The 60,948-nt window shown below is 35.9% G+C and overlaps 2 protein-coding genes and 1 long non-coding RNA gene across 3 annotated transcripts; 1 reads left to right on the forward strand and 2 right to left on the reverse strand.

The window, feature by feature from the left end:
• Window positions 1–658: 658 nt before the first annotated feature.
• Window positions 659–21,196, reverse strand: LOC115437337 (glycogen debranching enzyme-like). The gene is given in 37 exon segments (XM_030160559.1): window positions 659–1,208; window positions 2,214–2,347; window positions 3,464–3,551; window positions 3,677–3,774; window positions 4,831–4,949; window positions 4,952–5,041; window positions 5,136–5,248; window positions 6,105–6,240; window positions 6,327–6,438; window positions 6,602–6,703; window positions 7,432–7,555; window positions 7,696–7,798; window positions 7,884–8,059; window positions 8,175–8,308; window positions 8,830–8,966; window positions 9,409–9,539; window positions 9,800–9,934; window positions 10,022–10,134; window positions 10,236–10,360; window positions 10,605–10,755; window positions 10,860–11,015; window positions 11,848–11,949; window positions 12,115–12,278; window positions 13,155–13,278; window positions 14,132–14,149; window positions 14,151–14,165; window positions 14,167–14,225; window positions 14,228–14,270; window positions 14,272–14,321; window positions 14,479–14,618; window positions 15,377–15,474; window positions 17,128–17,230; window positions 17,583–17,709; window positions 17,878–17,989; window positions 18,148–18,329; window positions 20,697–20,900; window positions 21,061–21,196. Coding segments are annotated over 36 exon segments (4,128 nt in total). The 5' UTR covers window positions 20,893–20,900; window positions 21,061–21,196; the 3' UTR covers window positions 659–1,090.
• A 774-nt stretch (window positions 21,197–21,970) lies between these two features.
• On the reverse strand, window positions 21,971–30,395 carry LOC115437338 (uncharacterized). The gene is made up of 3 exons (XR_003937934.1): window positions 30,296–30,395; window positions 25,604–25,729; window positions 21,971–22,102 (listed from the first exon to the last, which is right to left on the reverse strand). It is a non-coding gene; the product is annotated as an uncharacterized LOC115437338 (long non-coding RNA).
• Window positions 30,396–34,314: 3,919 nt separating this feature from the next.
• On the forward strand, window positions 34,315–60,696 carry frrs1a (ferric-chelate reductase 1a). The gene is made up of 17 exons (XM_030160930.1): window positions 34,315–34,467; window positions 36,438–36,642; window positions 37,340–37,482; window positions 39,811–39,905; window positions 41,502–41,649; window positions 44,374–44,493; window positions 44,699–44,770; window positions 45,999–46,097; window positions 50,208–50,358; window positions 53,479–53,592; window positions 54,454–54,569; window positions 54,668–54,754; window positions 56,003–56,100; window positions 56,801–56,859; window positions 59,649–59,789; window positions 59,896–59,957; window positions 60,219–60,696. The coding sequence occupies exons 2-17, from the start codon at window positions 36,438–36,440 to the stop codon at window positions 60,309–60,311; spliced, it is 1,803 nt and encodes a 600-aa protein (XP_030016790.1). The 5' UTR covers window positions 34,315–34,467; the 3' UTR covers window positions 60,312–60,696.
• Window positions 60,697–60,948: the final 252 nt, after the last annotated feature.

The raw sequence follows: 60,948 nt of genomic DNA on the forward strand, positions 1-60,948 counted from the left end.
ATTTTCCTGTAGGTTTATAAAGGCATCAGGAGATTGAGTTTAGGTCTATGTTCTTAAATGCTACCATTCAACTTGAATTCATCTCACAGTATGAGTCATATGTTTAGATGAAAGTGTCTGGAAGAGGTAGGTTTAAGGGGGTTGGGGGCTTAAAACACAGACTAAAATCTGATGTTTATTGTAGACAAAACTACACATAAAAGTAAAGTCTGTCCTGTCCTTTGAATTCATCGTCAATATGGAGGCTCACAGTGTTCTGATGTTAGGATTTTAGGATCAGCATCACACGGAGGCAACTAGTTTCATTTTAATTCAGTCACAGTGTGAAATGCTGAGAATATTTAGTTTTTGATCATTCTGTAACATTAAATGAAATTAAGGAATTTAGTGAGGGACTTCAGGATGTCTGCTGCTTTCTGGTAAAATAGTGCGACATCTGTTTTTGATTTTTTTAGCTTTAATCTTACAAACTGTCCCATTTATGTGGAAAGAAGTAAAACTTTTCAAAGAATGAAGGTGAAGGTGAAGGGAGTTTGTTATACATATATATATATATATATATATATATATATATATATATATATATATATATATATATATATATATATATATATATATATATATATGTTCTTTTTTTATTTTATTTTATTTTTTTTTTTTGGACAGAAAGCAATAAAAAGTGCACACTGCAACAGATTATTTGCTGGTTTCAAGGTCGGACTCTTTCCAGAGCCTCTGAGGTTTAACATTCTTGAAATAAATGGATTAAATGATGATGTGAACTTTTCTGTATATTCTTAAAACAATCAATGACGTGCAGTGTACTGAATGTGCTGAAGGAGTAGAAACGCTGGCTGCTATTACCCCGAATTTCACAAAACAGCTCAGCATGGGAAGACACCGCATTTAATTCACACGGAAAATAGTTTAAATGTGAGTATCGTACCATTTAAGTATCATAAGTTACCGGGTTAAAAGGTCAGAGGTTCAAATCTGACCGATGACGTGTTTATTCAAAGGCAGCTTCGTGTCTGGGTGAGTCGCCTCTTTCAGATTTCACGTGTTGTTCTTCAGCTGCTTGGCGTGTGGTCTACAGGTCGCGGAGAACCTCCAGAACCGTGGCCAGAGACCAGGCCTGGGTCTCACAGCTGAAGGGGCAATACTGGCCGTTCTCATTGGTCAGCTCTGGCAGCCCCTTCCATGGAGACCTGAGACAGGAACAGGGATGAAGAGACATGAAACACAAGCCCAGCACGAAAAGAACTATTCAAGATTCACATATACAAGTACAGACAGTACAGGCGTAGAGGAACTGAAGAAGGAGCAACCATAACAACTAACAAACAAGCTACTATCAGGGTTCAGACACATTTTTCAAGGTCAAATTCAAGTCATTTTAAAAATTTTCCAGTGCAGCACCATATCACAGCGGTAAAATACATATCTACAGGAACACACATACTCAGGATGAATTTTTTCACTTTTTATCATAATGATGTACATTGTATTATGCAATAAACATCTAAAATATGTTTCAAAATAGCAAAAAGTTTAGAAATTAAAGGAGAACACAGTTTTCTCCAAAAAAAAAAGTGAAGCCACTTGGCGTAGTTCAGGCACACTTGCACCGAGACAAAGATGAAGATAAAATTTACCTGGAGTCGACCTGAGAACACATGCTAATTTTCTTTTTTGACATAAGTTTCATTTTTACCCTGCCCCCCCGAAGGGGAGGCAAGGGGTATTGTTTTTGGTTCAGTTTGTTTCTTTGATTTTTAACACTAACAGCAAAACTGTTGGTTGGATTCATATCAAATTTGCTTTATAGATTACCAGTGACCCAGAATAGATCTCATTACATTTTAGGTAAAGTAGGTCAAAGTTAAATTGTTTCTGAATTTTTAAAATGTTCCCATTTACTTATAATGGAAAAAAAAATATGCGAGGGGCGGGGTTTGTTGTGCCTAGCACCACTTGTTCACCATGTATCACCTCTCTGTAAGTAGCTTTGGCCTGACATCTAACCTGGCAGAGTAAATATTTAAAATAACTAAATCAATAAAGTCACATCACAATATACTACACATTATGCACACTATAAAATCTCTACTGTAATACTAGATACAGTATCAATATTGCATCTGCACAGCAAGTAAAATTCAGCTCTAAATTTGCTGAAGCAGGATGCTGAAGTCACAGTTTTCCTGCCGTACCTCTCCAGGTGGGTGTAATGTCTGGACAGGACGTTTTTGACCAAGGTGACCGTTCTGTTGTAGGCGCTCTCCCCCAGTTTCTTAGCAAAGTAGAGTTTAGCACGCAGGAAATACCCAACAGGCCACAGCCACTCCTGCACAGACCAAACAGAAAAGAGAGTTAGGGATGGAGCAGGGATAGAATAGTGTATCTGATGATTCAAACTCCTCCTCCTCTTAACCCATAAAGACCCAAACCACCACTGGCAACCAAAAGCATCTACTGATCTAAAATGTTTAATACCTGTTGATCCATTAATCCTATCAATCCACGTAAATAATTAGTATAAAATACAGTTAGTCATCTTTTCACAGTCATCAGATATGACCCATTTGGATGTTCAGAGGCTCCGTAGTTACCGTGGAAACACCATCATCTTCTAAAACATTGATTCAACAGTAAAACCCATAGAGTTTGATCAGTGACAGTGGCTGGAGACTCTTGTTTTGTTTAGTTAGTGATACCTTTGCAGAAAAAGTCACTTTTTCTTCAGTTTTCTCATTTTGATGTAATAACCTTTGAATTTACTGTGAGTTTTCATGAACATCTAAACTAAATATAGGAAATTAAATACAAGAAAACAGATGATTTAAAGTGAAAAATGCAAAATACAGAGGATAATATCATAATAAATGGTGATAAATCACTTAAGAAAAGTTAAACAGAGACAAAAACTCATTTGGAAATTGCCAGAAAAATAACACTGGGTCTTTATGGGTTAAAAAGGCAACGCAAAGACATAAATAGATGCAGGTTTATGCACAAATACCTATGTGCATGGATTGAAAATGTACTTCATGATGAACTTGAGCTAGAAATTTACGTCATTTTCTTGCAAAAACCTATGATCACAGAGACTCGCCTGATGTCACAGAGAATCAAAAATGTGACACAAAATTACTGAAATGGAATTTGAAGTGGTGGAAGCCAGAACTGTCTTGCTATCAGACACAGGACTAAACATCTGAGCTTATTTGTTTTACTCTTAAGTGATATTTTTGGATTCATTTTGTTGTATTTTACTGCTGTATATGTACAGTTGAGTTCAGTTGAACTACTTTATTTACCTTTGTATGGATTAATCTACAGCTGCTAGTTGTTGTCTTGTGTAAACCATTAGACTGTTGCTTTTGTTAAATATCTGTATAAATATAGTCATATCTTTAATGACCTGCCGTATCACTCACAACCAGCAGGAGGTCAGACTTACTGGTCCTTGATGGTAGTTGAAACCTTTAGCTAGGTTATAGTTGTCGTTGTCCAGTGCGTTGTCGTAGACCCCACAGTACACCATGTCACTGCAACAACACAAAGTCTTTATCAGTTATAAGGTCAATGTGAGCAGGGATGTAGACTCCACAGTTTTGAAGTTCCTCTGTCAGTATACATGTGCATTTATTGAATGTACATAAGGATGTATTACTCAGGGTCGAGGGTCTTCATTCCCAGTGGTCCCAGTAGTTTTTTCTCAGCCATATCCAGTGCAGCCCAGGCTCTGTCCAATGTAAACAGCTCTGGAGCCTTTAAAACAGAGGTTAAGTTGATCAATGTCAATGAATGTGTATGTTATATGTGTTTTAACTGTGTTATCTTGTAACTGTGTGTTGTATTTGCAGCTGCCTATCGTGGCTGGGACTCCCTTGTAAAAGAGGTTTTTAATCTCAGTGGGATATATTCCTGGTTAAATAAAAAAAAATTATGTTCCATAGATGTGGAAAATCAGGCCTTTTTGTCTTGTATCAGTATGACATCAAAGAGGATTTAATGAGTGTTTTAACCCTGACTGATGAAGAAATATTTAAGGATTTTGTGTAATCCAAGGTTCTAATCGTTTTGGGTTTTTCATTATAGTTTAGTTTTATTTAGTTTTGACTTTTTTTTCTCTAATTCAGTTAGTTTGAATTAGTTTTTTGAGCAGGTTTGATAGTTTTTATTAGTTCTTGTTATTTTCTAAATGCTTAGTTTTAGTTTAGTTTTAGTTTTTTATATGTATTTTTTATCTTCTCCATCGTATTCAAATAAATCCCAGACAGGACTCTGCTGCTTTCTCCCAACTTTAGTCTCCATGTTTCCAGGTAGAGTGGGGACCAGAAGATGACTGGAAACCACAAATGAACACCACAAATGAACACAAATGACGGACCGTTAAATGTCATATGGTGCCAGCAGCTAAAATTGCTCGAGCGAAATAAATCACTTTTGCATAAATCCGACATTGACAAAGATGAAAACGAAGGGAATTTTATCCATAATTTTTATTCGTTTAGTTAGTTTTGTAAACACACAATACAGTTTCAGTTGTCGTTTTTTCTTTTAATTATAGTTTTTATTTATTTCAGTTAACGAAAATGCTTTCTCAATTCTAGTTTTCGTCATTTCGTTAGTTTTCGTTAACGATAATAACCTTGGTGTGATCCACTGTATGCGCTGAATGCTGACCACTGATTTGGCTTCAGCAAAGTTATTAGTGTCTGTTAAAAGATCCTTTAGTTTTAGCCTGATCTTTGGGCTCAAACGCTTTGTGACTTCCTGGTTCATGTACTGAGACTGTGTGCAGGTTTTGGTGTGGTCACCTACCACGACCATGGCAATAGTGAAGTTGGGTCTCAGCTGATAGTCACACCAGGGGCTGGAGGCTCCGTAGCTGTCCTTATAGATGCCTTTTTTATGCACCAGTTCGGGGTGTTTCTCATTGGGTCATCTGGATCCCCAGACACCCAGAAACCTGCCTCGAAGGACTGCTGGAGCTGCTGGTTCCACTGGGAGTACGACACAAACACCTCTATACCTGCAACACACAGAGATCTTTATGATGGGGAAAGGTTTGGACCAAACAGAGTAAAAAGTGTGTTGAAACACAGACTAGAGTGTGTGTGTGATACCATCTCTGTGTATTTTAGCTCCATCATAAGGGAACAGTCCTTTAGCGTGGAGCTCCACGACCCAGCGAACGGCAGATTTACTCAGGCCCACAATTTCAACAGCTGCTCCGTCTCTGCAAACACAAAGACAGGAATTATACAGCCACTGATCGTGATTATCTCTACATTACCATTTGATTATTTACTGGTCTGTTGTGCCAGTTCTTCAATTTCAGTCCAACTGTCAAGAGAAGGACTTAAAGGAAATTCAGGTCTGGAAGAACTTCTATGCTGCTTTTCCACAGATGATATCAGCTTGACTCGTCTGGACTTGACTCGACTTGGCTCAGTTTTGGCAACAGCACATTGCATTTCCATTACAGGCATAGCACTCCCTCGGTGTGGCTGGTTGTCATAGCAACGCAGCATAAACTACTGTGACATCACATTCAGCGCGACTACAGATGAGGCAATAACACAGAAGCATGTGATGATTTATATCTTTAACTATATCTAGATCTGTTTCTGTATTTGTTAAAACTGTAAACTGAAATTTCCAAAATCTGGATGTTATATTGCATTTTTTTTTTTTTTTTCCAGGTGAGAATGTACTCATTTAGATGTCAAATCTCTGTTCTACTTACCTAGACAGAGATGACTCAAAAATTTTCTCAGACATTTTCAGATATTTCCTGCTAGTTTACCTTGGTGTTCCACATTATAAAATAAAGCTGGACATACGTATTGATGTAGCAACGATTCTGGAAGAACCAGTCTGAGATCTGCACGCATTGCATCAGATTTTACAGTATCGATTAGGGTTGCTTGAAACTCTCAGGGAAGGTGAAACTACAAATGAGATTCCATCTAACTTCTTCCACTGCTGTGAGGGATGGTCTATGTGACTTGAGGTGCTTGACACGTTGTTTTATATATAATTTAACTGACTTGAAGTGTGTGTAATCCATGAGGGTGGGGTATTGGTGGTACCTCGGAGTTGCAGGCATTCCTTTGTTCCTCGCTCTCTCGCTTTCTCCCATTTTATCCATCCATGTGCCACAGTTAAAGCGGTTTCCTCCAGAGACAAAACCAGTGGCTGGATCCACCTTAGCAAATACGTTGAACCCTGGGAACGAGGGCAACAACTCAGAAAGATGGACCAGAATGTTTTTTTTTTTTTAATTCTTTTGGTTCTTTCATACTGTGTCCTACCTTCATCTCTCATGTTCATGTCAATCTTGGGTCCAGCGTCTCTCTCTCTGAAGGAGATGCCCTCTAGGTGGCGCTGCAGAGCCTCCTGGATCACATCATACAGTGGCTGCTCCTACACGCACCAAAGATGTAACGGATATGTCAGTATGACCACAAATATGATACCATTCAACCATGTGTGTGACTGAAATGAGTATTTAAAGCCCTGATGTCTGGACATTTTATGTAATAAAGTCTCAACCTGTTGACTGTGTGTCTGTATCAGCTGTACGTACCACCTCTCCAGGTTTGCAGGGCTCAGAGTCATCCGTTGGATACATGCGAGTGACAGGACAGCGGAGAATTTCATGTCCTTGGGGAACATGGGTAGCGTAGTCCTTAAATAAAAAACACAGAGCACAACAAAGCCAAAGAGACAAGTTAATATTATATGTTTCTGTCATGAGTTCATGATCGTTTACATTCACGTGGCTGTTAAAATTGAATAAAATGTCCCCTTAATTAGACATGGCCATTAATAAAGTCTAAATATATGCCTTAACAATGTCGGTTAAAAATTCGGTGGTCTTTTATGACTCTTACTCTGCTCATGCTAATTCTTCCTTATTTGTTTAGGTTTAGGTATATTTTCGTTTCCACAATGTCTGCTCAAAAAGCACAAAATTAATCGTATGACATTCACACTGCCAAAAAGAGCAGCCAGATATTCTTAAATACAACCAAACTGTGTTGTACCTGTTAGGCTGAGACCACTTTGCTGACTAGATTTGTTAAAACTAAAATAAAAGTCTAACCACTACTAAAACTATTACATTCCTTCATGAACATGTAAGTGACCTGACTAACTGCTGTTTCAGTTTACTATTCTGTAGTTTAATATTAGCTGGAGAATCTCATTAGGACAGTTAAAAAACTAAAAATATACGGATGCTTTTAAAAGTTTTTTGACTGAAAGTAATTTTTTAAAGCGGATATAATGCATCGTCATTATTGATTCATTCATTACAGTTATAATACAGTTTGAAAAGGTCTGGATGAGCCTAACATTTGATGAGACGTGTTCTCTATTGCCTCATCTCTCTGTTTTATTTTATCTTTCTTGTACCTGAATGCACTGCAGCCACCACCACACAGCGTCACGGCAGTTGTATCTGGCACAGCGACCCTCACCCAGCAGGTTGGGGATCAAACCATGACGCAACGTGCCAGCAAAGGCCAAGATGATGTTACTATGGAGACCATGAAATAGGTTAAATTTTACAATGCTGTGATTAACTCCATAAGAAACTGTCTTTAGTTTCAATAATACTGGAAAACTAAAGCTTCCAGAGCACAGAAGAAATACCCTCATGTCCACATCCTCACATACCGAGCTTCAATGTGTCTTCCAGTGAGCAGCATCAGTCCTCTGAGGGCGATGAAAGTGTCTCTGCCCCAGCAACGGAAAATCCCAGAGGAGAAATGAGGAAGACCTGCGCCAATACTAAATTCCATCAGAATGACCGTCCACAGTTTAGCATCAGGAGCAACATGACAGTATGTGTTTTGTTAGGTTACCTGCAGCTAGTGAGACGCAGCACTGCTCTTTTTGGCTTGTGATGGGACTGACGCGATAAGGGACATTGTCAATTTTATCCGAAATAGGAGGGAGGGCAGGGAAGCGTCCGACGCCGCACATCTGGACTGAACCCAGTGCCAGGTGACGGACAAAACTGGAGCCAGTCTGGACGAAGCTGAAGCAAAAACAAAGGAAATGTTACTGAACAGAATCCTTTCTAGATGTAAATTTCACATCAAAACACCACATTCCCTTCATTTACATTACACAGGGCACATATATTAACCTACTTTGACATTTGTTTGTAGGTGGCGTCCAGAGCAGTGGTGTAGGTTGACACTAGGATGGCATCAAAATAACAGGGGACGAGGTAGCGTGGGATGTGTTTCAAGTAGTTAAACATGGCTCCCAACCACTGACCAACCTGCAGACAGAGACACAGGGTCAGGTTATGTTACATTACAATGATACTGTCAAAACAATCTGTTAGAAGCAAAAATATTGGGATAGTTATAACTGAAACTTTAGCTTCCACTAGAATATAACTGAAAAATTGTACTGTAAGAGGGAGATGAATGTCCAGTGACGGTTTGTGTTTCTGTAACTGTGAATAACGCGGACGTTCACCCCAGATGTTTTATTTCCCCCCTAAAAATACAGTCCAATTCAATAAATAACAGCTCCACAACTGCATGGCAAAAACTTCTACTATACTTTATATTAGACAGGTTTGTTTACATTGTCTGAAATGGCAAATTTTGTCACTTCCAAAATGCCAGGGAACACATTGGGCAGCATTCTCAAAATGGCAGCATCTGACTGGATTTTACTAATAGATGTCCAAATGCCAAAATTGCTTGCATTGAAGTGCTTAAATAAAGCTGTCAACAGTTTTCGTGGGATATCTCTACAGGTACTTGATAGTTGAATGTGTTCAAGTCTCACCTGTGCCAGTGGTCCCTCTCTGTGCATCAGTCTTTTGGACACAAAGTCTATAAGCCAGTCTCCTTGTCTGAGGTTAGCACACACAGGATGGCCCAGGTCATTGTTGGCACGGATATCAGCCATCACTGACATCAGACCTGCAGCGATCAACCAACGAGAATCATACTCAACTGGATTCAACTGTAATCACATGCCCAGGCTGGTGAAAAAATCCATGGTCAGCCTGAAGCAGGCATGAAATAAACATTATAGTCAAGGCTGAATCTAAACAAGCTGAATATAAATCAAAAATATAAAAATGTCAAAGTAAATGCCTTAATAATTCACTAAAACTACTAAATTACAATGACCAATGTGAGAGTGAAACGAGTGTGAACTGATTGAGTGAGGTCAAATTAACAAGAAAAGAAAACAAATCTTACACAGCTCATTCATTTAAGTCAATTTTAATGTGTGTGTTTGTATTAAAGAAGGTAAAAAGGTATCAACTTTAACCAAAGAGGTTTTAGTTATCCATCTGATTTTACATGCCATCAGCCATTTGCTCAATTTAAAGGACACTTAAATTACTGTCTGTACCTTGCAGTCCGGCATATTTGAAGGTTTCCCATCCTGGGATGCTGTAACATCCTCCGCCATCCTCTTGTTCTTCAGACTCACAGCGGAACAGCAGGATGTTCAGGTCGGCTAACGTCAGCTTAGACATGATCCTGTTGAAAACACACAGCAGTAAAATGGATTCAGAGGACTTCAATACTGCTGTGAATTTTGATGCAAGCTGTTCTCTTGCTTTAACTGGGGGGTAAATAACTTTTAGTGGAGATACTGAACAAAATATTGGACCAGCAAACACTATTATCGTACTCCATATCCCTTTTTTGTCTACTCAGGTTACATTTACGATTAAATGTACTGTACTAAAAAAGCTTTGTTAAAGAATGGTAGGCAGTTTCTGTGGATGCGGACTCACTGTGACAGTGGTTTCTGCAGTGCATCTGGTGGGTTTTCATCAGGTGTACTGCCTCTCCTGTATTTGGGGCTGAACTGGGAAAGATAATACCTCAACATTCCGACCAACTTCTGGGCATTGGGGTCCAAACTAATCCTGTTAAACAAAGCAAATAGCATTGGTTACAAGAACAATAACAAACGCTCCATTTCCTTTTCTGTTGTAGTGTGGTGTGTGAATTACCTGAAGGCGATAACACTGCCAGGCGTCAGCTTCTGGAACGTGATCTCCTGCACAAACTCTGATCGGCCTTTAGATGTCACCCCAGCCTGCTTCACCACTGTACTCTGCTCCAACTATACACACATTATGAATGCTGTTGGTGATGTGTTCAGTCATTCATTCTCATATTCACAGTCCAAACATTCAATGCACCATAAATCTGATATGTCTTTACCGGTATGTGCTCTTTTATTTCCACAGTGTACTCTGGCATGCCATTGATGAAGCTCTCATCTTTCACATAACTCCCAGCATCCCTTTCTACTGTCCTCGCCTCCAACACCACCTCCTCTATCTTTCCTGAAGAGAGACAGAGAGAGAAGTCAACTTGCACATGGGAATAGCAAATACTAGGCAAGGCAAGTTTATTTATAACATTTAAAACATTAAAAGCATTACAGCAGGATGCAGGGGAAGCAAAAAAAAAATAGAACTATACTATACTGAATTATTCTAATTTTAACATCGATTTTAGACAGTCAGGTGTGGTCAAGTGAGAGAAACATTAAATAATAACGATGAGGCGTTTTTGCGAACATCCTACCTGGTATGAACATAGGTGGGACGTTGGTGCTGTACTGGTGGGTTTTTGGGTTCCAGAATGCAGTCCTGCACACAGTCACCACAGACTGATGGGTGCTGGGACAGTGACGAGTGATGGCAACAATATCTGCATCAACCTGATCCACATACACCTGAGCAAAACATACTCCAGATGAGAAGAAAGGACTGAAACCAAACCTGCATAAAACATGGGCCTTGACTAATACCAGCATTAATAGCTGATGCAGTGTTATACCTGGATGAATCCCTGGGCAGCCAGTTCCTGGTGCAGCTTGTTGAGTGCCAGTTTCCCAGCTATGATTCCAGACTGAGGTCCGACCTCCCCAGCAGAGGACGGGGATGCTGATGGGTTCCACTTAGGGTAAAATCTCTCCTCCTTCACCACAGAAATCTAAACACAGACAAGCATACAGTTGATGTTTAGTTATGTCCTGATCTAATCTGAGAAACCAGTATCAAGGAAAACCTGTTTATCAACAGCTAGTCATCAGTTTGATTACACATGGACCAAACACTGATGGTTTGTTTTGCATTTGCTGCCACACTGGTGTCATAACTTAAAAGGTGAATTTGTGTTAGGAAGCAGAAAAATGTCTGCAGTGAGGTAATCACTCTGAATTGGAAAACAACATCAGCCATGCCAACATTTTTCCAAGTACAAAATAAACACTCAACAGAATACATAATATGACCCAAATGCAAAATGAAGACTTCAAAGAAATTTCCTAATGAGGCCAAAACAGAGATGGTGACTGGAATGTACTTAAAGATTTCCAACTAAAATGAATTTGAGGGTTTTTACATTTTATTCTATTGATTCAATTCAATTTGACTTTTATAATGCAAATAATAACAGATATATATTTCAAGGTACTTCACAAATTCAGACCAAGGAATTTAGTGAAACAGCATGAATTCATGCAGTTTTGTTACTGAACTACAGAGCTATTCAATTATCAAGCACATACATTATATTGAATTGTTCAGTGCATTGAATCAGACTGAGATTGGGGCAAAGACAATTGATCGGGATATCCCTACTAAAATCACACCATTGTATAATAGATCTCTTTCACATAACTGTTCCACACAGCTTCAAAATCTTTTAAGAAAGGACACAATTTGAGATTTGCAATATTTACCATCAGTTAATTAAAACAGCATTACTGACAGACTTACTCTATTTTTGGATACTTGAAATACTCTTAAGTCTCATGCATTACCTGGTGTGGCACTAATTCATCATATCCCCTAGTGGAGCCAGTGGCACAGCAGGCCATGGAAACAATGGCTGAACTGGGCAGAGAGTCCAACGCTGAACGCAGCTGAGGTTTTCACCCCAAACAGAAAGCAGCACCAAGAGAAAAAAAATAAATTAGGGGGGAAAATACTACATCAAGAATTATTGTAATTGTAGTTATGTTTGAAATCATTTAATTGTGGTTTAAGGAGGCTGTTTATCATCATTGATTTGAGAACGAGTCACTCACCTGTATGGGACACTCGTTGTCATGGGTTACATCGAGGAACATGGCGTGGGCGATGGAAGGCATCAGTGGGCGGAGACTAGGCTGCACGAAGGCTCCGACTGGCTCACCGCCGTAACGATAGACCAGTCGTCCCTCCTCATGGCTGTCTCCTGCTGACATGGCCTCTGCCAATGGGACAGAAGGCAGACAGTGACTATGTGGTTTGTATTTTAGTTATGACAACAGAATCCACGCCAATGATGCAATAAAGGCACAATACACACATTCAAGCTTGTTGCAGTTTTTGCTATAACTCATTTAGTTAGTCTGTATGTTTCAGCTTTACAGCAACTCCATAAGAACTGAAAACGTTTGTTTGTATGCATCACTTTTTATATATTAACTTATATTTATATGCATCATATAAGCTACTGGATGTCTTTTATTTCCTCTTATGATTAATAAATGATCACTGTCATCAATCCATTCAATGTAACGTTTAACTTTTTCTTTATATGTAAGATAACTTTTAAGATCGAAAAGTTTAAAAAGCAAAAAAATTGGTAAATGTGAGCATTCATATTGACCACAGTAAGAAATATTAAAATCTTCTCTAATCTTCACTACTCTCTAAACTCTCTTTCCTATTCTCTTGATGTTAAAAGGTTAAACGTTAACACACTTTATGAGTTACTTTATATGCTGCAATCACATTTTCAGTCACTGTAAATAGTGGTTGGCTTTTGAAAATAACAGAAGACTGATGACAACTGCTAATAAGTTTTGGAATACAACTGAAATGCCCCTTTTGACACATTATTCTAAATAAAAATCATAAAAAGATAACTGGAATAAAATGTTGCCTATTACACTAAAAATATTTCTGTCTGATGCCAAGAAAGCTACGGTTATGATAGAATCAACGTGTTAAGTCCTGAAAGCACAAACTCTTTGTCAGTGAAATGTAACCCATTATATAGTAAAGTCCACTGTATAATTCATATCAAAAATAACTCCAGTGTGTGTAAAGTTTTTACATGCACGAACATACATTACTGTACCTCGTATTAATGATGAAATGCCTAGTTTGGTAACGAAGATATTATCCAGCTCCTCACTGCCGGTGAACAGCTCAGCCACCACATACAGGTTAGGACACACGCTTCTGGCCACGTCCAGCATAAACTGGTTAATCACATCAAGCCAACACAGCAAAGGAGCAGACACAGGGGAGGGTGCACAAGTCAGGAGGAAAAAAAAGTTTAAAAACAATGGGAGAAATGCAGTGAGAGGGAACACAGCCAGTTAATAAAAATAATAATAAGCCTCAAAACAACCACAACATGCAGTTTAAGAACCAGATAGTTAGTGAAAGAAATAGAAAGGGGGAAAGTATAAGCATGGAGATGCATTGAAAGGACAAGAAAAAGACAAAAAAAAAGACAACATTAGCTCATGCATTTCAGAGTGGTACCTCGTATGAGGCTGCTAATTCCCAGTCGATTAACAAACACATTGTCAATGAGCTCGCTGCCTGTAAACAGTTCTGCTATCACATACAGATTGGGTCTGACCGCTCGGGCTGCATCTAACATGGCCTGGACAAGAACATACAGCACCATTACACACAGACACAAGAGAGAAGAAGAGTCTGCTGTTAGACCCAGACTTTAACCATTTCTACAGCTTAGACTTTTGCCCTTGACCTTAACGCCACAGAATTTTCTACATATTCCTTGAATCTGTTATTTATACAGTTGTGCTTATAAGTTTACATACCCTGGCAAAATTAGTAAAATATGAACTATTTTTTAATGAAACCATGAGTGATCTAATAAAACCAATTTCTTTTATTTCAAATGGGGTTCAAACAAAAGTACAAGGCATCTGAAAAAACACAATCATTAAAATAAAACATAGCAATAGATAAAAATGGATAAAATTTCACAAATTTTGCCAGTGTATGTAAACTTATGAACACAACTGAATTATACAGTGTAGAAGGTTATATATCAAAATCCTTTAGTTTCACTTGTACCTCAGCCACGTGTAAAGGAAGTGGAGTGGCAGTTGGTCCAGTCTGACTCCATGGAAGTACTGGGCTGTGATTTCCGTGTATCTCTTCATGTGGTCCACAGGTAGGGACAGTCCTCAGGCCCTTTGCCATAGCGCAGTTTTGACACTGTCACCCCAGCAGATCAACTCCCGTCGCAGGTACACATTGGAGCCTGAATGAAGCAAACACTCATTCACATAGATGCAATCACTTAAACAGAGATTCTGTTTAGATAACTGTTTAATACTAAGTATGAAGTGGAATCTGCAAGATGTGGAATGAGGAATAATATCTGTTGTTCTGCATTCCCATGTCTTCAAGTAGTTTACCTGGTTCTGCAAAGTTCCGCAGTGGATCATCACCCATCACCCAACCATTATGAGCCAGGAAGTGACATATCTTGTCCGGCTTGTCCAGAAGCTCCATCTCCTGCTCCAGAGTCATGTCCTCATATGGGAAGGTGAAATACCTGACAGAGGAAAACATGTAGGTCAACATCAAAGCATTTCCATTGCAGACAGAGGTGCAAAAACAGCATCCAACAGAAATCAGCATGAGTGTGTATTCTCCTTGCTCTCTCATTAATAAGTCTGGTTGGAAAAAAAAGGGGTTAAAATTGTTCCTCTGTTAAACAGCATGCTTTTTCACTGTAATATGAACTGCATAATTATGTATTCTGTTTGCTTTTTTTTCTGCTTTTGGTTGATAAAACACTAACAATCCTTGTTTAAAATATCTTTACATTTGAAAGGTTCCAAATTCAACATTTGTTCAAAAAAAACTGTATTTGTTTAATGGAAAGCATGAAGCACAGAGAGCCGTGATACTGCTTTGTTTAAAAAAAAAAGGCTCATACAAGAGAAGGTAACATCTATTTTTACTGGGGGTTTTTTTGTGTGTTTTGTCAAGGTGCCATAATAAATTACCATGTTAAAAATCTTTCATGATGTGTGTTTTTACATGAAATAGAACCCTGCTACAAACTGGTACAGTATTCTTCAATTTTGCTGTAATGTGTATGTAGATGAAACTACAATCATTTTTAGATTGAAAGCTTTTACTACACAGTACAGAACTTACACACATACTCCAACTTACACAACAGACTTTACACACTACCTAAGAAATTATACAGGACACATGAGAGTGTTCAGTGTAAGGACCACTGCTTTTTACTCTGTATTTCTCATTCCCTGGTTGTTAAAACCAGCACTTTAAGTCCATTACCTGGTAACTATAGGGTTTTTTCTGGTAATAGGGCCAAGTTTGGGTCCATGGGCAGCCAGACGCTCATAGACTACATTTCCCAGAATGCAGTTGACAGCCTGGAGGAAAAAGAGACAGTTTTGTATCACGATAAAAAGTGATAAATACAGTATTTTACATTAAATGCTAATTCAATCAACTTGCACTAACTTCTAAGGCTGTACTATTTTGGTGTGCAGGTAATAAATAAAACATGAAGCATTTGCACATCATGCCAGAAGGTGTCGAGTTTGGCTGAAGCTCTGCTGCCGTTACATGTCTGACCTTTCCTTAGAGGCTTAGTCATGACATGCTGCTGCTCTACATTCTCCACATAATGTCTTGTTCCACACTCCTGGCTTGCCCTCATCGCATTTCACTTAATCTAGTGCATCTTTGTTGAATTAAGTTTGTGTACGTGATTTAAATGCTACCTGAGCAAAAAGTCAGAATCAATATACATATGGGTGCTTCTATGAAACAGGGTTCATTTTGGTACCTGGCACTTTGCCAGCTTTTTAGACGCAATAATAAAAGAGAAACTTAGACATATTTCCACCACGGATGTACCTGATGATGACTTCAGATAAATGCAAAAAAAATTGTACTTTTGATCTGAGCCATCCCAAAATTAATGAATTTTTAATAAAATATTGGGGCCAAAAATAGGAGCAAAATTGGGACAGGAAAACCTACCTAGGTGTCAGTGCATTTGATCTGGAAAACATGGCTTGAAATGGTCTTATATACCACTATAAAGACACTGTGTTAAATTTGTCGATCCTAGTGGTTTTTCTAATTCAGACATGCAGGTTTTTCATGAATCTCAGTCTCATTCCAGGTTTTACGTGTAACCCATCATGTCCACTTGCGTTACATGCAGAACCTGCCCATTTAAACACAAATAAATCACGAGTGATTTTGCAACAGCGGTCATTTTTGTGAAACACTCTGCCTAGCATAACTGGTTCGATTCCCAAAATATGTACCTGTGAGAGAATAGAAAGATATTAAAAAAATAGTAGCATGTAATTTTCGTATCCTTTTTGCCATGTTACATGCAGATTCTCATAAAAAAAATAACATAAAAATGTGTTTTACCTGAAAAATTGTTTCTCTTTTATTTGAGTAAATATTTATTTTTAAAATAGACCCAAAGTGCTTCCAAACTTGTTTCACAGTATTAGTCTACATCTGGTTTAAATTTTTAGCCTCTCTGCCCTCCTCTTAGGGACCAGTTTCACAGAGGCACCCATTTATAAGGAAACTGCAAGCTAGTTTATTGTCTCTGCCTTTTATGGCTTGTTTTCCATAGAGCAATAAAAGTGATGATACCAGACATGTAAACTGCAATCAGATATTCACAATGATACACAACCCGATAAACTGAATATCAGTGATGGATTTATCTATTGTCATAAGCTTAGTTTTTCCAATTACAGATGTTTCTGACTCCAAAAAAGGAGTCAGAGGTCAGAGACAGGGCAGAGACTGTGGGATACAATATGGGAATATTATATTCCATATGAATATTGCATATTATTATTTCAATAGGGGAGACATCAGCCACTGTAAAGCATCTAAAGCTGCAAAAGTCAGCTTGAAGAGTGAGTGAACTCCTCATGAGGTTGCACTCCTATTTACAGATATTATGTGTAATTTTATCACATGTACATGTCTGGGTTTTATATGGAAATGCTTTTTGAAACTAGAATAACAGTGTATTTTCCAACCTGTTCTTGATGCTGGTGAACAATGTGATATTGTTCTTCATTCAGATCGTTCAGCTTCTGTTTCAACCAGCCACAGCACTCCTCTATATGTTGTGGAGATGAACTGCACAGATAGAAAACATTACTGTAAATAAACAGTAATAACTGTCTGCTGGGATGACAAAAGAAAGGCTTTGCTGGATCAGGTAAGAGTTAGTATCAGAGAGGTTTTACACCATTTGTCTCAGGTAGCTTAAATGATAAGAATGATATTTCATCACTTTGACTGTATCAACACTGTTAAAACATTGAATACCCGCAGTCTTCTTTTTAAAACTTATAGTGATAATTGAAATGTCAAGCACAGTCATGCAATCTAGATTCAGCAACAACATATCTAACCCATAACCAACCCAACACTGAAACACCAAAAAATGTGAACAATAACAGCTTCAGCTTTGTGCTTTGACTCAGACCTGTGAGGTACAAATGTCTCCAGAGCAGAGTCCATGTCCACTGTGTTGCCATAGCGACGGTACTGAGGGTCCTGGATGATCTTTAGGCCTTTTTCCCCTCCAGTTTTACTGTGGTCTGGCTTTGCATCTTAAAACATAGACAGGGAATGATATAAAGTATTATGTCTATTGAATGTTTTCCAAAGCAGATGATTTGTTTTCATATGGAACAGAGCATGAGCCTTTCCCTTGAGACTGGTTCTATTAGAATGAGATGAAATGAGTGCTCACTTCACACTATTTTAATGTTACACACCATTTTCTAGAAGGGTTCTAAACTGCTCCACAGCACTGTCCACATTGACCTGGAAGAACTCCCACAGTTTGATCTGAGGATATATGTCCTCCCACATCACACTGCGGATTGCCTGAAAAACACACATAATTATTTTTAGGTGCTTCCCCCAGAGACGTCAAAATCCCTACAGCATATCTACTCAGTGATAAACTGTAAAACATTGATATTATACATGTAATTTATTATTTATCAGATGAATCTACTTTCCTAAAGAGTCAAAGTACTCACATTCAAATGTTTGTCGTCGGTGATATCAGCAGGAAGTCCTTTAGCTGCGTACCGTCCCTCTGCTACTCTGGTAGTTAAATGCCAAATAGCTCTGTCTAAGACCCAGGCAGGGCACAGGTGGGGAGAGTTCACCAGGTTATACCCACACTCTGGATGCTCTTTGATCCATGGACTGTTAGCAGCTGCAAATAAAGAGAAAAACACAGAATAAGAAATTGTCTGTATTTGTTTTTAGCCTGCATGTCTGTCTGTCAGGATGTTGGTGATGATGTATTACTAATGACCAGTGACAGGGCTGTCTCTGACAGTTCTGTCAAAATCCAAATTGTTATTCACATTTTATACAAACTGAGGCTGACAGTCAGTGAGAATGGAAGTACAGTTAGTCTGTACTTAACCTTCATTAAGGCTCATTTTACAACTTGACCTTTACTGGGAAAACTCTGTGTTAACAGTGCACAAGTTACAGTATTCAAGTGTATTTATTGTTACATGTCTAGTCACAACTTTAGTGTTTCTACATAATTATATGAGGATCCTGAACACGAGACCAGTACAGATACTTTGTGTTATGAATTCCTGTACAAAAAAATACAAGAGTGGCTGTATTGTGTATATTTAAATATATGAATACAAATTTAATCAAAACAATAGAGAGGAGGGAACATAACTATATTAATTCAAATGCACATGCTGAGGCTCTAGTGGTTTTGTTCAGCTCCAAAGAAGCCTGACTGGACTCATGACATTGGAGGCCACTTTAGTATGCAGATCACATACTATAAACTCTACTATGTCTGTGTCTGGGAGGGAGGCACAAAGATACTAAAGTAATCAACATTTTTGAAGCTTCTTTTAAATAAAACACAGAGAAGACAGAGTCAGTTCCATACATTTATTACCATCATTTGTCCATCATAACCCGTCATTATTCCATCATTTATCATAATTTATTCACCAAGGTTCTTAAATCCAGGGGTGTTACCACTGGATACCACATATCTGTGCTGTTTTAAGTCCGATCCTGGACCTTTATGCATAAATACCTCTCTCCCTCAACGCTCTGTTTTCCTCTCGCACAACACTACATTTATTATGAAAATATTTCACATTCCATTTTGTTAGAGTGGCTCCAGATCTTGTTTTCTGAAGTTTCTGTTTTCAGCTGTAATGGCTTGATTCTTGCAGGTTGGCTACTAACTTTTAAAAACTTTGAAATCCAAGCTGACAGATTGTACACATTTGGTGGCCTATAAAATCATATTTTAAGATAACATTGGCTGCCTTGTAATTTCACAAAGCTAGTAAACAAAATAGGACATTTGAGCAAAATTTCTTGGAAATAAGTACATATCAATATTTTCTGATGAATGCAATAGTTTTTCCACAGTTCAACACAGTTCATATTTCTGATTTCCCATTGATAGTTGATACATTTTTAGTTACAATACATGCACCACAGATAGTGCAGAATGAGTCCACTAATGCTTCCAAAGACAATGTAGATATAAATGTTAATGTATGTTCACAAATGTTGTACCTCAGTAGCTGGCCATAAAGTTATGGTATAAACCTCTTTTATAAAACTAGAAACCAGAGCTAGTGTTGAAGCCTTTTCTGATGTATCATGCTGATACCACCAAATCCAACCAATTCAGGGCTTGATACAGTCACACAAACATCAGTGATCCCTGACCGCACTGTCAGTATGGAATAGGGTTCATGAACTCGACCTGGAAACACCATGGACTACTGGACCTGCTTTGTCACCATCACATCAAATAACTTCAAAGCCTGTTCAGATCTTTAAGTAGTCTTTAGAACAGGGGTGTCAAACTCATTTTAGTTCAGGGGCCACATTCAGTCCAATATGATCTCAAGTGGGCCGGACCAGTAAAATAATAAGAGTGAAAAAAGTAAAATTAAATAATGATAATGTTTACATCTACAAAAATTGGAATAAAATGAACAACTGGAAACGTCTTAAGAAAAACAACTGCAATTTTAGCAATATTATGCCTCAGATTATCAGTTTATCATTTACTCATGTGCATTATAACTTACATTACAATTACAAATACACAAAACATTTAATAACAGGCAGAATATTGGTAAAATTGTATTTATTTATCTTAAGACATTTCAGGTTATTCACATTTTTTGTAAATTAACAGTTTTTTAATACAAACATTTTCATGTAATTTTACTTTTTTACACTAAAACAAAGAGAAAATTTGCTGTTTTCATTATTTATAGTTTTAATATGATAGTATTTTACTAGTCTGACCTACTTGATATCTAATTGGTCTGTATGTGGAATCTGAATTAAAATGATTTTGGCATCCTCGATTGTTAATATCTTCAGTGTAATTTTTGTATTTCATAAATCCATCCTACAGGCCAGAATGGATCCTTTGGTGGGCCGGATATGGCCCCCGGGCCGCATGTTTGACGCCTGTACTTTAGAAGATCTGATTACACTGTGCTATTTTGAAATATCACTGTAACCTTGTTGTTTTTGCTTGATTCTTAATTAGCTTGTCACTCACCAGTATGATTATACACAACATCCGTGATGCACAACATGTTCCACTCTGTTCTTAACTTCTCCACCAGTGCTCCCACATCTTCCCAGCCATAGCTCTGACCCTTTGGGCTGAACTCAGGGCTAAAGGCTAGCTGGTCAGCCAAAGAGTAGCAGGACCTGGACTCCCCCAGAGTCTGCAGAGGTGTGAAGTGGATCATATTGTAACCTGGGAAAAACACAAACACATACAGTATATTAAATGTATGAAGTTATTATATTGATGTTAAAGTTTGTTTTGTGTGTTAGTAATCAATCCTGTCCAAAGAAAAAAACAATAAGTTTAGCTTGGCTTCTGATTTTTAAATGAGGCTGAAACAAACACACACCAGCCTCCTTGGCCACTCTCAGTCTATCTGGCCAGTCATCCAGGTGTCCCAGACATTTAGCCAGGTAAGTCTGGATGGTGATGCAGTCTAGAGGGAGGACGTGGTTGTCCGCTCCAACGCGAAGGACTGGGTCAACCACGATGTAGCCTTTTCCTGCTCGCTCTGTGTTTCTGTGAGTGGATGAATCATAAGAAAAGATAGGTATTCACGAAAGCACAATTCAAACACTGCCCAATTATGCTTTATTTAGAAACTAAACAGCATAGTGCTTTAGAGAATTATCCCCATTAAATTCAAATAATAATAACAAAATATGCATTTAAAGTCAAATATACAGAGTGACAATGCAGAGTTTATTCTCTTTCAGAAATACATCATGCTTTTGAACTAGGCTCATGTTAAAAACTGCATTTAACTTCCTGGCAGAGTGAGAATTCTTGTACAGGTGCAGAAATTCAAACTTTTTACATCAGCATTGTCTTTAAAAATTACATTTGAAGATTGTGCTTCCTTATACTGTTTATTTGTGGATGTATTCATAGAATGTACATGTATTGGATTGGCTTGGTATTGTTGATCCTATTATACCATAATTCATAAAACCATTCATTGGGCAATCATTCGATATATATTTCTTCTGTCAGACCATGTCAAAGAGTCTGTCAGTAGAAGGAGAACTTGAAGTTAGTGGAGCTTGAGTTGTAGTTGTGATATTGTTGCAGTTCTAAGGCTGAACATGGACTCTGAAGTAACAGAAAAACCAACAGTAGCTCATAATTTAATGCTATCACACAAATGTACATAATCAGCCCATTATCAGGAGGGTCTTACCCATAATCAAAGTAGTACTGATATGACCCAGCTATCTTGAGGTCCAGTGAGCAGAACTTATCAGAGTCATCTTCTCTTCCTGATGGGTAGTTCCAAGCCAAAGCACGGAAGCAGTCTCGCTTAAATGGGTGGCTATCCAGTGGGTAGTTGGTGTGCACTATAACCCTCCTGCCCTGAAGACTGGGGCCCAGTCGGAACTGGAGCTCGAACCCTGAGAAACCATAATAACATAATGAACACAGATACACCACATGGCTCATGAAAACCTTGTATTTTCACTGCCACTGGTGGTCTTTTCACCACAAATGACATACAGGATGACACAATTGTTTGTTTTTTTTGATAAGTGGATACTGACAGTTATGCAAATTGATGCTGAAAACCAGTCAATTTGTGGTACTGTAGAAACATGTTGCTGTTTTTTATTAAGTCATTTTTACCTCACAAAAAGCACAGCAATATTTATTTTACCATCATTATACACTGATGAAAACATAGTTACCTCCGCCAAGGAGGTTATGTTTTTGCCAGCGTCGGTTTGTCTGTCTGTCCGTGTGCAACATTACTCAAAAAGTTATGAACGGACTTGGATGAAAATTTCAGGAAATGTTGATACTGGCACAAGGAACAAATTATTAAATTTTGGTGGTGATCGGGGGGGTTACTGATCTGCCTTAGTGGAGGTCTGCGCTCTCCGAGTGCTTTTCTAGTTATGAATGCTGTATTCTGTTTATTCAATTAGGTTCTCTTAAATCTCACAGAGTAGGCCTGCAAACACAGCAAGCTGTCTTTACATGTAAATCTTCATTTCAGCTTCTTCCTCCACAGCCTACTGGCCTCTACCGAGCTTACAGTTTGTCTATTTTTCTATGATTTCATCAGTTTGTATTGTGGGAGAAATTTAGGAAACCAAGTAAGGTAGTATAAACAAAAGTCCAGAGAGAGAGGACATAGTGGTGGATGAAAGGCCTTTCACTCAGTAAACAGGGACCCATGTCCTGCTGTAAAATGTCACTGTTTTTACCTATTATTAATTATATTTATCACTTCAATTTTTCCACATTTTTCTAGGTTAATTAGTTTGTTAGGTTTATTAAAAAAATCACAAGATGGCTTAAAATAGACTCCCCAGCAATCATAAACATCATCAGACACAACTCTCCTGCTTTGTTATAAACAAAAGGAGTCCTTCTCTGAGTCATTGAGGGACCAGCCAAAATATGTCAGAGTCACTGTTCCTCTGGAGCCTGAACCATGTCAGAGTTATCTATATATAGGCCACTTTACCAGCTACATAATCCCTCTCAGGTTCAGAGAGCTGTAAATGTCAAACTACACACCTCTCTCTCTCAGACAAGTAAATATACCTTCTTTAGCCAAAGCACGCGCTCTCTCACACATACACACACTATTCCACTCACAGTGTACTCAGACACACAATGGGCATTCATACCCACAGTAAAGCACCTTCTAGTAACTTGAACCTAACTGACTCCTGGGAAAGCTGGAAAGTTCACAGGTTGACTCTGAGGCCCCTGTAGTATCTATAGGTATGTAAGGGTATTTTTCACATCCCTCCATAATGTGCAAAACCAGCTACCACCAGGTTAAAAGTGATCTATCAGACACCAAAAAAATACATGTAGTTACCCATGGGGTTAAATTAAATTAGTACTGTCATGTCATGTCTGTGGCATTTGTCCTTCATAGTCGACCCTTGAACTTTGCAGCGTACCCTTCTACTAGAGAGCGTGCATTACCTTGAATTAGGGCTGGATGATCTCACTGTTTTAAAGGGGTCATATGAAGTATTGATATTACAAACTATCAACAACAGGGGGAAGTCAGATACCAAAGCATACCGACAACTACCAAGACCACCAACAAACCAACACTATGTATCCACAGACTGTATCACTCACTGAATAAAGTACTAAGTTTGTTTGCTCCTTAAAATAAAAAAAACCTCACAACCAGTTATTTTGACAGTCAGTCAAAATAACAGTGTCTGTCTTTTTTTTTGGTTTATTTTAACCTTCTGTTTATTGGTTGTTATTTTTTTTCACATATAAAAACAAAGAACACAGTTCCCTCGTTTGATCCAAAAGTCAAACAAAGAGACAGACAACATATGGAACAAACCCCCCTCCCCTGGCCTAGCATAAATCCCCTCCAGATTACAGGAAAGACAAAAATAACTAAACAGTAAAAAAAAATACAAAATAGAAGTCCAAAATTCCCACTTTAAATGTTACCCAAAAAAATTTAATAAATAATAATAGTAATAATAGTAATGATAAATCAAAACTGCTAAGGCACACCAATTCTGTATATACTATACTTAGTCAGAGAAACATGACAGATTGTACTATTAACATAAATCAGAAAAGGAGTCCATGTCTTTTCAAATGTGTTAGAGGATCCAGCTAAAGTCAATCAAATTTCTTCCAGTTTGAGAAAATAGAGCACCTACTTGATCCATTTTGAGAAGGCTGGTGGAGATGAGGATTTCCACTTTAACAATATAAGCCTCCTGGCCAATAAAGATGTAAATGCAATCAAGTCCTTATTAACAGAGGAAAATTTAAGTGGAGCAGGCACGACACCAAGCAGAAGACTAAAACATTAGGAACAATTTTCTTTCCTGTTACTGTTGATAAAGCATCAAAGATTTCAGACCAGAATTTATTTAAAAACGGGCAACCCCAAAACATATGTGTATAATCTGCTGTAGCCTGTTGACATCGATCACATAAAGAGGAAAACACAGTGTCTTTTAATCTGAACTTGCTTCATCAGCTGAGTGTTTAGTCTGAAAACAGTCACAGTAAAACCTAAAATCACCTGTTTTCACTACAGTTTGTGTTGTCAGTAGCTGCCCTAAAGATCTGTTTGGAATCATCCAAACAAGGTGATAATAATGACGTTATATGTTCATAAGCGTCTTAATCAAACAAACCCATTTGGAAGAAACACTGCAATTTCAGGACCAAACTCAACTGTGTCCAGTGGTGAAAACAGCAGTTTTCAGTACTGATGTTTTACAACCTATGGGGTTGAAACATTAAAGCCGCAAACATATGTCACCAGTCTAGTGAGTTTATAGTGACACTTTAGCATCTGTCTATTAAAGTGTCGCTTCATTAGAGTTTGTGAGGCACGTTGTTTTGTTGCAGCTAAAGAAATAAGGACAAGGAATTACCACAAGTTCAGTAGCAGTGGATCCAGCTTCTGAACTGTCAAGCAGTGAGTCTGATTTACACAGATGCTTTACAATTATGTTGCAGTGAAAAAGTTTTTGACTCATTATAAAACTTGAGCAAGATGAATTATGCCATCACAGTCTAGAAAATGGAAACATTGCAGCTGCATGTATGGGAAAATATTAAATAAGGTCAAAATTTTGTTCAAGATGCTGTTACATACAGACTAAGCCTCCAGAAGCTAGAGAAAACTAGAGAAAAAATATAGTTTTGTTCTCACTTGCCACCATTTTAGAACAAGGGAGATGTTGTGCTTCAGATGGTTACTTGTAATTTTACATCACAAGATCATAATATGATCTTTTGGCTCAAACAGCTCAGCATCAACAAAATAAGTGATTGATTCAGGAATACCTGCTCCTGCAAAATACCTCTCTGTGCCACAATGCTATAGAAGTGCATTCTTCACAATACAATCACACATTCATGCAATGAACTGGAAGAATTACCTTGTTCAAGTCTGAACAGGGTTCTCTCTAAGTTTCTTTGTCGTTAAGCATGCGACTCTGATTTGCTTCAGTGTTGAGGCAACATCTTGTGATGGTCTCTCCTTAAATGAAGTGATTCCTGGCCTCCTGCAAAGAAGAGAAGAGCAATGATCAAAACATATCTTCAACCATGAGTTCATACTGAGTGTGATGTCAGAGAAAGGTACTAGTACATACTGGTAGTAATCGTGTAGAATAAAAGTCTGAAAAAGTTCTAAAGAAAAGCTTTCAGATCTCAGTCCCTGGTGACTGTTGTGAAGGAGTAAAACTCATTAAGAAATCCTGCATAAAGCTGATTACCTAATTTTAATGGACATTTTAATCATGAGATGCTAAATACCACTCATTTAATGTTTCTCCTGGTGAAGTGTTATTACTGAAAAGAACAGAATCCTTAGTCAGAAAAAATAACTTTTAATCTAAAAAACACATGCATTTTTAAACTCTCTCAAACTGTCTGTGTGATTCAATTCACTGAGATTATCTAAAATATCAAACTACTTTGACAGAAAACTGTAACTTAGAGCTATGAGTCGTGTGCTGCAGGCTGAATAAAACAAGCAAATTCTTGCTATTTTAAGAGCAAAAAAATTGCCTTATTTATAGCATTAATACAATTATGACCTCCTTTTAAAGTCTGCAGATGAGCTGCAGTTTCTTTTCACTGAAACTACAACTGATGACCATAATGATGCACATAGTTTGATTTGAAGTAAACTACTTTGGTGAAAAAAAGAGCTGTTTCATAGTTTAAAACATATATTTGGGGCATAATTCACTATCTGCGTCCATGATTTTCTCTTGAATAAAGTCAGTGCAGTTTAACCACTGAACAAAACTTTTCAAGTGTGAAGATTTGTGTTTGTTCAGGCAGGCAGGCAGGCAGATAAATTCTGATACAAACCCCTTTCTATCCAATCTCTTTCCACACCCATATTACTTAGATTGTTTAAGGACATCACATGAGTAGAGTCAGTGCCAAACACCAACCTTGGTCATTCTGTAACAAATAGTGAAATCTGTGTCCTGTCTGAAGTCAGTGTAAAAAATATACCTCAGCTGCTGGACACCACCAGCCAAAAGTTTAGAGAATCCCACGACACTGCTGACTACTAAATCAATCAACAACTATTTGGATAAGGAATAAAAAAGTTCAAATTCTGATTCCATCTTATTCTTTTTTCTGGTTTTCCTCCTCTTTGACAGGTAAACTGAATATATTTGGGCTTTTGGACTAAATGCAACACAGGCTTTGAGAAACACTGATGATCTCCATTTTATCAAATTGTATTATTTTCTTAAAATATTCATTCATCAGCTTTGTCCTGCTCCTAACTCTTATTACGCATTACATGAGCCTTTAAAACTCTTGACCTCAAAAACAAACCACATCATGAACAGCTAAAGACAAACATACCCTCACCTACTCCACACTTCCCAAAACTGCCTTAAACTGAAAAAATTAGACCACTCTATCCAACTTCACTATCCTAGTATATTGTTTCAGTTCTGTAAAGATTATTGTCAAACTCTGGTTATATTAGAGCAGTGTTGCAACTGACTGTGTTGCTACACACTCTAAAGCATTATTTGGAGTTGTAGTGCAGGAAGTAATAATTGTGAGAAAAAGACAACTAACAAAGGAAGACAGGCCATTACATCTGCTGAATAAATCCACAGAAATCACACTCACAGACTAGAAAAATGAACTGGTTGAATGACTCAATTTGTGTAAACAATTTATACAAAAGGACTGAAACACTCAGTATTACAACACATGGTAAAGCAATGGGTCAAACTACCACGGGTTAAATGCAACATGCACTTTTTTCAGCTATCAGAGGTTTGGAATCTGAAGACCGATATCTGTGCACAAGTGGGGTAAACAAACCTGCTTATTGAACATAATGTATAGGGAACATTCAAATCATTACAACCCAAACACACCAAAACACAAAATATAGTGACAGGTTGAAGCTGATCAAGAGGAACATGTCAACCATTACATAGCACAGTGACTGCTGTGGAAAAAAAGGTTACAGAGGATTTTTAGGCAAGAAGATGATTGTGACATGCATGGTGCAAATAGAGTTGCATCAGAACACACATGTCAGTCCACTTATTTTACAATACTATAACACAATCTGCTACTATAAATTTATTCAGAATCCAAAATTTAGCCAGATCTAACCTTAAAACTCTGCTGTCTAGACTTGATACAATCTGAAAGAGGTCAAAGCTATTAAACATGTGTATATTCCTTAGGACACAGTGTTGATTATCAGCTAATCTAGACATTGCACTGCAAATGAGTGCAAAATTGACCTGTTAATAATATGGCAACTACAGCAACCAAGTTAAAAAAGATATTCTCAATGCATTTTTAAACAGTAGCAAACATTTTATCACTGAGGCCTATACAGTATGTCTGAAATTTAAGACACTTTCTGGTCTCAGAGTCAAACAATGCACCTTTTTACTCCATTACATTTGTTTGACAGCAGCTTATAATTTGTCATACCCGTCCCTTTCAATGAAAACCACATCTTCAAATGTTTTGATTCTGAAGGCCTGCAATAAGTTCTCCCTTATGGGTTGAGTTAAAATTGTCCTCTTTCTTAAGCTACTGGAACTCTTCAAAAATCCTCTTGTATTTGCTGAGGAATGCATTGTCTGATGCTGAAGCAAACATGATGATCTTTTAGAACACAGGTGTCAAACATGCGGCCCGGGGGCCAAAAGCAGCCCGCCAAAGATTCCAATCCAGCCCGCGGGATGAATTTGCAAAGTGCAAGTTAGGGCATCAAACTCAAAAATAACACTATAATAACCTATAAATAATGACAACATCATTTTTCTCTTTGATTTAGTGCAAAAAAACACTAAATTATGAAAATGTTTACGTTAATCAACTATCCTTTAACAACAAAATGTGAATAACCTGAACAAATATGAACAACCTGAAATGCCTAAAGAAAATTAAGTGCAATTTTAACAATATTCTGCCTGTTATTAAATGTTTTGTGCCTTTGTAGATCGGATCTGTAATACAAATGTATAAATGATAAGTCGAGGGATAATATTGATAAAATTGTACTTGTATGTCTTTACAATTTTTTTTTTTTCAGATTATTCACACACATTTGTTTAGATAGTTTGTAAATGTAAATATTGGCATAATTTAATGTCATTTTTTCAACTAAAACAATGTGGAGTTGTCATTATTTATTGGCTGTCATGCTATTATTTTACTGGTCCGGCCCACTTCAGATTAAATTGGGCTGAATGTGGCCCCCGGAAGAAAATGAGTTTGACACTCTTGTTTTAGAATATGATGCATTGTTGTCGACTAAACAAGGTCAAACAGGTTCAACCTTAAAAAAAAAATATAACACCAAGTAAAGGATGTCAGTACTACATCCAACTCCAGCACTGCACTGACATAACTTACACTCAATATGAAATCTGCACACATGATACATACTCATTTAGCGCACCTATACATAGCACCTTTTCACATGATAGTTATGATGCTATGGGAAAGGAGATAAGACTCCTGCCATTGGAATCTGGGGTTGCATGGGGGCATTTGTATAAGCTCTGCATGGGGTGGTTTAGGAGGGGTCAATCATCTTTATGAGTAGTTTATGAGACTAATATGTCTGTGTACTTGTGTGCTGTATTCTGCACTGCCTCTCATGCAGCTTTGGGCTCAGATCCGTGATATTGGGACGTGCAGGTTAATGCATCCAGAGTCACTGAACCCCCCGACCCACTGAACACACCCACTGAGTCTGCGCAGTGCCTCGGCCAGAATGGGACAAGGTCAGGAATTCAGCCTTTAATGTCACTCAATCTATTTATAAAACACTTAGTTCACTGTTCGGCTTACTTGACACACCAGAACCATACCACATAAACTGACATATAGGCAACAATCGCACAACACCTGCACCTTCCCCATGTCCCATTTGCAACTATGGTAAAAACTGATACTCCATGGTCTAGTCACAAAAGTAAGAGTTTACTCCTGTTTGACTTATAGAGGGAAAAACATGCAAGAACACAAAATACAATCAACCCCACTTGAGACTATATGGACCTCTTAGCAATTCGGCGCATGTACAAATTGCCATAATATTTCATTATAATTAAATATCATCTTTGAAGAAGAGTTTATGTGGTTGTGGTGGGCGGGGCCGTCAAGTTAAAATTTGATGGGAAAAGCTAATGCACGGTCGGTCACACTGATTCCGAACAAAACAATGAACCCACCGTATGAATTCATGCTAATTAATGTAAGCTAGCAACAATATCTACTGTAGTCATTTAGCATTAAAACTTTAAAACGTGAGTAAACGGGCGGAGCTTTGTATGGTCATTCGCTTCCGTTGTCTTGCATTACCCTAATAGTTGTCGTGTTGTCTCATATTTGAGCTTGTTTTGTGAGATTTGTGAATAAAAGTCCGCAAAATAGCGTTAGTGACACTATATTAACTCCGATGTTACTGTAACCGTTAGCTAGCTAAACTCTGTCCAAGCTAACCTAGCTAGTTCCAGACGTGTTCAGGGGGACGCACAACACGTTGGAACGTAGCGTCGATAAAATGCAGACAATAGAGGCTGTATAAATGTACTGGAAAGTGTAATTACCTGTCGCTTGTGTGCCCGGTCGTTCACAGCCACAGGAGAACAGTTGACAGAATGACAGCTGTATTTTTCCTGGATGGACAGCGGCAGTACGGAGGGGGCGTGGTCACAGACAGGGGACGGTACCGTAATGAATGAAATGAGGGAAAAAAAAAATAAAAAATAATAATAATAATAATAATAATTGTCAGAAAAAACAACCTTAAGATCTGTTTTTGTAAAATTCAGTATTGTTTTTGTGCTGTTACCATGTATGTATTATTTGTTTTTGGTTGTTTAATTGTCAGTTGTTAGTCTGAAATGCAGTTTGGTTTTTTTTCAGTCTTGCAGCTGAATAGTGCAACAAGCTGTTTTCTTATCTTGCCCATTTGCATCAGCATATTGTTTATTCAAATTTGGTTGGACATTGTTTCCAGAATTATTTCAACTGTATAATTCCCTTGCGCAATTTCTGAGCTTTACCAAGCACGTACAGGCTGGGTGAACACACACAAACAGGGGAGTTACATAAGCTGACACTGCAGTGCAGTTGTTGGGCAGACAGCAGCACAGCAGGCCTGAGATGCACTGCAAGCCCAGGACACCAACTAATGTGGAGCAGAAGGCCATGATTATGTCATCCAATTATATAGGTTCAGTCTAATCCTATAGGGTGGAAACAAAGCAACTTAAGGGAGACTTTAAAATGCATCATGCACAAATCGAACACATAAAATCAGTTATTTTACATGCAGTGTTCTCCTACATTGTGCTTCAATACACTATTTTATGACTACATTAACTAATCTATTGTGGTTTTAAGTTTGGTTTGATTATTATGATTTTATTTAGGATAAAAATAAGATAAGATAAGATAAGATAAGATAGGTGTATTTGTCACATGCACTACTATACATATAGTACAAAGCACAGTGAAATGTATTTTGGTATCTGCAGTTAATATAAAAAAAAAAAAAACAGACATGCCCCACTCAAGATTAAAAAAGCATATATATATATATATATATATATATATATATATATATATATATTATATATATATATATATATATATATATCATGTGTCTACAAAAAAGTAGCTCTAGTATATACAAACAATTTGCAGTTAACAATTTGCAGATTAGATGTGTATATCTATATCTACATTTTACATTTACATTTACGCATTTGGCAGACGCTTTTTTCCAAAGTGACTTACAGGGGAAAACCAATCACATCAATCAGTCAATGAAATTTTATTTATATAGCGCCAGATCACAACAAAAGTTATCTTGTAACACTTCACATATAGAGTTGGTAAAACCAGACTCTAAGCCAATTTACAGAAACCCTACAGAATCTATATCTAATTTTGCCAACCTCACAAGCAGAAAAAAAAAACACTTTATACATACCATGTGATCTGCCCCTAGGTCCAGAACAGCAGTGTTATAGGGCATGAATTGATCTAAAACAATGTATTATATTTTAGATATATATATACCTTGATCTGAAAAGCTTAATCTATCAGACAAACATAGCAGTGTACAAATACCTTTCTCAGATGGGGAAATCGACAGGTTTACCACAGTTGGCAAATCAGTGACGTTACGTCATTAGTCCAGCAGAAAGGATGAAACATTTAAAAATGCAATGCAGCACAGTGAAATTCTTAATAACCTACTTTACTGACACCACAAACCTATGTCCTGCATGTCCTACATTAACACCTACAAGTGTAATCTCCCTTCTAAATTTACACCTTTAGCTGTAATGTAAGAGGGATGGGTTGGGTACATACCCTCACCAAACCCCACACAGTACACTAAATCAATCAGCAAACCTATTTGTAATGTTAAATGTAGAAAAGGTAAAATAGTGTAGCATGCAATCTTGTCACACTGTTACTACATAATTTCACTGCGTTTCACTGATACTGATGCCATAGTTTTTTTTGTTTTTGTTTTTTTTAACCAAATCATGCTGACAAACAAGCCATTAAATGAAATTAATGACAAAGGCAATAACATTACCTTTTTAGCAAAAGTATTCATTCAACTCATAGGCCTATTTCAACATTTGATTTTAAACTTCAACAAACATGTTTCCTTAACTTACACCAAGTCCAACTGCCTTCATTTACATTAAGGAAACATAAACCAAGGACTCAGTGTTCCATGCACTCATGTAACACTGATCATGATCCACAAGTGCACACAGGAAACTAATAGATTATTAGGTTTTCATGTATATTCTAAATATAATGCAAGTAGTTTTCTCAGTGTTGATACATTACTTACATGAATACACACTACAATTAAAAGTTCATACTCAGAACCTTATTGAAATAAAAATATAGTAGTATAGTCCATAAAACAAGCTGTTCTTTTCAGTGTTTTATTACACTGTTGCCCATAAAGTTTGAATAATTTTCTTTTCAGATGCTCTTTTTTTATTCCTATTCATAAACATTGGTAATCACCTTTGACCAGGTGCAATGATTACATACTGAGTCCCAGTTACACTTTATCTATCAAGAAGAGGAAAGAAAAATTTAACACATAAATGTATTCCAACTTCATGAGTGTATAACAGTGAATAATATGTAATATTTTTATTATAGATTTCTATTCTATTATATATTTCCGCCACATTAATGTGTTTGTTACATTTTAGAGCAGTAGATGTTTAATATTGTGCTCAGTTGAACCACTTTAAACACTCATAGTAATTTAATTTGCAGCAATGCATCAAATTTTACTAGACCATCATATGTTGATTTTTTATGAGCTCACAAAACCTAAGCCTGCTTTATGACGATGTACTTTCCAGAGAATACAAGAGGATATAACGTAATTTAGCTTAAGATTGAGGACAGTTAAGGTTATGATGTTTTTACTGAACTGTAATCTGTGTAACAAGGAAAACAACAAAATATTCATAGATAATTTTGAAATCACCCAGGTTTCTTACATTAAATTTTTAGGTATTATTGTAGATGAAAGATTGAATTGGAAATCCCATATTGATCTTGTCTGTAAAAAAAATCATGAAGTCAGTTGGCATTTTGAACAAAGTTTGTTCATTGATAAATCATTCCTGTTTCTTGACTTTTGATTATTGCTTAATTTATCCTTACATTATTTATTGCAATACTGTTTGGGCGGCAACCTGTCCCACTTATCTCAATAAGATTCTCCTAATTCAAAAGAAATTTTTAAGAATGATCAGCTTTTCTAAGAGACTCCACTCATCTGCTCCTCTTTTCCAAAAATTCAAACTTCTCTCAGTTCTTAATGTGAACGTTTACCAGACCTGTGTCTTTATGTACAAATATGTTCACTTAACTCATATTCTCCCCAAAGTTTTTCAGAATTTTTTTTATGTTGTCTTCTGTTATTCACAATTACCCTACACGATATTTAAGTAAATTTTATCTTCCGTACTGCTGAACTTCTGTCTGTCAGTATTCTCTGAAATATCGTGGAGCAAATCTGGAATAATCTATGACCTGAACTTCAATCAACATCTACTTTATCACTGTTTAAAAAGGATCTGAAAAGGACTTTAATTCATGACAAAATGTAAGGCTATGTATCATTTGATTTGTATTTGATAATTTGTAATGTAGATTACATTTTTATTGTTTTTACTTTAGTTTATTAATTCAGTTATATTGTATTTTTAATTCTTTTTTTTTTTTTTGTGTATTGTTCATTTCGGGGGAGGTATTCATATAAGCCTTTTTTTGTCTTCTAACCTCTCCTGCACAATAATGTTACTTGTTTGAATGTTGTTGTTTTTTCTTTTGCTGTTTTTATTATGTGCAAATAAATAAACATAATCTAATGAGAAACTAAAGCCAGAGGGGGAAAAAAAGCAATATTTCCGAGTAGAAACATAAAAATGCATAAAATGGAAATACTACTATAGAGTGCGACTGCAGTGTCACAAAAAAGTTTCTTCATCACAAAATTAAAACAAACAAAAAAAAAAAACCAAATATCTTGCCCCGGAATGACAAAACGTCATCAGGATGTTCAATAGTCCATCCACTGGGTTGTAAAACTACTGCACTATTATCATGTGTTACACTTTGACACGCACAAGAAACAGTGGAAGTGATATTGCATGCACACGTTGGGAAATGAGTCCACAGACCTGAGGCAGTGTTTCCTTTTACAAAAGGAGTTGTGGTGAGTCGAACCAACCATATTTGCTTAATTCAGTCCATATTTAAAGAAGAAATGACTTGGTATTATAAGTTTAAGTACTAATAGGCCTACAACAGAAGACTGAAATGACTGTTATTGTTTTTTATGGCTGTTTCCTGGAAAGTATTGCTGTAGTTTAGAAATAAAACAGTGGCTGCCCAGCAGATTCACAGTATGTTGAAATTACTGGTACCATTTGATTCATTATATTGGACTATATTGATATACAATGGAATTAAACAAGCTGTTCTTAAATGCATTCTTTTATATGTAGGATTTTTGAAGGTGTTCAAGGTGGACATTTGTTAGGTTTTAAGCACTTTCTAAAATAAAAAAAAAAAGCTCAATTTAGTGTCTCCATATTTAAAACAAACTTGGTAGTTTGTGTTACCTGAAAATGAAAGACTAAGTGTAGAATTCTGCCACTGTTTTTTGTGGGTGACATATGCAAGAACACTGAAAAGGAAGTCTGGTGGAGACGAATGAACTTGTGAAATGTAACTGTAACTGGTTTTGTGTCAATTGCCAGTTTAATCTTTTTTTTAACTTATATTTTATTGTTTCAATTTAGAGATTTTACAACACAAACATTTAGAACATTGTGTCAGTTGTCGTCCTGTATATTGTCCACTTTTTCCATCTTTGCATGTTGCTTACTGTAGTCTGATAATATACGTAAGTCTCTCCATGTTGTGAATTTCTCCCACAAAGTCTCTCCAATTATTTGGGGGGGGGGGGGGGGTCCTCGTTACACCATTTTTGTGTGATGGCTTTTTTAGACGCTACCAACAGGATTTTAATCAAAGATGTATCCTTACTGTGTATGCCAGTTTAACTTTTAATAAGTGCTGAAATGTACAATTTTATAAATTTATCAAAATCTTAATCTGCCTGAAATGGAATAAGAGTATGAAGTAAAATTGAAATATTCCAGTAAAATACAAATAATGAACAAAGAGAACTCAAGAGAGAAATGAAGGAATGACCTGTTTGGAGCATTTATGTTTTTTTTCCAAAATACCAGTGTTTTTATGTTGGGTTTTAATATAGTCATTCTCTTTGTTTCACATTTATAGCTGCTTAGTGACAAGTAAATCCAGATATTTACAAAAAAATCATTAGGCTTGCCTTTCAATTACCAAACTTAATAGATGCATCTTCATTGATTGCCATGTACATATAGGGTCTCCTTATTTAATCATACCATTTCCTGTTCCATTTCTATTTACGTATTAACAAATGAATCCATACACAAAAAATATTTAGGCTAAAATTCCAACCTTTAAAGTGCCTGGCTAATTGCAATAGATATTATTAGAATAATATCATAAAATCTCAAACAATCTGAATTGTAGGCCTCAAAATGTTTTAAATATGATTTGTACAGGGCTGAAAAGCTGATTTTGGTCGATTCCTGCTGAAAATAATTAATTTCCAGCCCATTACATCTTAAAATTAGGCAATTTTCTAAAAAATGTAAACATTTTAACTGTAAGTTGTTTACTTACATAGTTCTTTCCACCATGAGAGGATTATCAAAACCCTAAAAAACACACAATTAAGTACATGCCATTGCACATATTGCTTCCTTGTAATTGTGCATGTGTACAGGTATTAACAAATATTACAATTTAAGACTTTTAGGACCTTTTACAGACCATTATGATTGCAATTTAAGACCTATTTTTACACTCATACTGGAGTTTTGTGTGTGTTTGCTGTTTTTATGGTTGCTTTATGTTTTCTGACTTGCAGCACAGTTTTAGTGTTTATTTGGCTTCACATTTATGCACTGTTCTTGAGGAATTCATAAGAATATATTCATCCACTTTGCTGGTTATAGCAGTATGACAGTCAGTACGTTAATGTCAGTACAATTTAAGGAAGTTACATCATTTGTCTGAAACAGAACCACTGAGTGAACTCTTTTTCCATATCCTTTTGTCCTGTAGATGTCTCCTGCAGGCTTGTGTTGTCTGTTTTTCCTCTGTGTGTTGGCCTTCTGCTGGGTGCCTGCAGGTTGCTATCCCGATGGAAAGGTCACCAAAGTCTGTGGTAGTATGAAGCCCCACCACGGTGCCTCTGGTCAGACCAAACCGAGCCCCTACAACCTGTCAACCAACACCACCATCTTCAGCCCCGGAGATCACATCCAAGGTCAGGACTTACCAAGGACCTGGATGATTTATTAACCCTTAAAAACCCACAGCTATTTTTGTGTCTTCCAAAGTAATTTTTCTTTACATTGAACCTTTTCTGATTGATTTATTGCAATTTTTTAAATTTATGATTCTTTTTTTTTTCAGTGAAAATCAGGTTGTTTTTTTTTGTTTTAAATTAATTTGCTAATTAATGTTCATAAAACCTCAGACTAAATTCAAAGGTTACTGAATCAAAACAGAGAAAACTGAAGAAAAATTGATCAGCAAAATATGTCATTAACTGAGCATAAAAATCTACACCCATTTGTAAAACTGAACAGGTCAGTGTTGCAGAGAATGACCATTTTTCCATGTTCACTACAGAGCGTCTGGTATGAAACAGCATTTTACCTAAATTATTTACATGTATTCATAGGGTTAGTGGATTTAACGTTTAAATCAGTAGAGGCTTTTGGTCACCGCTCAATGTTTTGGTCTTGAGCTGTGATAAAAACCTGCTATAAGGATCAAAAGTTCACATATTAAATCTCAACATAGCATGTACTCAGACTAATCACATATCAGACTGTTTTTATGATATATAAATTAGTCTTGGGGAGTTTAAACCTGGTCAGAATACCCTCCAGACTAAAGGATCAATGGAGTAGGGGTGAACATATTTTATACACTCCATGTTTTGAAACTATTTTCAGTCACCTTATCTGGAACAACATCTTTTGGGGGTTTTCTGCTGGAGGCCAGAGATGCAGATGACCAGGCTTCGGAGTCTGCGGTCGGCTCCTTCATCTTGACCGATCCCAGCAAGACACAGCTGCTCACCTGCAACAAGCAACAGGTGCACACACAGCACAGCAAACCTGTAGACATGCAGTTTTTGAGAGCAAACATCTGGATTGCATTCAACAGGTGAAAGTGGGGCCAAAAAAATAAGTCTGATTTTCATAACATTAAAAGTGGATGCATCTCATGGTATTTAACCCTTTGATGCATGAATTATGAGGACCTTAGTCAAGATTTTTTTTCCTGAGTGTTATTATTCCTCTTCAGGCATGAAGAAAACAATGTGATTGAAATTTTTTAATGAACCTATTTTGAGTGGAGTTACAAAAACGTCCACTCAGCTGGACACCATGCGTTTCATTTGTAATAACGGCCAATAAAGTAATAAATTTGCCATTTTTAAAATGTAATAAGCCAATAACGTTATAACTGGCCTATAACGTAATAAAAGTTCTGAACCGATAACGTAATACAGTAACTTTTGGCCAAATACATGACAACTTATCACATTATTGCCTGGTTATCGAGAGAGAAAAATTTTATCACAGTTATATCTAATAAATGAAACTTAAATACAATGATATTAATATATTATTATGTTAGTAGCTCAGTTATTACATTTGCAAAGAATTTTTTTTACCAGGCCAATAACATAATAAGTTCTTATGGTATTGGCCAAAAGTTATTACGTTATTGGCCTATTACAGTTTAAAAATGGCAAATTTATTACATTATCGGTCGTTATTACGTTATTGGCTTCTACAAGCAAAGAAACATGTATTTAAAATGCAATATCAAAAAGTGATAAACTGTGTGAAAACTAAGAAATACATTTTTTTTAATGCAGCCAATCTGATGTTTTCTCACATTTTATTATAATACTATAATACTAGTTATTGCTCAGAACATGGAGATAATATGCAAAAAAAAACTTTTTGTTTAAGAAAACTGTTAATTTCAGTCTAATAACAAATACCAACTGATTTACACTCAAACATGTTACTAATTAAATCAAATTTTATTTATATAGCGGCAAATCGTAACAAAAGTTATCTCATGACACTTTACATATAGAGTTGGTCAAAACCAGACTCTAAGCCAGTTTATTAAAAACAGTGCAGTTACAGTAATGGTCTGAATGTCAGTGTATGGGATGGTGCATAAGTGTCCACTGTGTTGGCTGATATGGAACTAAAACAACAAAACCCATGAATATACAAGAGAACAGCTGGAGAAGAACTGTCCACTGGAGTGACCACTGTGCATGAAAGGGTTAATGGAACAGAGTCAAGTACAGAGACTGCAGTAATAAAGCAATAATTTCTCAAATCTTATACCCATGCTGATGCAGTGTATATTAGTCCTTATTTAACCCAGCTCTTCCCTGTAATATATACTTTATATGTTCTATGCCAGGGGTGTCAAACTCATTTTAGTCCACAGGCCAGATTCAGCCAAATTTGATCTGCAGTGGGCTGAACCAGTGAAATAATAACATAATAATATATACATAATGTCAACTCCAAACTTTCCTCTGTGTTTTAGAGCGAAAAAAGTAAAATAATGTGATCAAAATGTTTCCATCTATCAACTACGCTTTAAAATAATGTGAATATCATGAACAAACTGAAATTTCTTACGAAAACTAAGTGCAATTTTAACGATATTCTGCCTCAGTTTATCATTTCCACATGTAAATTACAATTTACAGATCACAGTGGATCAACCAATACACAAAACATTTAATAACAGGCAGAATAATGGAAGACTTGCACTTCAGACATTTCAAAATGTTCATATTTGTTCAGGTTATTTGCGTTTTTGTGAAATGATAGTTTGTTTTAGTGTAAATACAGTAAAATGACATGAAAATGTAAAGAGAAAAAATTGGAGTTGAGAGTATTTATAGGTTATTCTGATAGTATTTTACTGATCCCACCCACTGGAGATTAAATTGGGAACCTGAACTAAAATGATTCATATCTTCGGTGTAATTTTTGCATTTCACAAATTCCTCCCAGGGGTCAGACTGGACCCTTTGGTGGGCTGGATTTGGGCTCTGGGCTGCATGTTTGACACCTTTTTTCTATACAGAAGTATGTATGCTGCACTGTGGATTACATACAATAATGCACAATAAAACAGAAAACCAACTATTTACCTGCAATGAAGAGGAAGAACCACAAGCCTCCATCACTATATTCATTACAGAATACCCTTAAAATGATCAACTTATACACATTAAATTAAAATGTGTCCATGGTTCCAACGACGCTTATTCTATGTCAGAATATCCACAGTGAAATTAGACTCTAGTTAAGGTTCAATAAAGCCTAAAAATAAAGACACAAACCAAAGCAAAGATTATGTTTGTTAACACCAGGGTTCAGCAGTGAGTCAGACCAGCAAAGTCCAACAGACGGAGGTGGTCGTCATCTGGGAGGCACCCAAAGATTCCCCCAAGGAAGTCCAGTTTTTGTGAGTTTTTCCACAGAAAACAGAGACGTGCACCTGCTTGAATTGTCTTGTAGTGACGCTGACACAGACGATAAATACAAACAAATAAGATGAGGACACTTTATGTTGGTTTTTGCATTTTAAACCAGCCTGATTTGGACATTGTAACTAGAATTAGGGTCTTAATATATGGTTTGTTTCTGGTTTAATAATTGGTTTAACATTTACAAGAATTGAGTATTGACCCTGATGGAGTAATGTTTAAATAACGTACTGCATGTATTTGGATGAAAGTGATGTTATTCTACATGGCATTTGTATATACACATGATTTATAATAAAAAATGTTTGTTATAACTGTGTAACAGCACAACAGGAAAGAGAAAAACTAAGGAGTAGGCTCTCAGGTTGTGTGACCCTATGCTCTCATTGGCTGGCGTTCTGTGACGCTGCGCTCTGACTGGTTGACGTTCTGTGACGCTGCGCTCTGATTGGTTGAAGTTCTGTGACGCTGCGCTCTCATTGGCTGACATTCTGTGACGCTGCGCTCTGATTGGTTGAAGTTCTGTGACGCTGCGCTCTCATTGGCTGGCGATCTGTGACGCTTCGCTCTGATTGGCTGACGTTCTGTGACGCTGCGCTCTGATTGGTTGAAGTTCTGTGACGCTACGCTCTCATTGGCTGGCGATCTGTGACGCTTCGCTCTGATTGGCTGATGTTCTGTGACGCTGCGTTCTGATTGGTTGAAGTTCTGGGACACTTCCCTCTGATTGGCTGACGTTCTGTGATGCTGCACTCTCATTGGCTGGCGTCTTGGGACACTACGCTCTGATTGGTTGACGTTCTGTGACACTGCACTCTCATTGGCTGACGTTCTGTGATGCTGCGCTTTCACTGGCTGACGTTCTATGACGCTTCGCTCTCATTGGCTGGCGTTCTGTGACACTGCACTCTGATTGGCTGAAGTTCTGTGACGCTGCGCTCTGATTGGCTGAAGTTCTGTGACGCTGCGCTCTCACTGGCTGGCGTTCTGTGACGCTGCACTCTCATTGGCTGGTGTTCTATGATGCTACACTCTGATTGGCTGCTCAAAACAAATAAATAAATGACTGAAAAAAGCCTGTTTTGTTTAAAATCATTGCTTCCTGGTGCTTTTTAAGGCTAAAAACTCAAAAAAGACTGTTCGAGGTAATTTGTAAATGCCCATGTTCCTGTGACTTTAATAAAAGAAGCCTCACATCATCGCAAATTTCACCACAATTTTTTGGAAAAGCTGCTTCAAAATCAGGCATTTTAGGCCACAATAAAAAATTTAAAAAAAATCCCACGAAATCCTGGAGGGATTGAATTTTCCTGTTTTATCATGCAAGGTAATTAATCTGCCTCTATATCTTGGGTTGAGTTGAAAAAAATCACTGCAGATAGTTAGTCTTTGTTGTTGTTTTTTTTACTCATCATGTGTACATCTACCAATAACAATGGATTTTACGTACTAACTTCAGCACTTCGGGATAGCATTAGGACAACTTTCCACTCAAATGTAGAAAAAAATTATCCTGAATTCTGTTGATTTGTTCATTGAAACGTTGCCTCTCTAACTGTATTCATATTTTTCAGTGTGACTGTAGTTACACACTACAACGTATTTTGGGTGAAGCAGAGAGGACCAATCATCTACCAACATGGTGTCACCCCCCACCCGCCTCATTCCACCACCACATCCGCCCCACCCCACACGACAACACCATCTATCCTCCCTGGACCTGTAAGAGTTACAATGATACGTCTTAACCTGTTCACATCCACTTGTTTCATGCCACTTTAACATTAAAAACAGGTCGATACACATAGATTAGACTTCATTTTAGAGGGAAGATCTTCCATTTCCTGTTTGTAACCATTAAAGACCAAAAGCATCTGCTGATCCAAAATGTTAAATAACTTTTGAAACACTAATCCTATCAATATATTTAAACATTTAAGATAAAATGCAGTTTCTCAGCTTTCCGTCATCATCAGATGTGACCTATTTGGACGTTCAGAGACTCCACAGTGAACGTGGAAACACCGTCATCTTCTGCAATGATAAAATCCATGTTGTTTGAGAGATGACAGTAGTTGTAGCTGCTTGTTTCTGTGTTCGGCTAATCACATTTTTTGATGAGAGTTACTTTTGTTTCAGTTTTCTCCATTCTGATGTAATAAACTAGAATTTTTTATGAACATCTACATCACAGGTGTCAAACATGCGGCCTGGGGGCCAAATCCGGCCCACCAAAGGGTCCAATCCGGCCCGCGAGGTTGAATTTGTGAGATGCAGAAATTACACTGAAGATATTAACAATCACTGGTGTCAAAATCATTTTTAGTTCACGTTCCATGTACAGACACATCCAGTCCAATTAGAGTTCAAGTGGATCAGAGCAGTAAAATATTATCATAATAACCTATAAATAATGACAACCCCAAATTCTCTTTGTTTTTTTGGTGTAAAAAAGTAAAATTACATGACAATGTTTACATTACCAAACTATACTTTTACAAAATATGTGAATAACCTGAACATATATGAACAAATGGAAATGTCTTAAGAAAAGTAAATGCAATTTTACCAATATTCTGCCTGTTAGTAAATGTTTTGTGCGATTGTAATGCACATGTGTAAATGATAAACAGATAAACCGAGGCATAATATTGTTAAAATTGCGCTTGTTTTTCTTAAGACTATTCAAGTTGTTCATGGTATTCAGATTTTTAAGGAAACTTTGTAGATGTAAACATTATCATAATATAATTTTACATTTTTCGCTGTTATTATTTTACTGGTCCGGCCCACTGGAGATCAAATTGGGCTGAATGTGGAACTGAACTAAAATGAGTTTGACACCCCTGGTCTACATAATCAACAAGTGGTTCCAGGCACAACAAACCCCGCCCCTCGCACGTATTGTATCTTATTTAGGCATCGATCCAGCTGATGTCATCATGTTTATGCGTGTGCTGATGTCGGCATATCAATTACCTCTATATATGTGCCAAGTTTGGAGTAAATTGAAACAAAATTTATGTTTTTATAGACATTTGAAATTTTGCCTATTTTAAGTAAATGGAAGGGAAAAAAAGATTTTAAAAATTCATAAAAAATTTGAACTTTGACCTACTTTTCCCAAAATGTAACCACATCTATTGTGGGTCTCGGGCAATTGATAGACTGAATTTGGTATGAATTCACCCAATAGTTTTGCTGCTACAGACATTTCAAATTTCACCAATTATACGTAAATTGGAAAAAAAAAAGATCACAAAAATTCATTAAAAAAATTTGAACTTTGACCTCTACTGTTGCCAAAATGTAATGAGATCTGTTCTGGGTCACTGGCAGTCTATACACCAAATATGGTATGAATTCAACCAACAGTCTTGCTGCTAGCGTTAAAAAACAAACCGAACCAAAAACAATACCCCTTGTCTCCCCTTCAAGGGAGGGGTAATAAATTAAATATAGAAAAATACCTGCTTTTCATTGGATAAATGCAGAATACATAAGACAACAATTTAATAAATGGTGATAAATCACTTTGGGAAGGTTAGATGTAGAAAAAAATATCATTTGGAAGTACAACAAAAATAGTTCGAAGTCACAGGTGTCAAACATGGGGCCCGGGGGCCAAATCCGGCCCGCCAAAGGGTCTAGTCCGGCCCCTGGGATGAATTTGTGAAATGCAAAAATTACACTGAAGATATTAACAATCCTTTTAGTTCAGGTTCCACATTCAGAACAATTCAATCTCAAGTGGGCAGGACCAGTAAAATATTATCATAAATAACATATAAATAATGACAACTCCAAATGTTTCTCTTTGTAAATGTAAATATTTTCATGTATTTACACTAAAACCAAGTATAATTTGGCAAAAAACGTGAATAACTTGAAATGTCATTAGAGAAGGAAGTACAATTTTAACAATATTCTGCCTGTTACTAAATATGTTGTGTGTTTGTAGATCCGCTGTGATCTGTAAGTTATAACATACATGTGTAAATGATAAACTGAGGCAGAATATTGTTAAAATTACACTTATTTATTTTAGTTTGTTCATGTTATTCACATTGTTTGAAAGGATAGTTTGTAGATGTAAACCTTTTCATAATGTAAATTTGCTTTTTTCACTCTAAAACATAGAGAAAAGTTCGGAGTTGAATTTATTTATATATTATTATGTTATTATTTTACTGGTTCGGCCCACTGAAGATCAAATTTAGCTGAATGTGGCCCCTGAACTAAAATGAGTTTGACAGCCCTGTTCTAGGTCTTTAAGGGTTAACACATGGCTGAAACACAACCTAAAATGCATCAGTTTAAACATCGAATCAAATATCCTACAACACAGTATTATATGAACTGATCTGTGTGTAGGTGTTTTCTCATCATACTTAAATATAAATTCTGGACTACATAATTAGTTGTTCTTCTCTCCTTTATCTTTAGTTCACCTCTGATGGATGTGGTCTGTCAAAGACCTGCCTTCTAGACCCTCCAGGCTGTAACCCAAAGGAGGATCCACACTGTTTCTTCCTGTCCATGACTCCACAGGGACACGACAAATCGGTCTGACTTCTGACATTTTAACATCCTCCTCCCAATATTTTATTTTTAAATAAACTCCTTCCACTCACTCTAATATACATGTTGTTTTCTTGTTTGCAGTTACAGAGCAATAACTATGAATTGTGCAGCTGTAATTAAATTATTTAAGATACTTTGAGATGATAATGCTTTAAAATCTGCAATCGCCTTCATTTTGTCTCTGCAGTCTGTAATGTTTGAGCTGAGTGGCCCAGCAGATGGATATGTTGCCTTTGCCTTGTCATGGGACAGATGGATGGTAAGATAGTTTCTCAATTTAAGCAGAAATATTGAAAATAATCCAGTTATAATCTTCAGTTGTACTAGATCAGGGGTGTCAAACTCATTTTAGTTCAGGGGCCATGTTCGGCCCAATATGATCTAAAATGAGCCGGATTAGTAAAATAATACCAGTGAAAAAAGTAAAATTACATTACGATAATGTTTACATCCACAACATTTTCCTTAAAAATTTGAATACCATGAACAACTTGAAATGTCTTAAGAAAAAATAGTGCAGTTTTAACAATATTCTGCCTCAGTTCATCAGTTTCTCATCTACACATGTGCATTACAACTTACATTACAACGGCAAATACACAAAACATTTAGTAACAGGCAGAATATTGGTAAAATTGCATTTACTTCTCGTAAGACATTTCGGGTTGTTCATATTTGTTCAGGTTATTCACATTTTTTGTAAGAGGATAGTTTTTTGATATAAACATTTTCACATAATTTTACTTTTTTACACTAAAACAAAGAGAAAATCTGCAGTTTTCATTACTTATAGGTTATTATGATAATATTTTACTTCTCTGACCCAATTGAGATGTAATTGTTCTGTATGTGGAATGTGAATTAAAATAATTTTTAGACCATTGATTGTTAATTTCTTCAGTAAAATTTTTGCATTTCAAATTCATCCTACGGGCTGGATTGGACCCTTTGGTGGGCCGGATTTGGCCCCTGGGCTGCATGTTTGACACCTGTGTACTAGATTGATAAAAACCTGCAATCCTTATTATAATTACATGATACTGGGCAACAAAAGACAACTTGTTGGATACAGAAAGGAAGTGTTTCTTCAGTGTAGTCTAATAAACAGACATAAAGTGTATCTGTGTTATATTTTACAGCTTTAGAAATAATTATTTACCCACCCAGACCAGTGATAAGTCAGCATCGTCATAAATGTGAAGCAAAAATACTGCTAATCCAAAATACACATGAAATGCTTTACACATGTAATAAAGAAAGATGCTGACAGCAACAAATGTTTCAACTAAAATCTAATATCTAATAAAGAAAAGCAATGTGGAAAACGTTAATGTTCTGAGATGTTCTGTAGATGCTGTAAATGTTGCTGTTGCTTTTTAGGCATTTTGTTTTGAAATATCTTTTATTATTTTTGTCTGCAGTCCACCAATGAATCATGTTGTGCATGTGAAATTAGTGTGTTTCTGTGTTTCTGTGTGTATATATAGGGTGATGATGATGTGTATCTGTGTATAAATGACGGAGACAGCGTATCAGTGAGCGCAGCCTTCGCCACTGGACGGAAATATCCCAGGGACCAGACACAGGTGAAAAGCACAAACACCTTTTCAGCATCAACCATTAAAGACCTAGCGCTACTTTGGTGGCAGTTCCCAAATTAATTTTCCTCTCTATTTAACCTTTCTGAAGTTATTTATCACCATTTCTTATAATATCATCCTCTGTATTTAGAGTTTTTTCAATGTAAATGAGGTATTTTCCTATATTTAATCCCTTGATCATGTTGATATCCATTAAAGCTCAGAGTTAATTCAAAGGTTATTAAATCACAAACAGAGAAAACTGAAGAAAAAATGACTTTTCCGACAAATCTATCAATAACTGAACATAAAACAAATGTATCCTTTCAATGTCATTGATCCAACTCCATGGGTTTTACTGGTGAATCAGTGTTATAGAAGATGATAGTGTTTCCATGGTAACTATGGAACCTCTGAACATCCAAATAGGTCGTATCTGATGACCATGAAAAGATGACAAACTGCATTTTACACCAGTTATTTACATGTATTGATAGGATTAATGGATGAACAGGTATTGAATATCTTAGCTCAGTAGATGGTTTTGGTCACCAGTGGCTGTTCGGGTCTTTATGGGTTAAAAACCACTGACTTCTCCTAAAAGCTACTTGATAAGAGTACAGGGTGGGGAAGCAAAATTTACAATATTTTGAGGCAGGGATTGAAAGACAGTGTATGACCAATTAGTTTATTGAAAGTTATGAGAATTTATTTGCCACAAGAAAATTGACATAATAGAAAATGTTTTTATTCTATGTGTCCTCCTTCTTTCTCAATAACTGCCTTCACACGCTTCCTGAAACTTGCACAAGTGTTCCTCAAATATTTGGGTGACAACTTCTCCCATTCTTCTTTAATAGTATCTTCCAGACTTTCTCGTAATAGTTTTGCTCATAGTCATTCTCTTCTTTACATTATAAACAGTCTTTATGGACACTCCAACTATTTTTGAAATCTCCTTTGGTGTGACGAGTGCATTCAGCAAATCACACACTCTTTGACGTTTGCTTTCCTGATTACTCATATGGGCAAAAGTTTCTGAAAAGGTATGGATAATAGTGTTAGGTATGATTATGACATCAATATATGTTTGGTTTCAAAACAATTGACGTAGTGCCTGCTGAGAAAAAACAACTAAATGTTCATTGTAAATTTTGCTTCCCCACCCTGTACATGACAACTGGGGAACTGAATCACATTCTTCTGTAAGATACTACACTTAATACAATACACAATACACAACAACTGTATAAATCTTTAACACATAAACAACCTGGGCCAACAAGAGGCTTGTTGTTTTAGTAAAGTTATAATGACCACACATATGCATTAAGATCCAATGTGGATATATGTGAAGTATATGTTCAGCCGTAAAAACAAAAGTTTTAGGGAAGAAACAGCTTCTATAAACCAAAGTGGTAGTATTTAGTGTGATCTCCCTTTGTACTTAACACGTCTTTAACCATTTTGTTCAGACAGTACGAGATTTATTGCATTAATTTTCAGATGTTTCTGTTTGTGCTGTTTCTTGTCATGGGGTCAGAGGTCACTAAATAGTGATTTTAACCTTTTGAACTCATTTAGTTCAATTTTTGTGTGTTTTTTAAGGTTGTGCACATATTTCCTGTATTTTCTTGTTGAATCTGAAGAAAAGGGAATGAGAAATACATGTGTATGCTCATTTCAACCCTGCAAAAAACACCAAACCTGGTGGTGGCCTTATAGGCTTCTGCACAGTACTGCAGAGGAGATAAGGCTTGCGGAATCAGTAACATCTTTTAAATCACTTCTTAAAACACATTTTTATAGACTTGCTTTTATGTGATGTCTGTCCCCTTTTTAACCTTAATTTTAATGTTTAAATTTGATCCTGTTTGATAATTAACTTGTTCATACATCTCTCTAATTGTGTTGCCTCTGTTTTAGTGTTTTTACTTGCTTCGTGTATCCTGCTGTTGTGCCCTCTGTCAAAGCACTTTGTAAACTTTGTTTTTAAAGGTGCTATACAAATAAAGTTATTATTATTATTATTATTATTATTATTATTACTGTACATACTACTATGGATATGAATGTAAAAGCATATAGATCAGGGGTGTCAAACATGTGGCCCGGGGGCCAAATGCGGCCCACCAAAGGGTCCAGTTTGGCCCCTGGGATGTTTTTGCCAAGTGCAAAAATTCCACAGTCTTGAATTGAATTAAGCAAAAAAAAAAAAAAGTAGCTTGAAGGAAAATATCTTGAATTAAGCCAAAAAAACAAAAAACAAAAAATCTTCAATTAAGTAAAAAAAAATCTTCAATTCAGCCAAAAAAATCTTCAATTAAGCCAAAAAAATCTTCAATTAAGTAAAAAAATCTTCAATTAAGCCTAAAAAATCTCAAATTTAGCAAAAAATCTTGAATTAAGCCAAAAAAAAATCTTGAATTAAGCAAAAAAAAATCTTCAGTTAAGTTAAAAAAAAATCTTGAATTAAGCCAAAAAAACATCTTCAATTAAGTTTTTAAAAAAAAACCTTGAATTAAGCAAAAAAAAAAATCATCAATTAAGAAAAAAATCTTGAATTAAGCAAAAAAAATCATCAATTAAGAAAAAAATCTTGAATTAAGCCAAAAAAAATCTAGAATTAAGAACTTGAATTTTTTTTTTGTTTTAGTGCAAAAAAAAAAAACATTAAATTATGAAAATATTTACATTTACAAACTATCCTGAAACAATAAAATGTGAATAACCTGAACAAATATGAACAACCTGAAAAGTCTAAAGAAAATTCAGCACAATTTGAACTATTTTTCTGCCTGTTCCTCAGTGTTTAGTTTCTTTGTAGATCTGATCCAGAATGCACATGGACAAATGAGAAGTGGAGGAATAATATTGTTAAAATTGCACAGAATTTTCTTACGTTTTCTTTAATTTAAATTTCAGTTTTTTCAGGGGTTTTTTTGTTTTTTTTTTGTACAGTTTATAAAAGTATATTCATAATTAAATGTTTTTTTTTCCACTAAAACAAAGACAAAAATTTGGAGTTGTCATTATTTATAGGTTATTCTCTTATTATTTTACTGGTCTGGCCCACTGCAGATCAAATGTAGCTGAATATGGAACTGAACTAAAATGAGTTTGACACCTGTGATATAGATCATCATCCTCATCTCATGGTTTGCTATGACAAGCTTTGAACTTTGAAACTATTACATCGCCAAACAAAATATAAACCGGTAATTGAACACTATAAAACAACAGGATGTCTGTGCAGCCATAAAATCAGTTAATGACAGCTACTTCTCAAAATCAGCCATCTCAGCTCTTTATATTTACACACGTACATAGAAAAAAAAACTGTAACTGCAGATTTGAATTCAGTTTTAATGCAAACATATTCTGGTGTGTTTTGCTTGGTTGTGATTTGTAGCTTTTTCGCCCACAATATATAGACAACAAAAGATGTCTTGTATTATAGTAATATATTAAAAGTACAAAGTTGACCTGAAGCTACTGAACACCGTTGAATGTGAGATGGCATTCAGGTCTTTCGGATGCAAAAATATGAACTTTTTTCAGTTTTTTTTTTAATTTTTTTTATTTAACTCATATTCATCAACACTTTAACATTCTTTATTTATATTTACACTTATTATCTGAGGTTCAAGTATTGCTTTTTATTTTATTTACTTGATTACATAGTTCATATTATATTTTAGGTACACAGCTAAACACATACATGTTAAAGAATATACAGTGAATATAAATCAGATACTAAGAAAAATACTATATGTGATACCAGTACTGATATTTTTATTCATCTCAACTTCCCTCTAAGTTAAAATGCTAATATTTTATATAAAACATAATGTGTACTACTGATCTTATAAGTACCAATGTATCTTATTATTCTTTTTCTTTATTTTTTCTTATTACACGATTATCAGATTTTCCTTAAATTTCTTGAAAAGTCCATATACTTTTATTTTTGATGCTTATTTTATTTTATTTCCTAGATGCTCTTTTTAACAGGATCTGTAATTTAAGAACTAAATAAGCATACATAAGTTGTGCTGCCGCCATAGATGTGTCTTTTTTTACATGTATCTCATCTTGTTCTTTCTGTGTGTTCAGTCTGACCTCCATGGGAAGTCATGGAGACTCGCAGATGGAGTGATCCAGTGCAAGTTCAGTCGACCAGTAATACCAACCACTGTGGACTCCCAACGCTTTCATCTGGACCATGAATACTACCTGTTTTTAGCTAACGGTCATGCTGACAATGGTGAGTAGCAATACGACAATACAAAATATCCTATTATAATTAGTCCTACTACTCACATGATAAAAAAGTCCAAGTTAAGTGTCAGTATTAGCAGCAAAGTGTAGATGAAGTGTTGAAAAGAAGTAAAAGTTTGGTCCCTCTGACTCGTGAAAGAGGAAAAAATATAGTTATCATGAAGTCAGTGGTTTTTTTTCTATGACTAGAATGAGTTTACAGCAGAAGAAAAGTATTTGGTGAAGCTGTTAACAATTCACATTCATGTCACATTATAACATGATCAGTCTCAATTCTATGACTTAACTGTGCAGCTTTAACCCTCCGGTATTCGGGTGCACTTTTTAGGCACACTTTGCATTTCATGTAAAAAAAAATTCATATTATTTTTCACAATTTAAATAAGGTTAGAATTCAAAAGTTGTTCATTTTTGCATGGTCTTTAAAATTCTGGCTACCAACTAAAATGTGCACATTGTAAACAAAAGAAAATTACAAGACTAGCATCTGTCTCCCAAGTGTGCATAAAATGCACTGTTTCTTCCATTAGAACCACTGTTTTTGATCCAAAGCCATTAAGGCATAAATCCTGCTTTTACTGATATCTGAGCTTCATTTGAGAGGTGAGGGTCTAAATGAATTTATTAACGTTGTTAATGTTGCTGTTAATCATTGACATATGCCAGGCTGCAAAAATCAGATAATATGTAATCCAATTTTTATGTAGTATTTTGAAAAAAAAACCCACATATTTTGTGTTTTTTGCATCAAAAAATGTAGTGACATCATGATGACAAGAGATCATTTAAAGGGTTAAAAAAAATCTAACATTAATGATTATTTGATATGTTTGATTAGGGCTGACCTTGATTTACAAAAATAAAATCAAATTAGAGCAGAAAAATAAATCAATATATAATATTTAATAGTTTGATTTATAGGTGTGCATTTTACGCACACTTGGTGACAGATGCTAGTATTTTTGAACATTTGACCTAGCGCCAAAAATAATAATGCAAATTAACCAGTTTTGGAGTTAATCATTGACATATGCCAGGATGCAAAAATCACATAATATGTGATCCAATTTTTATGTAGTATATTGAAAAAAATTATTTTTTTGTGTTTTTTGCATCCAAAAAAATGGTTTGTTTACATTACAAACACAGCATTTAAAGGGTTAAAAAAAGTGACAATTATTGAGTATTTGGTATTTTTATTTATGGCTCAAGTTGATGAAATAGAAAAAAGTGTAAAAGAATTAAAAACAAACTGTATGAAAAAATTTTTGACATTATTCCACAAGCGTGCGAAAATGGCACACTTGGTGCTTAGTAAGGGCCTTACTGGACGGGATACCGGAGGGTTAAAGGGACGTGAGGTCAGTTTATAGGAACATAATGCCATAAACATCCAGTAATTCACAGGTTGTGTTCACTCTGGTGTTGTGATGATTAAGGTACTTCTCTTCCAGTGTGGTTAATAGTTCACAAGGTAGATTAGGACAGAGGAAGTCATTTAGCAATTTGTAGATGTAATAAATATGAGGCATGTTGAATTACTCCCACTTTTTTTTTTTATGCGTTTGACCTTTTTTCAGATTCAGGTTTAGTTTTACTCCCTTCAAGAATCAATAATGAATGCTTATTTTGCAAACACAGTCAATGAATGAAAAAAAGAGACATTTGATAAATTACCTGCCTCTTTCATGATAACAATGTAAGAGTTAAATACCACTTGTTTTGTATGTACTTAAAATACATTTAATTATGATAATAGATTTATGATAGTAGATGTTACATGTTTCTGTTTCCTGGTTGATCAGACGATCTCTATTTGGGTTGTTTTTTTTCCAGTACATTTTTGTGCAGCTCAAGTGTTTGTTTGCTTTGTCTTTTGAGGAAAACACACAACACCGACAATGCTTACAGTAACACAACATATAGAAGAACCTCCTCATTTTCTCTTCACAGATCTCAAATACAAAAGTAATGGGGATTTTAACTTTACTATTACTTAAAACTGTAATAATGCCACGTTATTTCTAACCATATTTTTTCCTTCATCTAGAGCAGGGGTGTCAAACTCATTTTCTTTCAGGGGCCACATTCAGCCCAATTTAATCTGAAGTGGGCCAAACCAGTACAATAACAGCATGATAGCCAATAAATAATGACAACTCCAAACTGTTTTAGTGCAAAAAATAACATTCAATAACGCCAATATTTACATTTACAAACTATCCAAACAAAAAGGATGCGAATAACCTGAAAAAAATGAAATTTGTTCAGAAATGTAAGTACAATTTTATTAATATTCTGCCTCGACTTCTGATTTATATTTATATACATATGCATTACAGATCAGATCTACATATGCACAGAACACTTAGTATCAGGCAGAAAATAGTTAAAATTGCACTTATTTTTCTTTAGACATTTCAGGTTGTTCATATTTGTTCAGGTTATTCACATCTTATTGTTAAAGGATAGTTTGTTAATGTAAATATTTTCATAATTTAATGTTTTTTGTTGTAAATCAAGGAGAAAAAATTGGTGTTGTCATTATTTATAGGTTATTATGATATTATTTTTGAGTTTGATGCCCTAACCTGCACTTTGTAAATTCATCCCGCAGGCCGGATTAGAACCTTTGGTGGGCCGGTTTTGGTCCCTGGGCCGCATGTTTGACATCTGTGATCTAGAGTATCTCCAATTCAACTCTGAAATATCTTGCTGCTTTATGGACTTTCACAATTAAATGTCCTTTATCTGAACATTTCCCCTTTATATACACTGTTGCCCATAAAGGTGGAATAAAAAATATTTTTTACCTCTTCTCATGAAATGATTGTGTCAGTGTGATTTATTCTTGATAGACAAAGTGTAACTGGGACTTAGTGTGTAATCACTGCACCTAGTCAAAGGTGATGCTGATGTGTATAAATAGGAATAAAAAGAGGAATGTGTCTGAAAATAGAATCATTCCAACTTTACCAGTAACAGTGAAATAAGTTTTGTTCCCCCAAAGTTTTGCTTGATATGCTTTTTCATGATGAATTCATCTATAATCATATTTCTTCTTCATCTTTGGAGGAATCTGAACCTCATTTTTGTGTCCTCCAAGGTGCAATCTGGAAACACAAGCACCAACCGTTAATCTCTGAGAAAAAAATACTCATCACAGGCTCTTCCAGCGTCCTCAGAGGCTACCGTGGACCGGTCTCAATGAAACTGCATGGTGGGTTGGCAGCTTAACATTAATGTGCATTGAACAAGGGCAAAGATGTCCTCCTGAGACCCAGCAATGCATTTTTTGTCCTCTGTAGGGGATAAGAGTTTTAACAGCTTTACTAAATAAAGAAATAAATGAGTAAACTAGAAGCACTCGGAGAGTGCAGACCTCCGCCAAGGCTGATCAGTGGCCCCCCCTGTGGGCCCCCCCACCCCCGACCACCACCAAAATGTAATCATTTCTTCCTTATCCCATTTCCAACAAACCCTGAAAATTTCATCCAAATCTGTCCATAACTTTTTGAGTTATGTTGCACACTAACGGACAGACAAACAAACAAACAGACAGACAAACAAACAAACAAACCCTGGCAAAAACATAACCTCCTTGGCGGAGGTAATAAATAAATAACAAAAGACATTCCTTAATTAAGAAAAAAAACAAAACAAAACAAAAAAAAACAACGTATCTGACTAAGCTGTTGCATTATACTGTTTCCAATCAGGGCATATATTTAATGTTAAACAAAAAAAAAGCCAAAACCTTTACTTTCCTGGGTCTCAGGAGGATATGTAAAGATCAGATTTGGTGCTTTAAAAATTTTTTGTAAAATTTTTCATGTAAAAACAAAAAAAAAAAATCTACAATAAGATGAGCTGTAATCATAGTTAAACTTTTACCAATAACATGCTGCAAATCACAGAAGGAAAAAACTACTCTGGAGGCTCCATAGTTACATATTTAGACATCACAAAATAACAAATAAAATAAAGAATACAAGAATACAAGTTGATATCAAAATCTTAAATCAAATGAATGGATGTAAAATGTATAGAAGCCAAACTCGACTCTTCTCATTTCCTTCAGGTGGTCTGATGTTGTTTGCATGGATGCTAACAGGAAGTGTTGGTACCTTCATCGCCAGTTTCTATAAACCTGACTGGCCTGATCGGACTGTGATGGGGCAGAAAGTCTGGTTTCAGGTGGGTGGAATATATACACACACACACACACACACATCTGCACAGGATTTACAAAAAATTAAATAAAAACACTGATCCTAAGCATTTTGTGTGTTCAGATTCATCGATGCCTGATGATGGTGACTGTAATCCTGACCATCGTGGCCTTCTGGCTCCCATTTTTCTACAGAGGGGGGTGGAGCAAGGTACAGCTAACAAACACACACATACAAAACAAGTGTCAGTTTAAGACTTCTGCATGTCCTTGAGGACATAAAAAGTACAAATGAGTTGAAAGAGACTGTAGAGAAGTTGGTAATTCTAGCAAAACACAAGTCAAAACATTGGTTAACTGTCATTTTCAATCCCTTTTCTCTTGCAAACATGAAACAGGTGAAGCATTTGTGCATTGGTTTGGTCGGATCTGTATCAATAAATAGAATAAAGTTTGTCCTTACTGTCTTCTATGTTGGTCCTATGGACTAATTCTAACTGGGGCATGTACGGTGTATACAGACAAAAGTATTTAGGCTGTATTTTATTTTTTTTTAAAAATCACATTTTTCATGGAAAATGTTACAATGACACTAAATCAAAGGAAATTACTAAATTATTTGGACAATGTGCATAATATTTCAGGAGGTTGCTGCATGGTGTAGTCCAGTGGTTCTGAAATGTATTAGGTCGAAAATTCAAGTTTGTGTTTCCTCAAGATCGAAGTTTACAAAGAAATATTGGAAATGGAGTGTTTTTCGGACTCAAAACAGTGGTTGTTAGAGGTATTCTCTGGATTGAGACACATGTGGACACAGAAAACAACAATGAACTCCAGGACAAAAATATTAAGATTTCTATATTGTCATATTGTGGTCATGCAGTGACGATAAATGAATATTTAATATTAATATTTATTTTCCCTTACAAAATGCACATTGAATTACATGAATGAAGCTTCCACATCCAAATGTTTTTAGATAATTTACATCTTGTTACATTGTGTTTTTGTGTGGTTTACCTTTACATAACTTTCATCTTGAACTTTCAATTCATAGATTATACTGTTGTTATTTATTTTACAGTAGGTGATCCACCAGCTCTGCAACCCATTTTAGGAGTATAGGGAAAACCTGTATTCAAAACCCTGCTGTAATAAAACTATATCACCAGCAGAGGGGGGTGTTAGCTCACTTATCAAATACAAAGTCCAAAGTAAAGAAAGTAAGAAAGAGACAGACACTAATAGTAGTCATAACTCACACCCACACACAAAGGCTACATATATCAGAAACATATTTTTCTACATAAAATACCTTTAGAAGTATTTAAACATGGGAGTGTTTCAAGAGAAATTAGGTTTTGCAATTCATTCCATGCTAAGCTGCATATGGCGTGGGTATATTTGTAATGGATTTCCTTTTTCTTCATTTTGTGTAATGGTTTGTGTTTGTGTGTAGCATGCAGGTGTCCATCCGTACCTGGGCTGTTGTGTTTTGGCGTTGTCTCTGCTTCAGCCTATCATGGCAAGGTTCAGACCGTCACCTAATGCAGACAGGTAAACACTGTTTACTTTAACAGGCATCACCTGTTAAAACAGGACAGTAATAATATACTGATCATACATTTATCACAGATTCTGGAAAGCTGAGGGGTTCAGAATAATATTTTCATTCTTCAATATTATATTCATTTATTTGGGAGAATTACATTCACCGATTTGTGCATGATCTAATTGTCATATGTTAGTTCATTGTGAAGCTGTGGCCAAGAGTCAGTTAGTTTAGCATAAAAATCAACTTCCACTTCTTGGATGAACTACTACATTATAACATGGATTTTAGTTCCGTTCAGTTGTTTTCATTTTTTTTCCTTTTTTTTGAGCTTGGTCACATTATGTTGATCAAACAAGATTAAAAAAAAATGTATTTTTCAATTTTGTTATTTTATTTCTGTGAGTAAGAAAATGAGTAATATACAGAAGAGGATTAGGGCTACTGGAAAAAAAAAAAAAAATTAAGGTCCAATATATATATAATTTTTATTATTATTCTGAGAAAAAAGTCAGAATTCTGAGAAAAAATAATAATAATAATTTTACTGCAAAATAAAAAATTGAAATTGTTACTGCACAGACACTGGTTCCTCCTGGTTCTTCTGTAGTTCGAGATGTAAATTCTAGTATTGTCTACTTGTACCAACATCCTAGTAATTAAATATTTTCAGGAAATATGCTTACTTGTACACGCTCGTTTCAGGAGATACATCTTTAACTGGGCTCACTGGGGAGTTGGATCCATCACTGAGATCATGGCAGGTGGGTCTGTTCATATCATGAATGTTTTTGAATGAATGTTATGTTCATTCTGACCACTGACAGGAGAAGTAGTGATAATATCAATTATTTCATTATATTGGTACCTTTCACTGGTTTGGATACATTAAGTACCAAGTGAACATGTAGTCCTTGAAGCTAATGGGTTGAAAGCAACAAAATGAACAACATCAGTATCTAAGTGACTTTGACCACGTCCATATTATAACGGTGAAGACTGGGTCAGAGCATCTTCACAACTGCAGGTTCCTGGTCTGCAGTGGTTAGTACTGACCAAAAACGAACTAAAGAAGGACATCCCAGTCTCAGGACAACTGAGCATCTATGGGAGATGCTGGACAAATACATCTGATCCATGGAGGTCCACTTCTCTACTTCCAGGACTTCAGGGATCTGCTGCTAACGTCTTGGTCCAGATACCTCAGCACACCTTCAGAGGTCTGGTGGAGTCTAGGCCTCGGGTCAGAGATGTTTTCGTGGAAAAAGTGGAACCTACACAATATTAGACAGGTGGTAATAATGTTCTGATCCCATAGACCACAGGTGTCAAACATGCGGCCCGGGGGTGAAAACTGGCCTGCCAAAGGTTCCAATCAGGCCCGCAAGATGAATTTACAAAGTGCAAAATGCAAAAATTAACCTGAAGATGTTAACAGTCAAGGGCATCAAATTCAAAGATAACAGCATAATAACCTAGAAATAATGACTCCAAATTTTCTTCTTGGTTTAATATGAAAAAAATAATATGACATCATGCCTATAAATAATGGCAACACCATTTTTTTCTCTTTGATTTATTGCAAAGAACATTAATTTCTGATATCCTTTAACAAGAAAATGTCAATAACCTGAACAAATATAAACAACCTGGAATGTCTAAAGAAAAAAAAGTGCAATTTTAACAATATTCTGCCTGTTTTGTGTCTTGGTAGATCTGATCCGTAATGCACATGGATACATCATAAGTTGAGGCATAATATTGATAAAACTGTACTTATTGTTCTTCCGAAATTTCAGTTTTTTCAGGGTTTTCACATCTTTTTTGTTTTGGATAGAAATAGTTTCATTAGTTAATGTTATTTTTTGCACTAAAAAATTGGGAGTTGTCATTATTTATAGGCTATTCTGCTATTATTTGACTGGTCCGGCCCACTGGAGGTCAAATAGGGCTGAATATGGCCCCTGAAAGAACATGAGTTTGACACCCCTGCCATAGATGCTCGACTGTTTGAGATCCGGTTGTTGTTCTTTAGACACTTTTGGTAGGTTCTAACCACTTTACACTGGGAATGAACAACAAGATCTGGAGATGCTCTGACCCAGTGATTTGTTCATCTTGTCACAGTTGTTCATATCCTTACTCTTGCCCCTTTTTGTATTTCTAACAAATCAACTTTGAGAGTTAACCCATAAAGTCCCATTGCTACTTTTGTGTCAATTCCCAAATAAAATTTTCTCTATATTTAACTATATCTATCTATCTTTATCTATATTTAACCTGTTTAAAGTAATTTCTCACCATTTATTTTAATATTATCTTCTGTATTTTGCATTTTTTCAGTATAAATCAGGTATTTTCCCATATTTAATTCACTAATCATGAAGATGTTCATTAAAGCTTAGATCAAAGTTGAGGGTTATTATGTCAAAAACAGAGAAAACTGCAGAAAAACTCACTTTTTCAGTAAAATATATCATTATCTGAACATAAACCCAGTGTGTCCATCCACTGTCATTGATCTAACTCCATGGGTTTTACTGGTGAATCAATGTTGTAGAAAATGACGGTGTTTCCACAGTAAGTATGGAGCCTCTGAACATCGAAATGGGTCATATCTGATGACCATGAAAAGATGACAAACTGTATTTTACACCAATTATTTACATGTATTGATAGGATAAGTGGATCAACAGGTATTAAACAGTTAAGATCAGTAGATGCTTTTGGTCAGTGGTGGATGTTTGGGTCTTTATGGGTTAAATGTTCACTTGCTCCCTAATATATCCCATACAATGAAAGGGTCCCTCTGGAATGAGATCATCAACATTGATTCCACTTTGTCAGTGGTCAGAATGTCATGACTGACATTTGATTTTTATCAGACATTGGTGCATTCTTTAAAACTCTCTCTTCATTTGTTCTTGACATAAAACATCCTAAAACAGGGGTGTCAAACTCATTTTCTTCCTGGGGCCACATTCAGCCCAATTTAATCTGAAGTGGGCCGGACCAGTACAATAATAGCATGATAGGCAATAAATAATGACAACTTCAAATTGTTTTAGTACAAAAAATAACATTCAATTATGCCAATATTTACATTTACAAACTATCCAAACAAAAAAGATGTGAATAACATGAAAAAAATTAAATTTGTTCAGACATATAAGCGCAGTTTTATCAATATTATGCCTCGACTTATCATTTATAGGCTACATGTGTACTACAGCTCAGATCTACGAAGGCACAAAACATTTAGTAATGGGCAAAATATTGTTAAAATTGCACTTGATTTTCTTTAGACATTTCAGGTTGTTCATATTTGTTCAGGTTATTCACATTTTATTGTTAAAGAATAGTTTCTAAATGTAAATATTTTCATAATTTAACATTTTTTGCTCTAAATCAGAGCGAAAAAATTGGTGTTGTCATTTTTTATAGGTTATTATATTATTTTAGAGCTTGATGTCGCAACTTGCACTTTGCCAATTCCTCCCGTGGGCTGGATGTTTGACGCCCGTGTCCTAAAACGTCCTCTGTCTGACTACAGTGGCAGCCATGTTTCTGGGGATGTGCCAATCATCACTACACCTCCCATCGCCGTGGGCAACCAGAATTATGATTGGCTACGTGACATGGCTGGGGTCATTCAGGTTTCTGTTTCTGATGCACAAGCACTTTCACAAAAAATGTAAGGAAATTCAAATTCAGTTATTCATACATGTGATGTACTGAGGGCACTGTTCTAGGTTATGTACTAATATTTGCCCATGTGTGAAATTTTTCAACTGAAACAGGCGCTGCAAGGTCAGATGATCAACAGCCCATTATATCTGATCAATCAGAGCCCAGTTACAAGGTCAGTATCTCTGCACATAACATGAAAATATCTGCATTTTTATTATATATACACAGTTATATACAGTACATGTTCCAACCATTTTTTAGTAACAGTGCTATCACCATAATGTGAAAATATTCCTCTGTAAGTAAAAGTTTTATGATAAGTTCTGCAATCTTGCCTAATTCAAATTATGTAAAGTTGCATATCATGAAACTGGGATTTGATTTTACTTTTCTGTTTAATTCCCTTGTTTTCCCCCTACTTTTCTTGTTTTAGGGCTCCATCATTAAGTCACTCCTCTTGGCTGCCTTGGTTTTGGGAAATACCGGTTTTCTCACAACTTTACTGTATTCAGTTGCCAACATTTGACATCTAATTGCACAATGTGATATATTTACCAAGTAACATATTTAACTCTTTTACCACCAAGGTCTATAAGTTCTTTTCAAGTTAATCCTTCATCAACCTAAACTAGATTTACTTCCTTTCTCTGTTGTGGTTTTTTCCTGTTCTAGTCATGTGTGCTATATATGTTAATTCTCGTACATTTAAGGTTAAACGTTGATATTCTATTTTCAGTGGTTGTATTAATGTTTAATAGTACCACTTTATTTGCCTTCACTGAATAATTAATCACAGCAAACTCCAGAATCAGCAGAATGCTTTACTGCAGATGCTTTTCAGTGCTTAATTTATTTTCTCTTTACTGTTTTACTTGAACTGTGACTCAAAACCACACGTTATTTGAGGTTGAAAAGTGAACTCTGAATTATTTTATTTGAATGAATATAATAATTTTATTTATGCTGCCACAAAGACAAATTAAACTGAACAGATACATTTGTTGTATTTTTATATATATATTTACATATATCTGAAAAAACACCCAGTATTCAGACAAAATGTCATCTCTAAGCGATTCAGATTGCTATGACATTTATATTCATGCCCACCCAAGACATTTCATAATGTAACCCCTGGCTTAATCTAAAAACATATTATGAAG

This window comes from Sphaeramia orbicularis, chromosome 17, assembly GCF_902148855.1.
Source record: "Sphaeramia orbicularis chromosome 17, fSphaOr1.1, whole genome shotgun sequence".
NCBI lineage: Eukaryota > Metazoa > Chordata > Actinopteri > Kurtiformes > Apogonidae > Sphaeramia > Sphaeramia orbicularis.

Bases quoted from the DNA above. Each gene is read 5' to 3' on its own strand.
- frrs1a (XM_030160930.1), top strand. From the start codon at position 36,438: ATGTCTCCTGCAGGCTTGTGTTGTCTGTTTTTCCTCTGTGTGTTGGCC. The intron at 39,906-41,501 runs GTGAGTTTTTCC...CATATTTTTCAG, and splicing joins CCCAAGGAAGTCCAGTTTTT to TGTGACTGTAGTTACACACT. The intron at 54,570-54,667 runs GTGGGTGGAATA...TTGTGTGTTCAG, and splicing joins GGCAGAAAGTCTGGTTTCAG to ATTCATCGATGCCTGATGAT.